The following is a 72,089-nucleotide window of genomic DNA, read 5'->3' on the forward strand; positions in this document are numbered from 1 at the left end:
CCTCAAGGTACACTTCAAAATTCATCATCTTATGCCTATATGATCTACCATGAGCCAACAAAGTCAAGAGAATTGGAAGTTAGCAAGTTGGTTTATGGTGGTTGGCCAGATGAATTCATTTGATCAAAACTGGGTCTCCCTAGACCCTATCTCCTACAATTTTCACCATATGAAAATTATCCCAAGAGAAAACTTACTCTAAATTACATTCCAAACAACTTTCATGTTGAGACCTAGAGCTAGGTTTGCTTGGAAAATCATTTTCTATGTTGAAACATTATAGGTCATTTTGTCTAAACCCTAATTTGAAAGTCAACTTCCCAAGGCTATAACTTTCCCAGTTTTTATGATATGAAAGATTTCCAAGTTGCAAAATTAAATTCAATGTGTCTAATTCAACTTTTATGTTTGGAGTGGGAGCTAATTCAACTTTTTTGAGCATGTGATATGAGGCTACATTATAGGTCACTTTTGACCTATACCATTGATCAAGTGATTTTTCCAAACTTCAAAAATGCATAACTCTATCATTTCAAATCCAAATGATATGAAATTGGTGACCATTTTGAATGTCCTTGAGAGGTCTACAACTTTGATGAAGACACTTTTCTCATTTGAAGCTCCTATAAAAAGTTAAGCAAGGTGGAATATTAAGACATATGGCTTGACACTTAGAAAATTTTCGATATGTCAAAATTTTCCAAACTTCCACCTCAAATTTCTCCAAGTTCCAAGCTCCAAATGAAAAAGTCTTCAATATAAAAATTGTTCCTCTTGATCTCACCTTTCCAAAGAGCTCAAATTCATTTATTTTGGATGAGAAATGCATAGGCTGCACATGGCTTAAAAAGGCTGATATCATTTGGCATGTATCCAACTTCAAGTAACAATGCACAAGTGCCTTGCAATCCAATCAATCTTCAATGCATCTGAACTTCAAATTTGGACTTTCCGCTATCATTCCATGGGCCTATGCACGCCCATGCACCATTCCATCATCATTTTGCAAATTTTGGAAAGTGGAGAGAGTGTGCAAATATCACATGGATTTGGCTATAAATACAATTGCATTTGCTCAGAATTAACCCACATATTGCGCCAGCTTTGAATCTCCATTGAAAACCCTTCACTCTCATGGGATAACCCTGATAAATTCATTTGAATTTGAGCTTGAATCTCCACTATTTTGGAATTCAATTCTCCAGGAGTCCATTGCTTCTAAACCTTTCCATTCCTCTCCTGCAAGTAATTGAAGTGAAGCCAAGCACAATTCAGATCAAGATCCATCGTGTTCAGGCCTCCATCGAAGGTAATTTGCAAAAGATTTAAACTCTTCGATTCTCTTAAATTGTTGCTTAATTCCATTGATTCTTTGGTTGTCTGAAGTCCTACCAATGTAGGCAAGAAGACTGAGTTTCTTTGAGGTCGAATCGAAGCAACTCAGATCATATACCTCATTTTTCAATTCCACATATCTCTTAATATATTTGGAATTGGAAGAATTGGAGGTTAGATTCGAGCTCAGTGATGTTTTTTCTTTAAGATCATGTCCCTGTTTCTTTTTTTGGTGATGGTTCATCTTGACCAGTCCGGTGGAGCTCACCGGGGGAGATGACCGGAGCTCTGGCTCCGGCGATGAGGTGTCTCACTTTTGAACCATAGGATCCTCATTCCACGTTTTAATCTGAAGCGTTTGTTTTGATTACCATCTGTGTCACGCGGTTGACTAAGGAACTTGTGGAACGCGTGTTTTGGATCATCAGATCTGCCACCTCAATTAATGAGGGAGATCTGATGGTCCACGTAATTTAGCATTTTCTGAATTTTATTTTAATTGCATTTTCTTCAATAATTCATATTAAATTTAATATTGATCCAAAAAATATGGGACTTTCACCAAAAACTCTCAAATATTTTTCTCTTCCATATTCTGAATTAAAATTATTTTTTGGATCATTATTAATATTTTTCATGAATTAATTTTTTTTGCATTTGTTTTTTATTGTTTAAAAATATTTTGAAGTGTCCAAAAATTATGAAATTTTTTCTCCAAGGTCCTTTGACCTTGTTTGACCTATAATAAATCTCATGGCCATTTATTTGGTATTTTGATGAGATTTTAGGATTTGGACAAAACATATTTGAATTTAATGCATTATTTTATTATTTTTAATTGAATAAATGCCATTTTAATTGTGTTGACCATTTGCATTGACTTAATTGAGTTTGATTGTTTGTTGTTGGGCCTTGGTCAAGGTTGATTTGACTTTGTCAAATTAATATCATTGGATGTAGGGGATTGATGGAATGTACATTCCATCTCCCAAAATGAATGCATGATATTAATTTGGTAAAAGTCCTCCTTTGACCAATTTGTGATCTCATTCATCCCTTTCCCTCTTCATCTAATTCCCCTTCTTCATTCATTCATTTCCATTTGGCCAATGACATCTCAAAGTCCTAATGCTAGTTGATTGAAAGATTAACATGAGTATGGATGAGATTAGGCCACACCTTTTGCATATTTTTTGGTGTGGTATGTTTAATGAGCATAGTTCATAATACTATGTCTCCAGTATGCATTAACATCAAAAGTCTATTTCCCGGCCTCAAATAGTTATGACTTCTACATAAGTCCAATTACGATTGCTTAACATAGCGCTAAATTTGTCAATAAAAGGCATAAGCATTCTAGTTAGTGAGATTGTAAGTCTCCCCTATTCCATGGTATTGTGTGGAAACTTGGCCTTCTTTCCTTCCTTTGGAAGATGTTTTGGTTCAAGGATCCATGCTTGTGGCAAGTGGGTTGAGTGTTCTGCAAAGAATGTCTTGAAATCAAAAGCAAAACAAAACTAACCTCTAACTTACTAACTATTGACTTTTAATTTCAAGATTTTACTTTAATGCAATTTACTTTTAGCACTTTATTTCATTTGTCATTATACATATAATTCTAATTGTTTATGTTAATATAATTTTCACTTTGTCCACTTGGACCATATTGTGTGATATACCTTGTTTGTGTTGCTTTGTTTGTTTGTATGGTCTTTGACCATTTAATGTACATAATAAAAACAAGAATCCTAAAAAACTTTTGAGTGGACTGTTGGTTTGATCTTGCCCAAATGGACTTAGAACTTAGGCAACATTCCTTTGCTAATGGACTTGGCCAATACCAACTTGTTGAAGGACCAAATGCTTGCAATTTGAAATTCATCTGATACATCATTCAAGATCTCTCTAGATTTATCTACAACATTGATCATTGTGAAGCTGTTATTTTGAACATGTGACTTGTGGAATTCATCTGTTACATGGGCCATTTTGAAGAAGATCATGAAGTGGATAAGCTTGGATGAGGCCATCTTTATTTGATTCCTTTGCTCTTCAAGATATTAGTTGTGCATTTGTGTGTTTCTTGATTCTAAAAGTCTAAGGGAATTCTGGGTTTCCATTGACATACGTGTCTATTGGATTGCTACCCATTTGATCAGATCTTTTCAACTTTAAACTTTTAAATTTTGTGCATAGGGCAGTGTCTTCATATTCTCCCAACTTCTTTAATTTCAAAATCTCTCCCTCCATTTTCAAAATATTCTTTGTGTGAACTATTTTTGTTCTAAACTTTGACCACTTTTGCAAAAAGATAGAAACTTCGGCCTTATGTCGTTGCATTTTCAAACTTATTTTCTTAAATCAAACTTGTGAATAAATTTAACCATACTTGACTTAAACTTTCAAAAAGCCAAAAAGAACTAACTCATTCAAATCATTTTAGGCCTTTGTGCCTTTCAAACTTAAATTTTGTTAAAACACACACTCATTTTGAAATTTATAGCACGAACTACGAGGTTTTGATCCCTCATTCTTATGTTGGTACATATGCACAAGTCCGAAGGTCTTGTCAAACACAAAATTAAATTAATGAATTCTTTTCTCATCCCCCTATTCTATTTGTTTGTAAACATCACTTTGTACAAAATACATATGCACACAAAAAGGGCTCCCTAAGAGTACCTAGGACACTTTGGGTGCTAACACCTTCCCTCTGTGTAACCAACCCCCTTACCTGTGATCTCTGACTTTTATTAGTTTTTAATTGAAAACTTCTTACTATTTGGGTTTTGTTCGTACTTTTTCCCTTTTTCCTTGGAAACAATAAAAGTGCGGTGGCGACTCTTGTTAATTGATCTCTAGCTTGTCAATAGCTTGATGATCATGAATTTCCCGCTACAGAAATTAAGTGGCGACTCTGCTGGGGAGTAGTCTCCAATGGGTTTAGCCTACTTTTTGTGTGAATATATTTGTATATATGTGATGTTTGTATATATGTATGTGTGATATAATCTGCTTGTTGTGCTTGGTGATCTCCAATTGGTGAGATAAGTTCTAACCCGAACTTTAGTGCAATTAAGATAAGAGGATGGTATAGTCATGTTCGACTTGTGTGGAGTAGTCCTTAACAAGTTGGCTTGAGATCCATCTGCTCAGTGGAGACTCCTTTTGATTTGGAAATGTCACACAAGTATTTATGGTTAGGCATTACTATTTCTAATTGGGTCTGAGAAGCTTAGGACCTTAGAACACCTAACCCATATTGGCCTATTTAGGACGTAGTGCGGAAACTGTTTAGATGTAGACTTGATAACAGTTGTTATGCGATACTACACTCAGACGAGTTTCTCTTGAGAATATTATGGGTCGATGAGTCAGTCATCTAAACCCGTAATATCCAATAGATGGAATTAAGACTCTGGGAACTTTTTAGAACATGATCTACAAGTTTTTATCCTTAGTTCACTCCTTTGGGATGGTTCTTACCCAGACTCCATGCTCGTGACTTGCAACAAACCCTTGATTCTTGGTTGATCCAATCAAGTCTTGTCAATATTAATGGAACTTGGGTGTTGATAAGGTGCAAACCATAATCTGCCAAAATGGATGATTGATCTTGACAATGACTTGATTCATCCCTTGACCTTTGTTTGCCTTGTGTGTGATCCCTTATTTGTGATTGTTGCATTCATGCATTCATGCGCATCATAACATTCATCACACGAAAATTTCAAAGAACTAAGGTATCATTTGCAAATATTTTCAGACCATGGATTATGGATGAAGGAACACTAAGAAGTACAGTTTCAGATGTCCAGATTTGAAAGAGTTAAGGAAGCTAGCATCTTTTGTATTAAATCCCTTGGAATTCAAACAACGTCATGGGAAGCTTATGTCCATTTTGTCTGCTGATGTGGTTGAAGGACTCTTGAGTGTATTGGTGCAGTTCTATGATCCTCTCTACCATTGTTTCACTTTCCCAGATTTTCAGCTTGTGCCTACCTTGGAGGAGTATTCTCATCTTTTGGGGATACTTGTTTCTAGTAGAGTGCCTTTTAGTGGATTGGAGGAGATTCCTCGGTCTAGTATTATTGTTGAAGCTCTTCACTTGAAGAAGTTTGAGATAGAGGCTCATTGGGTGAAGAAGGAATGATTGTTTGGGTTGCCAACTATTTTCCTCATCAAGGAAGCTACCACTTTTGCTCAAGCTGGTAGTGTGGACGCTTTTGAAGCTATCTTTGTGTTGCTCATCTATGAATTTGCTTTGTTCCCTAACATTGATGGTTTTATTGATGTTAACTGTAGCAGGGTATTCGTTACCATTAGAGATATTGACTAAATCTAAGGTAAACCATACAAGTTGAGTCGCCACCGCACTTCTATTTATCCAAAGGAATAGTTAGAAAGCGAACAAAAACCTAAAAATTTTATCGAATCAAAAACTAGTAAAAATGTCAGAGATCGGGGTAAGGGGGTTGGTTATGCAATGGGAAGGTTTTAAGCACCCAAAACATCCTAGGTACTCCTAGGGAGCCCTTTTCACATTTGTTGTAAGGTTGGTATTTTGTGAAAATTTGTTTGTGCAAACATGATTGAAGAGATGAGAAGAGAATATACAAGTTATTTACAATTTTTTTTTGTGTTTGGATGGATAAACCCATTGCCTACGTACCATCTTAAAAAAGATTAGGATCAAAACCTCGTAGTTCGGGGTAAAAATCTCAAAACAAGTTGGTGAATTGATTGGTCCAAAAGCCTTAAGGTCTTTTGTTATCCAAGGGAGAAAATTCAACCTAAAACCACAAATCCACCATGTGAGGATAGATTCAACATGCTAGTGAGGGGTTAACCCTATAATAAGCATGGAAGACTCATTGTCCATCACTAAGGATATAGGTGAGTATTACGTCTACCTCAAGGATAACTCAAACCTAATAGCTAAAGGTTATGAAAAGTTTTGATTAAGAGAATGGCCATTGAAACCACAAAAGTATTTGGATGGGTTATATTTACCAATGAAAAGTATTTAAAAAATATGGTCAAAGTTGGCTTAAAGATTCAATTCAAAATAAGTGTTATGAAAAGAAAGTTTGAAAATCAAAAGCATAAGGCTTAGGTTTCTAATGTTTGAAAACAAGTGTTAAATGTTTGCACAAAAATTTTGGCTTGGGTTAGAGTGGAGGGAAGAAGAAGAATGGCTAAATTCCTAATCATACAAGAGGTAAGGGATAAGAAACAAGACCACAAATGGAGTTCCTCTCTTGAGATCATATTGATGATCCAAGTAGCTCCCATCCTTTGGAATATGCAAGCAAAATAAGTGTAAGCTCAAGCAATCAACATAATCAAACAAGCTCTTAGAAGATCCCCAATGCCTCTTGTATCTTTCACTTTGGATGAACATGGCAATGATTCTTCAATTTGATCTCTCATAGGATCCCCTAGCACAAAAGCACACACACATCAAAGAGTCTTATGAAGCAAATCAAGAATGGACAAGAGTGAGTTTAGAGGTTTGGTCCTTCTAATGCATCTTCAACATTAAGGTACTTTTACTCCAATTTTGCATAGGGAATATCCTAGAAACTAAGTCCATTTGTCCATTTCTTTGCATTTGGTCCACAACAATCACAACAAAACACAAGCACAATAATATATACACAATTATGTGCTCAAGTGAGCAAAAGGAAAATTGCATTAACATAAGCATGTGCTCAAATGAGCAAAGGGAAAAGCAAATGAATAATATGTACAAGAATAGTAAATTGCATAAATGTAAAGAGAAAGAATTAAATGTTAATAATTAATGGTTAGTGTTAATAGTTAGTGTGACATAAGGCAAATTTAACGCTATGTTAAGCAATTAAACAAATTTTAGAAAAGATAGTGCAGCCAAATAGGAAGGATTGAAGTCGTCTTCTAGAATACGCATTTTGGGCTCAAAGAACATCTTTTAAGACACCAATAGGGATGTCTCCCTATCAACTCATTTTTGGTAAGGCATGTCACCTCCCTGTAGAAATTGAGCATCGTGCTCTCAAAAGTTGTAATTTGGAAATGCATAAAGCAAGTATGAAAAGAAAACTTCAATTACAGCAGCTTGGAGAGCTTAGGCTAGAGGTCTATGAAATCTCCATAATTCATAAAGAGAAAACTAAGCACTTCCATGATAAGATGATTTCTAGGAAGGAATTCTCTGTTGGCCAAAAAGTCTTACTGTTTAACTCCCGCATAAAAGTTATGGCTGGGAAACTTCGATCCAAGTGGATTGACCCCTTTGTTATTACTAATGTTTTCCATCACGCTGCAGTAGAAATAAAAAGTGTAGGTACTTACAAGGTTTTCAAAGTTAACGGTCAACGCCTGAAGTTATTCCATGAAAGTTATGTGCCTGAAGATGCAACCATATAAGAGCATTCCTCGGAAAAACCCACCTAAACTGCAACTTGATCAGGGAGCCCTTCTTCCTTTCTTTGACTCTTATTTTATATTTATGTTCTTTCATTGAGGATAATGTATGTCTTAAATATGGGGGAGGAAACCATTTACTTTATTTTCTTTCATTCAGTTTTTTTTTGTTTTTATTTGTTTTTTGTTTGTTTTCTTAAATAAATAAAAAATTGCATGCTTTTTCGTTGGTTTTTGGGTTGCAAGTGTTATGTGAGTAATTTTTATATTCTATTGATTAAAGACTTGTGGTGTGATGTGATTGGTTTGTTATACATTCTTAGTATGCTAAGTAGGACTAAGCTCGAAATTGTGCATCATTTGTGGTAGATCATTTACTTTGTGAAATTTTGAGCCTAATAAAGGATAACATTCAAAAATCTATCTTTTTCTTTCTTTTTTTTTCACTCATGTTTGTTAGTCTCTAGAACTTGAATTGACTCTTGTTAAAACTTTTTGTTTACTTGTGTAAATTGATATGATAAAGGAAACTTATTTTTGTTTTATTTATTTTTAAGCCAGTTAGCCAAAAAGTCAATCCTGAATTTATCATCCCTTGTTTGAAAATCCTTTAGCCTATTATCACATTCTTTGTTTAAAACTCATTATAAACCAAAAATTGAAAAACAATGGTATCACGATGTTCAAATGGTTAAAGAAGTCTTATTTAAAGTTGTGCAGGGTTGAATTATTATAGTTGTGCTACTTCAAAAGTTGGTAGAAAAGAAGAAAAAAAGTAGAAAGAAAAGAAAAAGAAAAAAATGGAAAAAGAAAAGAAGAATGACAATACATATTCCTTTTGAAAAAAATAATAAATGAGAAGAGAAAAGGAGAAATAGATGCAAGGTTGTTGTTTGAAAATAAATGAAGTTTTTTATAGTTCAACTCCCACAGTTTCTTTCAATTTTCTTTTGACCCTTGAAATTTTAGCCTAGTACCCCTTAGGATCTATCTCACCCTTACCTTGGTCAAGTTACAAACCGAATAATAGTCTATTTGATCTTTGTGTGCATGTATTTCAATTGTAGATGTTAGAGTCTTTTCAAGTTTATTGTAGTACTAATTTTCATGATGTGCTTTAAGTGTAAACAGTAACCTACACACTTGAGAGTTGAGTGAATTTTATCATGTGATGATCTTTCTGCTTTTGATGTACTCTTTGGTAAATTGTTCCTATTTTTTTGTTTTGAATTTTAACTTTAGAATTTTGTTCGGAGTGCAAAAGTTCAAGTGTGGGGGAATTTGATCAGTGCATTTTCATGCACATTCTTTCACTATTACGTTGCGGAAATTCTAGAGTTTCTTTTTTTATTTATAATATTTTAGTGTGTTTCCTTAGCTTAGGTTATTTTTACCTTTATTTTAATTTTGTATTATATTTTCTGAATAAACAACTATTTACACTCTTTCGGTGTGCATGTTATAACTTAGGCTACGAAAATAGGATTGGCGCGTTATAATAAACGTTGAGAAGATGAGGGGATAAGCTAAACTTTTCATGTTGAAGTCAGAAGCAGATTCAGAATGTAGAAGACTGGAATAAATCGTTTTAGTTTCAGACTTAAATAAAATAGTTAGTTTTGGGTCGGTTTTTATGTTTTCCGACCCGGTCAGGATTATAACCTGAATTCCTTGTTTCATTCATCACATTTACTATTCACGGTAATATTCCTTGCTTTGTACGATTTTCATAGGGAACTAAACCCTGAGGCAAATTCTGTTGATTTACCGGTTTTACCGCTTTAAGGTTATTTTAATTTCAATTCAATTTTGATTTATGTTCAATTCTGCTTATGAATTATTTGCTTAATTATATTGCTTTCGTTTGCTTAATTTGATTGCTTTTCATAGGATATAATTTATTAAATTCGATTGTATGTGTGTTCTTAATTTTAATTGCGTGCTAACTTACCTTATTCGTTAACTTCACCTAACCTTTAAACCGACATGCTTAATGTGGTAAACGGGAACATAATTCACATGATATTGATAACGCTTGTCTAATTGATTTCATATTCGAATAGAATTGAAGTCGTTTGGGGATTGGAGTTACAATAGTCAGTGATAAGTCGGAACCCAAACCAGTAGGATTAGACGTTTTAGTTTATTCGTCATCAAATCCTTTTTACTGTTATTCTATTCGGAACCTAAACTTAAAACCTCCATCATTTTCAGTTGGTAAAATTCAATACAAGAGTCCTTATGATACAACATTCGAGTGTCGCTTCCCTAAACTACAGTTTTCATTTACTCGTTTTTGACCTGTGCGCGACATCGAATCGCATACCTTCTATATTTGGTTGGCACTGTGATTTTTATGAAAAAGAGTGTCACTTATGCAGATGTCATCTACCTACGGTACTTCTAGGATTTCAAGTGGATCCATGATTACAACTAAAGGGCCGCTTGTTTGGTCTACTAGTACTCGAAGTTATCAGAGGGTTGTAGGTGGAAGGAAAAGCAGGTCACATGCAGCATCACACTACTGACAGTAATATTTATTGGTCTTTTAATCTTTTTGTGTCATTTTCATTTCATCTTTACAACGCCATTACTTATTATTCGTGTGTTCCAAACTTTTCAGGCTTGGATCCTCTAGCACTTCTCGTGCATCTATGATTGGGCGAGTGTACCGACTTACACCGAGGATATGTCGCGTGCTACTTCATTTTCCCCGCTCAGAGGGAACCCGGTGACTGAGCCATTCAGAGTGTATCTTGATCGTTTGATTGCCGATGACATGCACTTCAATAGTTATTCCGATCACCGTGAGACGCGGCCATTTGATGAGATAGTGATATACTTTGGATGGTTGGCATGCGGATCACGTCTCATTGCTCCTCATCTTACAGAGTGCGGCATGCGGCAGTTCGACTACACTCAGACCATTCTCAGACACCCTGTTGTATCTGCTCCTCCTGCTTTGACACGTAGACAGATGGATGTCATGTTTGATGATTATGAGAGTCATTTGGTACGAGAGGATGCACGGAGTATCATAGTTGTGAACGACTGGAGTTACGTCGACAGGTACATTAGGTGGTTCTTTAGGGTGTCACAAATGTATATGGTACAGGCTGCTCCAAGAGATCCACCGAGGTCAGCTCATCAAGAGATACTAGAGGAGGAACAGGCACAGTTACATCATGCTAAGGATATCTTTCCTAGATGTAGTCGCATAGTGGAGATTGCACAAGAAGGAATTGGTAGAAGTATCTTCCCTGATGGGTCTGATGTGGGGAGGGTATAGATGTCATCAAGACGGAGACATGGGGGGCATTGATGTTTACGGAGACAGCGTCGAAGGGCGGCGGGATTGATGGTCAAGGAGCCCGAGGAGGAAGAGGACATGTAGTCCGACATACAATAGTATATAGTAGTTATACTATGAATTATATTTTATTTTCACCTCATGCTACTTTATCGTTGTATTCGACTTTATTTGTGTATGACATTTGTACCATCTGATTTTATATACGTCATTTTTTGCATATGAATTGTATGGTTTAAATCTTCATCTTAATATACGTAAACAAAACATAACATGTATTATTCATTTGTGATAGGTTACAGAGATATATCTCCGTAAAAATAAATCCGTAAAAATAAACGGAGATGCATCTCCAATACAATAAACTTGTAAGATGACTTTTGAGTGTGATGTAGTATATATATTTTTTAAATTGTTATGGAGATGCATCTCCGATCCATTTAATGTTTAGGTGCGTCTGGAGATGCATCTCCAAAATCTTAGGGCATTTAAGTATTTTCACGTGCCTAAATAACATATAGGGTGCATTAAAGAATTCTCTATATGAAACATGACACTTTACAGAGGTGCTCGGACAAAATAAAGGATATCTCACTTACAATAGCTGTGTTGGTGTGATTTTAAGCACGTCTGAAAATACATCTTCGTACCTTAGGGTATAAGAGTGGAAAGAACAATCTGAAAAAAATTGTAAGTTAGATTGAAGTAATAACCCTTTTTTGTTCTTCATTGGTTTCATTGGTGAGGGATTTGTCGAAGCTCTTCTACTAGAAGCCACTACAAAACACCAAATAAACTTTAATTACAACTAATATATCAAACTTTTAATTATTCAATTGAATTAATTTTAGACGACATAAACTTTTTACCTTATTTACAAAACACAATTATATTAAAATTTTACTACAAAACTTCACCACATAAAATCAAATTAAACCCTTATTACGAAAATTTGGTTTGTAATTAATTTCCTAATACAAGATTTATCATGGTTTTATTCCCTTAATAGGGTTCATTTTCAGTCCTAATATATTTTTCTTGTTTATATTATTAAGTTCATGCGAATTGAAAATTTGATGATTTTAGTTCCTGGCGTCAAATGTGATCTAAAATAACCACATGACCTAATAAGCTAAGGTCGGAGACTAAAATTTGGACTGAATCCAAATTAACAACAAAAACAAACTGACATTTATTAAAATAAAAAATGCTATAATTGCAGGAATTAAAATTACATTTAAGACAAGAAAAAACAAGAAAAACAAATTTTAGTTAAAGACACTTATATTTCATTACTAACCAATCGTCCTGAATTCATAAACTACTGGAGAAATGGTAAGATTTCTGTTCCACGACACTGCAAAGTGCATTAAAAATAAATAAATCCATAACAAGATTAGCTAGTGCAAACTAAAATCTATCAGCCGTCATCACAATAGGTTGAGCTTCAACACGCTTTTTATGAAGATACGGACCCATTCCTACAGCTTCCTCCAGCTGCGCACAAGATACACAAACACAATGGAAAAGTTTGCCAATGACACTGTTTTCTTGATTTGTTTATCATATGAAAGATACTCAAACACAAGCAAAACATAATGAGAAAGTTTGGTATCTAACCTTTGTTTTTATTCCTGCAAAAGTAGGATCAGCAGAAACTCCACTAGACTGCGTCAATGATTTGTGTATCTGCTTGCAGCAGTTATATCTAGCTTCCATTCCTGGAATGCTCCAATTTGTGTTATCATGCATATCAGAGAAAATAAAGTAGGATCAAACATCTTATTATGATGCATTTTCACAGTAATGCAAATCAAAATACAGACCTATCTTTGTTGTTTCGGTACTTGGGTCGGTCACAATATTTATAATCTCTTGTCTTGAGCATATTTCCATCAAGCACCGCGGTGAAGAAACCAATCCACTTATCATTCTATAACCCTGATAAATGTTGCACAGAAAATCACATCAGACTTCTTTCAATGAATTTAAGGACATCCCTGAGGTATTGGTTATTGATTACTGAATTTTGTCTTTACTGCGGCCTGATATTTAGGTAGGAAAGCTAGCATACATAGATTAACTTCTAAAGTTGATAAAATTAAAGGTGCAATGTGGTGTTGTAAAGCTCTATAAAGCTTCCCCTATGATGATGCCTAAGAAGGAATCAGTGCAATTCTTTTTGTAGGCAGTCTTGTATTTGCAAGAGGAAGATTCTAAGGTCGTCTTACAACCTACTAGTCATGTAATGTTTCTTCAAAGCTCCCCTTCCTAAATTTGACTATTTGGATTGAAATATCCAAATGCTAAACAATAGAGTTGAGTTTTTAGTGTGACCCGGTGGCATTTCCATCCTGCAAAATTACCTAAACCAATTGATTTCTAAAGCTGCATAATGTTCAGGTGGTAGCATAAATATAATACTTCAAGCATAATTTGCTAAAACGTGATATACAAAAATTCATTCAAAGTCTTACTGCTATGCGAATTTCTGATTCTTGCTGCAAAACTGACAGAAAAAGACCCTGCAAAATGCATGAACATTGTGAGGTTCCTGATTTTTAAAAGTGGGACATAAAGCTTTCATGCAAGACAACTCAACAAACTTCCCTGGAGGATGTTAGGTTCTAATAGCATCAAAATTTCAAGATGTACAGGGTAAATTGCACTCACAACTATTTAATCCGGGTCATTGGCTGCGGTAAGATTCTATAAATAGAACAGATCGCTAATTTGAGAAATTGGCCTTCTGATTTATTTTTAAAATTAAAAAATCATCTATTTATTTGTTCCTACTTAGGACAATATATGGTCTAAATATATGTTTGGGAGGCTATACTCAACTTACAAGTTACAAGCCAGTTCTTTTATAGATGAGTTATGCCCAACCATAATTCTAAAATGGTATCAAAGTCTCATTCAATATCCATTGGACCACCTGTTAATAGGTTTCCACTGTTACTTCATCCATTATTTATATCCACGCACCAAGCGCAATAGTGATGGGCATGATGATGTGTGTTAAGAGTCTCACATCAAATACAATATATGATTTGAACATATACTTATAAATGGGGGCAATTATCACCTTAGAAGCAGAATTTATAAGAAAGAGTTAGGCTCAACCAAACTTTTAAGTCTTCTAATAAAGAAGGGCGTATGCTGTTGAATGAGATAAGAAAATATTTTTGCTATTCACTTCCGACACATTTCACTGTGGCTATCACTTATCTTAACTAACTTTTCATATTGTTATGTGCAACAACAACAGATGCTCTAAATTATAATATTTAAATTAGATGAAAGGAAACAGAGAAATGAAAGTTGTCCTTGCTCAATGAAAATATTTTACGGAAATGATTTTGAAGATGAGAAAGTTTCCTCTAACATATTTCGATAGAAACACACTGCTCAGCCTGGTCTTTTAGTTTTTATATCAGAAATATCAAATTACTCGCAGAGTCGATGATTAAGATGGGACAAAGCCACAACTAGAAAAAGTTGAATATATTAAATAAAAACTAGCCATTATACACACAGCTGCAACTAAAAAACGCCAGTAAATAGCATTTGAAATTAAAGAAGAGTGTAAAAAGATGACCGATGGTGTCAGCTTTGAGCTCCTGGATGCTGTTTCATAGAGTAAGCGGAGCAGATTTTCTTCTGCTTCAGCATCAAGTTTGATGAAATTCTCTGATCTGGTTTCACCCGAGATGTTTCCAAGAGCATGCAATGCAGCCTGTGATTGTAGTTGAAGAAACCATGTAAGCTAAAAGAGATGTTAAAATCACATTGTTACAATTAATTAAACCCGTAGATATTCTAGATTGATTGTTAGTATTCCTAGAGTATACAACTTTTTAAGTTAATGCTTATTCATTAAACATTCAATATATTTATTGTAAAACAATTATAAATACAAGTTGTGTGATAAAACTAAAGACACAGAATTTACAGATTTCTATATAGTATCAGTAGTGTCAGTAGTGGCTCATAATACACACAGAATTTAAAGTCTTGATACCCTCTTAGTCATCACCTGTAATCACAATGTCGTCAACATAAACCACTAGATAAATATATTTGTTTGGTGAGAAGCATTTGGTAGAAACAGAGTGATCTAATAATTCACAATGGGCCATCCCAAATTGTTGCAACTGTTAATCAGGAAATAATCAAACACATTTATTGTAAATAATTTACATTCATAGAATAGAAAATTAGTCATTATGAGTTGTAATTAGTTGTAATTACTCATTATGAGTTGTAATTACCGACACTATTATATATAGTATCAAATGTAATGAGAAAGGCATGAAGCCAGAATTTCTAACATGGTATCAAAAGGTTCGATCTAACCTGTGAATCCTTGTTCTCTTGGCTGAAATAGCGACACCCCACTGGGTCGCTCTTGAAATCTTGTTTCTTGTTTGTAAATCTCGAAATCACATTTCTCAATTGAAATTTTTCAATTGCCGTTTCGTGATTTCTTCATTGTTGTTGCTTCGTGATCTTGATTCCGTGTCTATCGCAAGTTGTTTCGGTGATCGCTAATCATTTGGTGCTGCTAGCATATTGTGATTTGCGATTCGGCTTCGTATTCTCGACGATTCTGCTTGGTGATCGTTGTTCTTGGTGATTCTGTTCGGTGACCGTGATTTCATTTTTGGATTGTTGGCGATTCTCGATCGTGGTTTCATTGGTGGATTGTTGATATTTCTCGGTCGTGGGTGTTTCTTCACCGTTCGTTAGCTACTGTGTGGGGTTTCTAGGTTTTCTTACCATTTTTTTTAATTAAAAAAAAAGGGAAGCCAACTTATTTGTTGCACGTGCATATTGGATTTGGATGTATCTTGTTATTTAACAATACAAGGGGTTATAATATAATGGCCATGGAAAATGAAAAGAATTTTTGTGTCCGTTTTACCGGCAAAAATTATTCTGCATGGGAATTTCAATTCAAGATGTATGTTAAAGGAAAGGGATTATGGAGTCATCTAGATGATGTTTCTAAGGCACCGACGGAGAAAATTGCTTTAGATGCGTGGGAAACTAAATATGCTCAAATCATCACTTGGATTCTCATCAGTATTGATCCTCAGATGATCAATAATTTACGCTCTTTTTCAACTGCTCAAGAAATGTGGAATTAATTGAAGCGCATTTACAACCAGGACAATTCGGCAAAACGTTTTCGGTTGGAGTTAGAAATAGCCAACTACAAACAAGGTGCTTTGTCTATTCAAGAATACTATTCTGGTTTCTTAAATCTCTGGACAGAACACTCTTCTATTATACATGTTAATGTTCCCAAGACCTCTCTCGTGGCTGTTCAAGAGGTTTACAACACCAGTGGACGAGATCAATTTCTCATGAAATTACGTCCAGAATTTGAGGTTGTCAGAGGTGCCTTGCTGAATAGGAATCCTGTTCCTTCTTTAGATACATGTGTTGGAGAACTTCTAAGGAAGGAACAACGTCTTATTACTCAATGAGCCATGTCTCATGAAGCTACCATTTCCGAGCCCGTGACGGTTGCATATGCTGCTCAAAGTAAAGGTAAAAGTCGTGATATGAGACAGGTTCAGTGTTTCTCTTGCAAACAATTTGGTCATATTGCTCGTAGCTGCAATAAGAAGTTTTGTAATTACTGCAAGCAACATGGTCATATTATCTCTGAGTGTCCCACACGTCCTCCACGACCAACACAACGTTCAATACAGGCATTCCATGCAACTACAAATCATGCAGTTGGTCCATCCACTAATGGGGCATCAAACAATAGTGCTATACAACCTGAATTGATTCAACAAATGGTACTTTCCGCTCTTTCAACATTGGGAATTCAGGGTAAGTCTTCTAATGTTTCTCGCCCATGGTTTCTTGATTCGGGTGCATCCAATCACATGATAGGTTCTTCAGAGCATTTGCACAATTTACATTCTTATCATGGTAATCAGAAAATTCAAATAGCTGATGGTAATACTTTATCTATTACTGATATTGGCGACATAAACTCTGATTTTCGGGACGTGTTTGTATCACCTGGACTTGCGTCTAATTTATTATCTGTTGTCAATTGGTAGATAAAAATTATGATGTTAACTTTTCTAGTGATGGTTGTCTTGTGCAGGAGAAGGTGTCGGGGAAGGTGATCGCAAAGGGGCCTAAAGTGGGAAGATTGTTTCCACTCCAGTTTATTTCTAATCATATATCTCTTGCTTGTAATAATGTTTTGAACTCTTATGAGGATTGGCATAGAAAATTAGGTTATCCAAACTCTGTTGTTTTGTCCCATTTATTTAAAAATGGTTTGTTGGGAAATAAAAATGTTTCTAATGCCTCTATTTCATGTTCTGTTTGCAAATTGGCCAAGAGTAAAACACTTCCTTTTCCGTATGGTGCTTATCGTGCTTCCACTTGTTTTGAAATGATTCATAGTGATGTATGGAGTATGTCTCCTTTAGTTTCTCATTCTCACTATAAATATTTTGTCACATTTATTGATGATTTTAGTCGTTTTGTTTGGATATATTTCCTTCGGTCTAAATCTGAAGTGTTTTCTATGTTTAAGAAATTTTTGACATATGTTGAAACTCAATTTCAAGCAAGTTTTAAAAAATTTCGCTCTGATTCTGGTGGTGAGTACATGTCTCATAAGTTTCAGGAATACCTTCAACAAAAAGGCATCTTGTCACAACGATCTTGTCCCAATATCCCTCAACAAAATGGTATGGCAGAACATAAGAATCGTCATTTGCTTGATGTAACACGCACATTGCTTCTCCAAGCTTCTGTACCATCCCGATTTTGGGTAGAGGCTCTTTCCACAGCTGTCTTCTTGATCAATAGTCTTCCTTCTACGGTTATTGAACTTGATTCTCCTTTCTTTCGTCTTTTTAAAATTCATCCTGATTATAGTGCTTTACATACTTTTAGATGTGTGTGTTTTGTTCACTTACCTCCTTTTGAAAGGCATAAGCTTGGAGCACAATCTGTTCAATGTGCATTTATGGGATATAGTCACTCTCATAAGGGATTTGTGTGTTATGATGTCACTAACCATCGTTTTCGCATTTCTAGAAATGTGACATTTTTTTATAATCAGTTTATGTTTCCCTGTGTTTCTCCTGCCATTAATGATATTGTTACTCTTCCTAAGTTTTCTATTATGCCTCAATCTATTGAACGTTTTAAACCAGGTCATGTATATGTTAGACAACACAGGTAGCAGGTTCCCACACCCCTTCCCGACGCTGAACCGCCACCTGATCCTGTACCGGTTGAACCACGGCGTCCTGGTCTAATATCTCGCGCACCAGATAGATATTCACCAGACAGGTATGATTCCTCACATACTTCTCTGACTGCCACACTCTCTAGCATATCTATTCCTACTTGTTACTCACAGGCTGTTAAGGATGTGCGATGGATAAAAGCAATGAATGAAGAGCTTCAAGCTCTTCAAGAGAATTTCACATGGGATATTGTCTTTTGCCCTCCTGATGTAAAACCTATAGGTTGCAAATGGGTGTATTCTGTGAAATCGAATTCTGATGGATCCCTCAATCATTACAAGGCTCGTTTGGTTGCGTTAGGGAACAAGCAGGAATATGGAATTGATTATGATGAGACATTTGCACCGGTTGCCAAAATTACAATTGTCCGCACGATCATCTCTATAGCTGCTTCTAATGGGTAGACTCTTCATCAAATGGATGTGAAGAATGTTTTTCTTCATGGTGACCTGACAGAAGATATTTATGACTCCACCTCAAGGCTTACTCTCTTCATCTAAAGGCGTGTGTAAGCTCAAACGCTCCTTATATGGTTTGAAACAGGTACCTAGAGCGTGGTACAAGAAATTCCGCTCCACTCTACTTGGATTCTTCTTTACTCGGAGTCAGTATGATTCATCTTTATTTATTCATAGGACATTTGTGGGTATTGTTCTGCTTCTTTTGTATGTTGATGATATGGTTATTACTGGTTCGGATCATGCTTCCATTAGCAACTTAAGCAACAGTTACAAGCATCATTTCACATGAAAGATCTGGGTAATCTACATTATTTTCTTGGTCTTGAGGTTCATTCTACATCCAAGGGCATCTTTCTCCATCAACACAAGTATGCTAAAGATTTGATTTCTATGGCCGGTCTCGAATCGGCTAATCCGGTAGATACTCCTCTTGAGGTTAATGTTAAATATCATCGTGATGATGGTGATCTTTTGCCTGATCCCTTATTGTATCGACAACTTGTGGGTAGCCTCAACTACTTGACTATTACTCGCCCCGACATATCTTTTGCTATTCAACAAGTAAGTCAATTCATGCATTCTCCTCGCCATCTTCATTTGGCTGCGGTTCGTCGTATAACTCGCTACTTAAAGGGAACCTCTCACCGTGGATTATTCTTTTCCGTTGGAATTTCTCTTCAGTTGAGTACTTATAGTGATGCTGATTGGGCAGGGTGTCCTGATACTCGTCGATCTGTTACTGGTTGGTGCATCTTTCTTGGTTTTTCATTGATCTCTTGGAAAAGTAAGAAGCAAGCAAGAGTTTCTAAATCTTCTACTGAATCAGAGTATCGTGCCATGTCTGCTGCTTGTTCAGAAATACTTTGGCTTCGTGGTCTTTTGGCTGAACTTGGATTTCCCCAAACAGAGGCAACTTCACTTTATGCTGACAATACAAGTGCCATTCAAATTGTTTTAAATCCTATTTTTCATTAACGTACCAAAGTTGATTGTCATTCAATATGTGACGCCTACGATGATCGAATAATATCACTTTCTCACGTCAGTACTCAGTTGCAGGTTGCAGATATTCTTACCAAGGTTGTTTCACGCCCACGACATCAGTTTCTTGTTAGCAAATTGATGCTCCTTGACCAGCCGCATCAATTTGAGGGGGGATGTTAATCAGGAAATAATCAAACACATTTATTGTAAATAATTTACATTCATAGAATAGAAAATTAGTCATTATGAGCTGTAATTAGTTGTAATTAGTCATTATGAGTTGTAATTACCGACACTATTATATATAGTATCAAATGCAATGAGTAGGCATGAAGCCAGAATTTCTAACAGCAACACTTTGCTAAATCTTTCAATCCATGCCCGGTGTGATTGATTCAAACCATACAAGATTTTGAACAACTAAAGATGGGACAACTGGAGCATCAAATTACAGTATATTATGAAGCCTCAAAATTTGAAAAAGGATATCTAGTTCACCAACCAGTTGTCTACCATGCTTTTCTGGTCCTTGTCGATCAAAAGCAGCATAAATAACATGTCTAGCAGCAGGTAATGTGCCTGAGAGTAGTAATGTAGCTCCTCTGACAGCTAGGATCACAAAAACAATAAATTAATATTTGTAGTACACTGTATAAAAGATTGTGTAAAACAATTAACAACGGGAATCATTTGAGTTTATGTGAGTGGTAATGTAACTTCTTTAACAGTTTGCACCCAAGGTTTAGTGGTTTGATTAAATCACTTATAAGTTTTCAAAATTGCTTTTAAAAAAGTATTTAGTGTATATTGGATCATTTGAAAAAAGTCAGAATCTAGAAAAAAAAATCCAAGTTTCTTATTACTTAGAGAAACCACTAGGAACAAAGTTGCGATTATAACTTCATTTATAAGTAGTGCTATTTCACTTTGTAACCAAACCAATAATACCTTTTGCTTTAAAAAATATATTAAAAAAACAAATCACATTTTATACAATATTAGTATTCAGCACAATTTGCCCACATATTACAAAAACTAAGCACATTGAAATTACTGGCTATTTCATAAAGAGATTAGATCGTGGTTTGAACCGAAGGACTGTCCATTGAAAAGCTTGAGAGCCTAATAACAAGTAGAGAACGTTGGGTATCTATCTCACTCACATTCACTTATGAGCTTAAGCTTTTAAATAGTTGGTTCATGATATGGCAAATAATAGTTAACATAGCATTTAAGAGAGCTTAAGCTTTTAAATAGTTGGTTCATGATATGGCAAATAATAGTTAACATAGCATTTAAGATCTCACAAAATAAAGAAATTGGGAAACGACTAAGACTATCTAAGGAAACTAAATCAAAGGTGATAAATAGAAAGAATAATCTACAATAAACAAAATGCTCAGGTTGAACTGGATCACAAATTTTCCCAAGTGAAAAATAAAGTCTGAGACCGGATGTGAAACAGTTGCCCTATGGAGAGTGGGACGGTGGAAAAATTGTCAGAATCAGCCGCCGGACATGCTGTCACGTGCGGATCAGGTGCCGGCATGCAAGGCCCACGCGTAGAGACGTAGGTGGCGCGTGCGGAGGTTTCTGCCGGTGAAAAGAGGAGAACGGCTGGATCGGAGGAGGCGCTTCTGCCGTTTGGGTTAGTTTTCTGGAACTTCGTCGGGAACAATAGCGACGGCAGCAGACGGCCGCAGCAGTGCGGTGGTGACTGGAGAATTTAAAAGTTGATGCCGGAATGAGTCACGACAGTGTATGGAAGACAAACTGGAGTTATGACACAGTTTGTCAAAAAAAATCACCGGAAGACAGTGGATCAACCGGGTAAAACACGGCGAAGGATTGTCTCTCAATAGGCTCTGGATACCGTGTTAAAAAATGTGGTTGGACCTAACTCGACCCTACAAAATCGGTTGGTAGAGTGAGGACTGCCCCCACTTATAAACACATGTTCAGACCATTTATTATCCAACGTGGAACTCTTAACAAAAGCAAATATGGATTAGATCAATAAATGAAGAAAATACCTCATTGTCACACACCTTCATGACCAAATTACTGATTTAATGATATCGTAACAAAGCCAACATCTACCCCTCCTTCTAAAACTCAAGGTGTTGATTACTTTCCAACCATCTTGAGTTTGAATGGGGGTTAATAGAAGATTGTCTGAAGCATCATCTAGACTAAAGATATTATTCTAGTCTGACTCAAACAACCACTTCTAGAGCCTTCTGTTCTGCTAGTAGCAATTAGCTTAGCTAGGCCTTAACTGATAGTTATCACTTTGTAGAAGCTGTCATTGTTTCTGTTTTTGCCTATAATCTTTTGTAATCATTCTGACACCTATGTATCATATTGTTTGAGTGAGTTAACTAAAAATACAGAACTCGGGATTACTTACTCAGATTCCCTCCTTGAATCCCTTTCATATTTTACCAATGCCAAATGGTAAATAAAAAATAATCAATTTTCTAATAGAGGCGCAAAGGATCTGTGTGACACGGCTGGTAATCATGATACAACATACTTACATGATCCTATTTGACCCAATGATTCAAGTGCAGTTTCAAACTCATCTCTATTCGAAGGGTCCAAAGACTGAAGCCTTTCATCAATGGACGAAATCACAGTTTTAGCACCTGAAATCAACATCACGACAATTCATATATATCAGTGAACAATTTCAAGGTCTTTCTTAATAATTATTGAATTGTGCAACATAGTATGGGAAGCCCATTGACATTTTACAAAAAGAAATGGAACAACCCCTGCAACCAGACAGTGTTTACAACAAGAACTTAAACAGGCTGCATAATATCCTTAGGTTCTAGTTCTTTCAAAATTTTGCAAACTAACTGTTTCTGTGTAATATTCATGTGTCTAGATTGAGCACACCTTCTTTGTGTTTATAATAGATTAATTACAACTAATGCTAATTATTGAAAAAAAAAGGTAAAAGCCGTTATATATTATTCGTCAGTCTTAGACTTACAATTGATTTTCTCCTTAAAAACAATAATAAAATCGGAAATAATATATTTTCCAATACCTCCCCTCAAATTGGTGCATAGATATCTATCATGCCCAACTTGTCTATCAAATACTCAAAAGTATGCCTTGCCAAACTTTTGGTCAGGATATCCGCAGTTTGTTGACTTGAAGTCACGAAGGGTAGACATATGATTCCCGCATCTAACTTCTCCTTTATGAAGTGTCGATCAATCTCGATATGCTTGGTTCTGTCATGTTGAACTGGATTATGAGCTATATGCTAATAGCAACTTTAGTGTCAGAGTACAATTTCAATGGAAGCTCAATTTACATCTTAAGTTCTTCTAGGACTCTAAGTAATAGAGTATATAGTAGTTAGTGGTGTCCAAAAGCCTCATTGTTGAACATGTGCCAGCTATGGATCAATGGGCAGATGCTTTAACCAAGCCACTTTCAGCAGCCAAGTTTCTTCCTCTAAGGGACAAACTGAGAGTGTTCAACAAACATAGTCTGCTTGCTGTACCCTCAGTTTCTAAGGGGGACTAATAGAGTATATAGTAGTTAGTGGTGTATACTGTGCCAGCTATGCTGTGCCAGCTGTATTCAGTTAGTGCTAGTTGCTCTATATATAAAGAGTCACTGTATTCATTCTTATCATGAAATAGAATATTATTCTTTCTCTCTCTTATGATACTCTATCACTAAGGATCCATAATCCTTCACAAATACCTTGAGACAATGCTCTAAACTTGACATCTGCACTACTCCTTGCTACAACTCCTTGTTTCTTACTCCTCCATGTCACAAGATTACCCTAAACATAGGTACAATATCCAGAGGTTGATCTTCTATCTGTGACTGAACCTGCCCAATCGGCATCGGTGAAGATAGACACATTTTTTTCATTAGTCTTCTTAAAAAATAATCTTTTTCCAAAATTTCCCTTCAAATATCTCAGTATCCTATAGACTGCCTCAAGATGTTGCTCGAAAGGAGAATGCATAAACTGACTTTTCCCAACCAATCTCTGATATCTCTCAGTATCAACAGAAACATTACCTTCTCCCCAAAGTTTAGCATTAGGATCCATAGGGGTATCTGCAGGACGACATCCACTCATTCTTGTTTCTTTCAACAAGTCTATAATGTATTTCTACTGTGAAACCAGAATACCATTTTTTGATCGAGCAACCTCCATACCTAGAAAATATCTCATGAATCTCAGGTCCTTGATTTTCAAAGTCTACTGCCAATTTCTCTTTTACTCTTGCCATTTCCACTGTATCGTCTCCAGTAAGGATAATATCATCAACATAAACAATCAGGACAGCAACTTTCCCATCGTGGGAGAATTTTGTGAATAAGGTGTGGTTAGCCTGTCCTTGGATGTACCCTTGTTTCTTCATGGACTGAGTGAAATTTTCAAACCAAGCTCTAGGGGACTGCTTTAATCCATACAAAGACTTATTTAGTTTGCACACGTTTGATCCAAATTTGTTTTCAAAGCCAGGAGGAATATCCATATATACTTCTTCTTCTAGATCGCCATTAAGAAAGGCATTCTTAACATCTAACTGATGCAAAGGTCAATCTATGTTAGCAGCAAGAGACAAAAGAATTCTGACAGTGTTCAATTTTGCAACAGGAGCAAATGTCTCTGAGTAATCTATACCATAGGTCTAAGTAAAGCCTTTAGCCACCAAGCGAGCCTTGTACCTTTCAATTGACCCATCTGAATTATACTTCACAGTAAACACCCATTTGCATCCAATTGTCTTCTTGCCATCTGGTAGTGACATAACACTCCAAGTTTTGTTCTTTTCAAGAGCTTTCATCTCCTCAGGTATAGCTTCCCTCCACTTTGGAATTTCTAGAGCAGCCTGTACACTTTTTGGAATTTCTACACTAGACAATTTTGAAGTGAAGGCAGACATAGATGAAGACAAATTTGAATATGATATAAAATTGGACATGGAATGTTTAGTGCAAGATCTGACAGGTTTTCTAATGGCAACAGGATCATCTATATCAGGATACAAAATCCGACTCTCAGAAACAGAGATAGACTTACCTTATCTTTTGTTAGGAAATTGATCATTCCCCGGTTCAGATTCCTGGCAATGTTGAGATGTGGACTTGTCCTTTCCTTTATGGTGCTTTTTCACAAAAAACTTTCCTTTCCAAGTCCTGTTTCCTAATTCAAATTTGTTTTGTTGAAGTGGCTCATTATTTTGTGGCATTTCAATTAGATCATCATTATCATCGTTTTCAGGATTCTCATTGTTTTTTACAAGAGAAAATGTAGGCTCGGATTCACAAGGTTCCTTACTCATGACAGGAGTAGGATCAAATAAAGAATCATGGTCATTTTCTCTTGGTGCAGGTGTAAAAATCTTAGAATTTTGTGATATTGGCAAAGATAAGTTATTTAAAAAACTCATGCCCTCAATTTGAAACGAGTCTTCGTTTATCTCCCCCCTTGAAGATGAGTGTCATCAAAAAAAGATTTATTTTCAAAGAACGTAACATCCATAGTGACGAACATTTTCTTATTTTTTGGATCAAAACAATTTTTATCCTTTTTGGGTTGGGGAGTATCCAACAAAGACACATTTTATAGCACGTGGCTCAAGTTTTCCAACATTTTTATGTTCATGAACAAAGGTTGTGCAACCAAAGATTTTTAAAGTCAAATCAGTTAAAACACGAGTATTAGGAAAACATTCTTTGAAGACATTAATAGGAGTTTGAAAATTGAGAACTTTGGAGGGCATTCTGTTAATTAAATATTGTTAAAACAGTTTCGCCCCACAAATAATTTGGTACTTTATTTGAAAAAAGTAGAGCTCTAGCAACCTCTAGTAAATGTCTATTTTTTCTTTCACCCACTCCATTTTGTTGAGGAGTATTAGGACATGAACTTTGATGTACAATCCCATTTTTTAGAAAAAAAATCACCCAGGATAGTATTAAAATATTCTTGCCACAGTGTTAATAGTTCATTGTAATAAGCAGTTACACTCCTGTCACCTTGTTTCGCATGCCATAACTTTGATTTTAAACCAAAAATTTGAGAGGAGTTTTGAATATCAGAGTATGTTTCCTTAACAGCTTCCCACACATCCTTTGCGGAAGGTAAAAACATGTAAGGCTTACCTATTCCAATTTCCATAGAGCTTACCAGCCACGCAATAATCAAGGAGTTTTCCGACTTCCATAGTTTGTAACGAGGGTCTCCTGTTGCCGGTTCAGCTACTGCTCCTGTTAAGAAATCAATTTTTCCTTTGCTATCCAATATCAATTGAACGGTTTGAGCTCATTCATTATAGTTATTCTCATTCATTTTAGGGATATTGACCTTGAGGGAGTATGAGGAACCCTCTTGATCATTACCGTCTATGTTGGAATAACCGTCACCAAAAACAATGTCGTTCCTGTTTCCATTGTTGCCGTCATTATTGACATTGTTTATGACCACCGGCGGTTCCTCATGTACGCCGTTTCCGTGGCTACCGCCGTTTCCGCGGCCACCGCCGGATTCAGGTTGTGGTTGGTCGTCATGGTTGGATCCAGTGTAGGCCTGTGATGGAGAATGCCACCTGTTGTTGTTATTCGCCATAGGAGGCTAAACGGGTATGTGAATTGGGTCGAACAAAAATATGTTGAGGAAAATTTTATGGTAACCCTTAACCCAACAAAAATATGTTGAGGAAAGTTTTATGGTAACCCCTAACCCAACAAAAATAGGTTGAGGAAAGCTTTACGGTAACCCTTAACCCAGTGCTCTTGATACCATATTGAAAAAAATAGATAAAAGCCGTTATATATTATTCGTCAGCCTTAGGATGGTTTATATAGTGAAGATACAATTATTACAATTGATTTTCTCCTTAATGGAGAATAAAGAAAAATAAAGGTAGTATTAAAGACAATAATAAAATCGGAAATAATATATTTTCCAACACTAATTAAACATAAATGATATGACAATTGAAAAATCATAATGTTTGATCTCTAATTGATTTTAACACTCCCCTCAAACTAAAGCCTACTATACTTTAAGCTTGTTACAGCAACATTTTCTCAAAAAATTTGAAACGAAGTTTGACAACTATTGGGCTAACGTTGTAACAAACATAGTCAACCATCAGCATGATCATTGACAAGAAGAGAAAAGAAAAGAAAAGAAGGCACCATTAATGATTTCTTTGTGGAAAAAGAGTCATCATCGGATTGATCGTTGATCGTTGGGGGAAAGAAAAGGCACCACTAATATGATCCATACAGAGGATAAGAGTCGCCACCTGAATGATCGTCAGTCGGAAGAGAAGTCACCAAAATAGAACCCATGAATGAGTAAAGAAAGCATGAAAAACAAATGCTTTAAGCGAAGAGAAAAAAATGTGTCCAAAACAGAGAAGTGTTTGTTTGAACTGTCTGAGAATTGTGGTTGGGCCTAACTCAACCTTACAAAACCGGCACATTTTCATGTTATATTTCATTCAATGTGGGACTCTTAACATACTTCCTCACGCATAACACTATTGGAATTGGTGTGTGGATACGTGGATTGAAAGGAGGAGGTCCAACGGATAGTAGATTAGCTATTACGAATTATGGTAGGACCAAACTCAACCTTACAAAACTAGCTTGAAAGGTTAGAATTGCCTCCATTTATAAATATATTATCAAACCATATGTCATTCGATGTGGGACTCTTAACAAACTGAAACCTAGATATTTGTGCCCTAAAACCAAACACCAAGATCAGATCCGAAACCAACAGGCCGAGGCGACGACTGAGAGGACGATGCATGTGGTAGGGACGGTCTTAAATGTGTTAACTAGAGCGTGAGTTGGTTGTGGGCAATGATCTCATGGAGATAGGTCGGTTTTTAGGAGCGATTGCAGGGTGTAATTGGTTGCTAGAAAGGCCACTAGAGATGATAGCAACGGAGAGCTACATGGCCATTATCTTAACTTTTATTTAATGAAATGTGAGTCTATCTCAATGTGTTTTATTCAGTGATGTTGAATAGGATTACGAACAATACTGATGGCCGATTTATTGTCACAAAACAACTTCATAAGGCCTTTTGACTATATCTTCAAATCTTCTAGCACAAGTTTCATGCACAATAGTGCATAAATTCCTTATGTCATAGTTCTAAATTCTACCTAAGCAATTGATCTAGTGGTTGTACTTTTCTCCTTCTTCAAGGACAAGGTTCCCAGCCCCACACAAGGTACAATACCTAGAAGTGGAACTTCTATCACTAACTGAACAGGCATAATCAACATAAATATTTACCTCCGTAGTTAAACTTTTGCATCTTTTAAACTGGAGTTCTCTCCTCGTAATGACTTTGAATAATTTACCATATTAGTGATTTTCAAACTTTTGATGCAGATGAATCTATATTGTAAAACACAAATCAGATGACACCCTTGATCGTTGCAAGGCAAGGCTAATGGTAAAAGGTTATACTCAAAAACATGGCATTGATTACGAGGAAACATTTACATTGATTACGAGGAAACATTTACACCACTGAAAAGGATGCATATTGTTCAAATCTCTTGCAGTTTACTCTGAATGGGAATTACAACAGTTTAATGTTAAAAATGAGTTGTTGCAAGAAAACTTAAAGGAGGAAGTGTATATGGAGATTCCACCAAATTTTAGTTCCACGGGTGCAGTCAACAAGGTATATCAATTGAAAAGCATGGTAGGAAGATTCACCAAGACGATGTTGTGTTTAGGCTATAATCAAAGCCAAAGAGATCACACTTTATTTTTTAAGCATACACAACGAGGAAAATGTATTGTACTTCTTGTTTATGTTGACGATATTATTGTTACATGAGATGATTTGAGTGAGAGACAATTACTCAAAAAGAAATTATCAGTAGAGTTTGAAATGAAAGATTTTGGAGAGTTCAAGTACTTCTTGGGAATTGAGGTAGTTCACTCGAGTAAAGGCATTTCTATCTCTCAAAGAAAGTATGTGTTTGATCTTCGGCAGAAAAGAGAAAAGCTTGATGCAAATCTACAAGTGTTCTCATCGAACAAAATCATAAAATGAGTTTTTAGGAGAAAAATGCCAAAGTTAACAAGGGTCGGCATCAAAGGTTAGTGGAAAAGTTGATTTACTTGACACACATTAGATCGGATTTGACATATGCAATCAGTATGGTGAGTTAATTCATGCATGACCGAGGGTGAGACACTTACAGGCTATAGACCGTGTTTAACAATATCTCAAAGTCACTCCAAAAGAAGACTCTTGTTTAAAAGAGATGAAAGTATAACTATAGAGGTTTACACATGATGTTAATAATGCAGATTTAGATTCAGTGATTGATAAGAGATCCACTTCAAGCTTGGGTGAAAACCTCATTGCTTGAAGTAAGAAGTAAAATGCAGTTGCTCGATCAAGCATTGAAACATAATTCAAGGCTATGGCATTATAAATCAAGGCTATTGGGCTTAACCCATGACACTAGTTATGATCCTATTGGGTTACTCGACCCAAACCCATGACAACAGTTATGATCCTATTGGCTTACTCGACCCAAACCCACAATCTGAGTGCCTCTCTCTGATACAATCTATCGTATGCACTCAGTCCCCACTAAAAGTTATGTTGGCTTGTGTCGTTGCTCTTCTCTCAGCTGGCGTGAGAGCACAAAGTAGGTGCAATGCGGGGTTGCCGTCTCGGGTGTGCACAATTTTTCCTTTTCAGTTACCTCCTACCATGGCTTCGGAACCACTACGGCGCACCTCATCCTCTCTTCGAGACCCTCGTGCACGTATGTCGTCGCTGCAAGTTCCACCAGGGTGCACTTCTTCTCTGTTCTTGCATTCTCCAATGTGTACTACATCCCTGCGGAAAACCAATTTGGTGTGCGTTTTGTCCTTAATGTGAGGCCTTATGGGTTAAGCCCCTTCGTCCTGGCGAGGCCCTCTTTTGATGCCCTTAAAGGAGCTAAAACTAGCAGATAGTGAAGGAGTACTATCATATGCAAAAACTCAAAACTACTTGATTAGTAAGTTTGCAAAACAAAAGGTATGTTTGGAAATCGTCAAGTACTTATTTTTGTTTATGCAGTGGGGAGGTGCCAATTCATTTATAAAAAATTTCACTAGTTTCTTATCTGTGTGTTCTGATTCTTTAGTGTTGAGAAATGGAAAAGAAGTCATGTGTGTGTTGGGAAAACTTGTATTGAGAAGGATGAATTTTTGGCAACTGTTTTAGTTGACCGGGAGTACCAAGAAATCAATGTCATGTCTGATTATGTTTCTGTTTTGGTCATTTGCTTTGGGATGCACGTTCAAGGGATTAATGTGAAATTGGATGTTTGTGCATTTGATATGAAGGTGTTTTTAATTGTTAGCATATATTCCAAGTTTTGTAGTTGGGGGTCTTGCATTCGAGCTTTGCAATAAAAGGGAAGGGTTGATCTTGATCACCTACAACTATGTGATTATCAATTTCAATTTGAAGGTACAAGCTTTTGGTGTATCAGTGGAATGAAAGTGAAGACTCAACAATTTGGAACTCCTTAGTCAATAGGTTTACATAACACAAGATACGTGTGGAAGATGTTGGCTACAGGTATGGTTGTATATTGGAACTCTTGTTAGCCTTTTATTAGTATGTCTACTAATTTGGCTTAATTTGGTATACGATGGAGGGAAGTTTTGGCCCTCAAGCTTTTGGGTGCAATTGATGTCCAAGTCCAACCTCACTGTTTTCAGTGGCTTGATTCCCATTTGTTTCTCAAACACACTAAAGGGTCTCCTAGCAGCAAGAAGAGTAATAGAACCCACTTCCAACTTGAGGACAGGGTTGTTTATAAGAGGGTGGCATTAACAGGACCCAGTAAGAGAAAGAGACCCAAATGGAGAGGGAAAATGTTGTGTTGGCAAATTGGTTAGAGAGAGTAAGGAAGTCACATGTGAGTTGGTTAGAGAGAGTGATGAAGTTACACGTGAAGGTGAGTATATGAAGTGTGTGAGAGGGAAACATTGAATGATTCGGTATCAGTTGTATTAGAACCTTAGGGTTGGGCAAAGGAGGATTTCTTCTTCCTTTGAGGAGCTTTGCGGATTATAGGGAATTTATTCTCTATAATACTTTCTTTTTACCATTAATAATACTTTTCTCTTATCTCTTTATTTTGGGTTCCTAACATATTGCTTGTGTAGTATTGTAAAGAGTTTGACATGTGTTGTTCTCCATGTATCTCAATATGCATCAAGCGCACCCATGGAGTACACGAGTTACTTGTTAGAAAATAATAATAAATCAAATTTTTGTATCACCAAACAAATATTGGTAGATAAAAGAACCAATTCGATAAAAGTGCAAATCTTACATGGTTCATCTATGAAGGAGTATGTAATTTCCTTGGATAGTAACCTTCCACTTATCATCATTGCTCTTGATCTTAAAAATGAATCCTTGGAATCGTCACTAACCTCGTGAAAACATGAGATTAAATCATAAAAATAATTTTGACAATATTCACTAAGGGGAAAATATATTCTTGGCCATATAATGAGTACCTTATTATTGATGAAAGCAGTTGAAAGAGGCTAGTCTTTGACAAAAATTCTGAACCATGCTCCACCTCTGCTAGCTGCCTCCATTTTACGAATGAGAATAAGATCCAGAAAATATATATAGAGAGAGAGAGAAAATAGTAACCTCATAAAGAAGCTCGAATACGCTTAAAGTTGCAAGGGTATCATCTGTACTTCTGATTTCTGCCTCCAACAAACTGAGTAGATTTAAACTGTGTATGGCAGATGCTGCTGACATAGATACGGAGAAAAGCTTCACCACTAAAGCCAAGACACGAACTCGGCCCTAAATTAGGATGGCAAAAGGTTAAATAGTAGTAATTAAGTCAATTTAAATCAAAGGGTAAAACAAACCAAAATAAAAAGCATGACATCAGCAAATTAAAATCAATTGAGAGAAAAATTAAACATTCAATCTGTTTTATGTATTTTTGTAAAAAAAAAAAAATGAATTTAGTTATTACAATAATATATATATATCCTAATCTTTAGCAATAGGCTTAACCAACAAACTCAAGGGGGGCGGAAAAATAGAAACTGGCTCAGTCACAGTGAGCTTCAGATGCAGAAATCTGGAGTGATATCATGAGGAGGATGTTGGTTCAACAGATGCTTTGAAAATACGTCTGTATGAAGAAAACTGAAGTTATTGAATACTACATCTTTAGAAATAAAGAGTCTGGCATTTATGAAATCAAAAATCAAGCTTATGGAGATGGTAGGACATGAGAGATGTTGATATTTGTAAATATAGTGTTACGAATATCTGTATATAGAATAGTCTCACATTGATTATACTATGTAATTAGTTGTAATCTCTATATAATAAAGTCTTCGTGGTGCTTTTCAAAACACACGATTTATTCAAATGTCTCTTAGTTTCTTGTATTTCAACATGGTACTCACAACCTACTGAGAGACAACTCTTCACCGTGCTTTACCTGGTTAACTCACTGTCTTCCAGAGAGAAATTGTTGGCAAATCCTGTCATAACTCTGATTTGCTTTCCATGCACTATCGTAACTCATTCCGACATCAGTTTTCAAAATTCTCCGGTCACCACTGCACTGCCGCCACCGTCCCCCTCCGTCGCTACTGTTCCCGGCGACTTTCCCTCAAACTAATCCTATCGGCAGAAGCGCCTCCTCCGATCCAGCCGTTCCCCACTTTTTCACCGGTAAAACCTTCAGCACGCGCCACCTCCGTCTCTGCGCGTGGGCCTCACGTGCCGCCACCTGATCTGCACGTCTGGCAGCCGATCCCGACAATTTTTCCACCGCCCCACTCTCCATCGTTCAACTATTTCAGATTCGGTCTCAGATTTTATTTTTCACTTGCGGAAAATTGTGATCCAGTTCTAACAGAGTCTTTTTCACCCCGTTTGCGTGATATTTTCTCTCTTCAAATACTCATGGCTACTCCTCATAACTTTACGCCAAACTACAATGATTTTCTCAGGTGGTATCAGAATCATCAGAACTCAAATTCTACGTCTTCGGTAGCACACACAGGTAATTCATTTGCTTGTCTCTCAATCATCTTCTCTTGGACCTTGAATCCTTGATTTTGGTGCGTCTGATCATGTTACCGATAATAAACATATTTTCTCTTCCCTCTCTACCTCTGGTTTCTTAACTACTATAACTTCTGCCAATGGTTCTCAAACCCAACCGAAGGAATTGGTATTGTTCAAATTCTACCTTCTCTCTCTGTTACTTATGTACCTAATTGTCTATTTAATTTATCTTTTAGTCAGACGTTTAACTCATTCTCTTGATTGTAGTGTCATCTTCACTGACAATAATGTTACCCTGTAGGATCGGAGTTCAAGACGGACGATTGGCGTCGGATGTGAGTCTCAAGACCTTTATTACCTCTCAATGTCATCTCAAACATGCTCAGCCAAAGATTCTCCACTCATTATCCATGCTCAGTTAGGTCATCCCAGTCTTTCCAAACTACATAAGTTGGTGTCAAATTTATCGAAGATAGCTAATTTACATTGTGAGTCGTGTCAGTTAGAAAAACACACTCGTGGTCAGTTTCCCAATTGAGTCAATAAACGAGTTTCGTCCTCATTTGTTTTAGTTCACACCGACATTTGGGGTCCCTCGTATACTATCTCTACTCTTGAGTCTAGGTATTTTGTCACCTTTATTGATAATTTTTCACGTTGCACATGGTTATTTTTAATGAAGAATAGATCTGAATTATTTTTTTATTTTTGAACAATTCTATCAAGAAATAAGAATTCAATTCAGTGTGTCTATCCGTACTTTAAGAAGTAACAATGCTCGTGAATATTTATCCCAACAATTTCAAAATTGTATGTCACGTAATGGTATTCCCATCAAACATCTTGCCCTCACACACCTCAACAAAACGAGGTAGCCGAACGCAAAAAACAGCATCTCGTAGAAACCACTCGGTCCCTACTTCTCCATGATAATGTTCAACTTCGATTTTGGGGGGATGTTGTGCTAACGGCATGTTACCTTATAAACCGCATGCCCTCATCTATCCTTAACAATAAAATCTCTCATTCAATCCTTTTTTCCAATTCTCCACTTCACCCAATTCCTCCCCAAGTCTTCGGGTCCACATGTTTTGTACACAATCTCTCTCCTGATCTTAATAAACTATCGGCTCGATCACTAAAGTGTGTCTTTCTTGATTATCATCAATCCCAAAAAGGTTATCGTTGTTATTCACATACTCTACAATGATACCTCATATCGGTCGATGCTACCTTCTTCGAGTCTGTTCCATATTGAGTCCATGTTATCTTATTGTGTATGTAAATGATAGTCATAACTCGTAGTGATCAGCAGGGAATACTCCAGTTAAAACATCTCTCGAATCAATTTCAGACAAAATATCTTGGTAAACTTCGTTATTTCTTGGGTATTGAGGTAGCCCAATCTAAAGATAGTTTGGTGATTTTTCAGCGGAAATATGCTATGGATATTTTGGAAGAAACAGGTTTAGTGAATGTTAAACCAGCTGATACTCATATGGATCTAAGTGTCAAACTACTACCCAATCAGGGGGGCCTCTATCTGACTCAGGAAGATATATGAGATTGGTTGGAAAGTTGAATTATCTCACAGTCACTCGTCCAGACATTTCTTTTGCAGTTAGTGTGATAAGTCAGTTCTTAAATTTTTCTTGTCAGGAACACATGGATGTTGTTATCCGGATTCTGAGATACATCAAATGCGCTCCATGGAAATGTCTAGCGTATGAAGATAAAGGACATACTCAAACAATTTGATACCCGATGCTGATTGGGCAGGGTCACCCATTGATAAACGATCCACCTCTAGGTATTATGTACTAGTTGGAGGAAACCTTATATCCTGAAAAAGCAAGAAACAAAACTTAGTTGCAAGATCAAACGCGAGGCAGGGTATAGGGTCATGGCAATGGCAACATGTGAACTTATTTGATTAAAACAGTTGCTCAAGAAACTTCAAATTGAAGAAGCAAGACCATTAAAACTTATTTGTGATAATCAAGCTGCATTGCACATTGCTTCAAATCCAGTCTTCCATGAGAGGACCAAATATATTGAGATAGACTGTCACTTTGTCAGAGAGAAGATTGAGTCAGGTGACATCGTCACAAGCTTTGTCAACTTTAATGATCAATTGGCAGACGTGCATACAAAATTCTTGCGAAACCCCAGAGCTAATTATATATGTAACAAGCTTGGTGCATTTGACTTATATGCTCAAGCTTGAAGGGAAGTGTTGATATTTGTAAATATATAGTGTTAAGAACATTTCTATATAGAATAGTCTCACATTGACTATATCATGTAATTAGTTGTAATCTCTCTATATATAATAAAGTCTCCGTAATGCTTTTCAAAACACACTAGTCTCTTGTATTTCAACAAGAGGAAAACAAGAATAACTAAAGACCCTTAAGAATTTATAATCATGTGGTTGTTGAGACAAAACAGTGTAAGGTACTTGGAAGTTGAGAGAAGGAATGGGTAGTGTATCAATGAGATAAACAGATGTAAGAAAGACATGATTTCAAAATGTTAAAAGGGAGAGAGGTGTGACTTAATAATGTTGGGTCGAACTCAAAAATATGTCTTGCTTTCTTAGTGTTCCACTTCATCATGATGAGGAGTATAAAAGCATGAGTCTATGAATAATACCCTAATTTGTTAGATACTTGGTAAAAGGTCAAGATTCACCTCCCCAGTCAGTTTGTAGGAGTTTCAGCGACTGGCCATATTGCAACTCAACCATAACCTTGAATTGTTTAAATATAAGGAATCTTCGTATTTGGATTTTAGATGAAAAATTGAAGTAAACCTAGAGAATAGGCATCAATAGAAATTTTATATTATGTGTAACAAGAGAAAATGTATTGGGAGAAGGAGTGGATGCATGAGTCACAGAGAGGCCACATGCATTAGTGCTTTTGTCCTGAAGTTTTTAAGTCTCAACTCAAGAGGAAAGAGCAATGCTTCAGCCTTCAACTTAATCCATATCCAATCTTAAATTTGGTCTCACAAAATGAGATGACGGATTCCATTGCATTTTTCAAGTCTCAACTCATGAGCAAGGAATAATGCTTTAACTTCATCCATAACCAGTCATAAATTTGGTCTCAACAAATGAGATGACTGGATTCCATTGCGGTCGTGAAAACCAATATTTTTATATAGTGAATGGATTGGATAGATTATTAGATACATGATGGATTAGTGGATCAAATTGTCACTCCTAATAATATCAAAATAGATAAGATGATACTCAGATAAGGAATATCTTGGCACGAGTCCCCTTTGTCTTATTTTTCTCTTCCATTAACAAGAATGTTGGGATCTTTAAAATTAGTACTATTCTTCTAACTTATATGTTTTAGTTTCCACGCATATAAGTACCAATACACCGGGAGCAAAAGCACTTGAACAATTCACAAAAATCTCTCTTGAACGCTATTCTCAAAATCAAATTATAAAAAACATAAATCACAGCTTTATTAGAAAAGACGAGCTCAACTAATTTTCCAAAGCTTTCCCATGCAATCAAGATAAAGTCCTCAACATAGTCAATTTGTTAAAATATACGTTCATAAATGCAAAATCGTACATTAACATTTTAGTAGCCATACCAGTGATGAACATTGCGATGCTATAACCCCAAGGTCCGTATCACCTCCTTTGCTAGATGGAAAGATTATGCCCTGCAAATAGTATTGAATGTCAAACAGCAATCATGAAGAATATGGTATTAATTGATCACCTAAAGGCATGCAAGCCAAGGTGACATAACAATAAAATACCCTTACCATGCCTTCTGGAAAACTAGCCAACTTTTGTATTGCATTGATTGCCCCCGCTGCCACCTCTTCGTCTCTGCTTATGTGAGAAGATATGAGAATCGAAGGATTCATTATACAGGTGAACTGCCAAAAACATATTTTACAATACCATACCTACGTGTTTGTGTGTATCTGTACAACTACATACATACTGTTGGAACTAATATTAGTATTTGAAGTTATAGCAATCATTTCAATTTATTGTACCTGGTTAGCCAGGTATCTAGGGATTATTGTTGATGGACTTAGGAAGTAATAGTAATGCTATTAATCTCCCTGTAAATGTAAATGTAAATTGCAATTATTGCTAAGAGTGTATAAATAGGAGATCAGCTCACTGCAAATCATTCAAGCATTCAAAAATTCTTCTCAAATTTTCAAATTGGTATTAGAGCAGATGACCATTTGGTCATGCTTTGCCTCTTTTGCCTTCATGCTATTGTCAGATTAAGTATCAGTCATGTGTCACAGCCCGGCCACCATCCATAAAATTGTCAATCATCGTCAATACATTCACCAATTTGAACAACTTCCACCAACTACTCGTACAATTTCCTATGATAGATTATCTAGAGAGTAGAGATATACTTTACTTTTGTTGCCTATAGACAAAGTGGCAAACACCCTCTAAAGCTCACACACAACTGTGAAGTCAAAGGTGAAGATATCCAACCAAATAATATTGACATTGCCAATTAAACTAAGCCTTTACAGACTCGTACTTTCATACTTTATTTCTATACTTATTGCATTTTGCACAAGATCGTGAGCTATACTTATTGCATTTTGCACAAGATCGTGAGCTATACTTATTGCATTTTGTTGTCGCTGAACAATTTTAAGGATAAGTCAACTTTCAATTCCAATTCTTCCAAAAGTTTCTAGGTCAACAAAAGTTCACAAATTCCTTGAGTCATTGCTCTGAATACGACTTCTGCACTACTCCGAACAACAACATCTTGTTTCTTCTCCAAGTAGCTAGATTTCTCAAGACATAAGTACAAATTCAATAAGTGGATTTCCTATCAGCAATTGATCTGCCCAATCAGCATTTGTAAATATAGACATTTATCTCGTTGATTTTCTTATACAGGCCTATTCATAATTGGATTTTAGATGCCATAAGATTTGCTTAACTCCCTCCAAGTGTTCTTCATTGGAAGAATGCATGAATTGACTTGCAACATTCCCAGAGAAGGCGATGCCAGGTTCTAGTTCTAGTGTGAGCTAAATAAATACTCCCTCCATTTTATAAAAAGTGTCAAATTTGCACTTGTCTCTTTACAATACCAATACAACATTTATTATTTTTTTCCACTCTTATACTCTTATTTATTAACTTTCTATCTATTCAACTACTTCACTAACTATAATAAATAAGAATATTTTAATAAATAATACTAATTTTATCATTAAAATCCACACATTTAATCATTTTTTTAAGAACCGCGCATAACTCAAATAAGACACTTATTATGAGACGGAGGGAGTAAGTTTGTCAACTAACGTCTAGCATCTTCCAATATTAACAATATCGACAGGATTATTACCTATCTCCCAGAATTTCGTATTTAGTTTCACAATGGTATATGTTCGTCTATACCCACTAATCTCAATTTCCTCCCAGAGTTACATATTTAGCTTCACAATGGTATATGTTTGTCCATACCCACTAATCTCAATATCCTCCAAGAGTTATAGGTTGTACTTCCACTAGGAAACTACAATTTCCCTTTTTTGAGCAAGCAAAATCCATACCAAAAAAGTATTTAAGTGCATCTAAATCTTTACATCCTTCTCTATTAAATGGCCACTTCCACTAGGAAACTACAATTTCCCTTTTTTGAGGAAGCAAAATCCATACCAAAAAAGTATTTAAGTGCATCTAAATCTTTACATCCTTCTCTATTAAATGGTCAGGTGAATATTTTGAACCAAGCCCTTGGAGATTGCCCGAGACCATATAGAGACTTTTGCACACATTTGAACCAACCTTATCTTCAAAGCCTGGAGAACTATCCATGTATACTTTTTCCTCCATATCACCACTGAGAAAAACAGTTTTTACATCAAGTTGGCTAATAGGCCAATCTAAATTCACGGCCAAAGACAAGAGAACTATGACAGTTTTAATTTGGCAAGAGAAGCGAAAGTTTCTAAATAATCTATGTCATCGGTTTGAGTAAACCCTTTCGTAACCAAGCATGTCTTGTACGGTTGTACCTTTCAATTGTGTTGTCAGAGTAATATTTTGCTGTAAAGACACTTTTATAGCCTACAGTGTTCTTCCTGCAGGTAAAGCCATGACTCTCTGAGTTTTATTCTTCTCAAGAGCTCTCATCTCCTCAAAAAGAGCTTCCTTCTAATTTGAAGCTTTTAGAGCCTCTTGTACATTTTGTGGAATTTCTACGACACACAACAGAGGTAAACGCGACAAATGAAGAAGACAAATTTGAGTAGTACACACATTGAGTAGTACACATATTTAGAAATAGGATGCTTGGACATGATCTAACATGTTTTCTAATTGCTATAGGTACATGGAAATCAAGATTGAGACTCTTAGGAATAGAAGAAGACTACCATGACGTTTAGGTTAGGCATAGAAGAAGACTTGACCGTAATAGGATGATGATTCTCTAGGTTAAGATTCTTGGCAGGGCTATAGAATGGGTCTCTCATCTTCCCTTTTATGATCTTTTTTTCCATAGACATGTCCTTTCCAAATATGATCACTGATATTAAACATGTTTTGTGTCACTTTATCAAATTCACTTTGTTGTGGCATTTCAGGTTGTTCCTCATTATCGTTGAGATCAAGAATTTGTTCATTATGACTTTGATTTGAAAATGTCGCCCCATAATCTTTGGGAACCCCATTCACAAGCGGATTGAGTTCCGATATAGATTCGTGGACATTTTCTTTTGTGACAACACTACATCACTTAAAGTAATAATATTTTCAAAAGACGAATGGAGATGAATGCCATCAAAAAAAGGTTGACTCTCAAGAAAAGTAACATCCAAGGTTACAAAAGCTATGTTTTTCGGTCAAAACACCTGTACCCCTTATAAGTTGGAAAGTAACCACTAAAAATACATTTAGTGGCTCGTGGCTCGAATTTTCCAAAATGTTTATGTTCATGAACAAAATCAATGCAACAAAAAACTTTTAGTGGTAAATCGTCAGACACACAAGTCAGAGGAAAACTCTTTTCTAAAAACATCTTGAGGTGTTTTAAAATCTAAAACTTTAGTCGGCATACAATATGAGTAAAGCTTTTGCAACCTCACCCCAAAAAATATTTTGGAACCACATCTGCAAAGCGTAAAGCTTTTGCAACCTCAAGAAGGTGCATAGATTTGGCTGAAACTGAGCCTACGGTGTTGTTTTTGCTGGAAAATGTAGTTGCGGCAGCACCAGGCTCCATCGGATGATGATTATTGTGATTGAAGACTAAAACAATTGTTAATTCATTTGCAGATTCTTGGGAACTCCACAACTTAAACAGCGGCGGGATAGATCACGGAGGATCAAACTAGCTCTAGATACCATGTTAACGTATGTGTTTTAGATAAAAGAATGAGAAGAGAAATGATAAGGACTTTAGATATGACAATGGTGTAATATTATTGATAAGGATTGGATACTAAAAGATCCAACATTAATCCCTAAGATATGGAAACTAGTCTTAGGAAACTAGTCTAAGAGATAACTTAAGATACTCTTGTGTAAATAAATAGGAAAATCCTCATAATAACCAAGTAATATGGAAACTAGTCTAAGAGATAATCTAAGATACTCTAAGATTAGAAACTAATCCTAGGAGATAAACTAATATACTCTAATATAAAACAAAAGGTATCATACGATATTTTCTTACATATTCATACTCTTGTTTCTACATTTATTTGTTATTCCATAACCCAAGACCTCAAATTACCTTGACATTGGTCTGAGTTCCACCATTAACATATTGAATTCTTGCAGTATAATTCACTTAAATCACCTGGTACTTATCATATCTTATATTGAAACATCTTATGCGTGTGTGCCCAATACACAATGTCAATATCATCTTACAAATGAATTCTTAATTAATTCAACTTATCTAATTGGCACTAAATAACTTAAGTTGACATAACCCCTTCACAATTTGCAGGTGATACAATAGATGGCACAATAAAAGATCAGGTGTTGCTGAAACAAAACACTAGGGCAAAGCAACTATGATATGAAACACATAATAATGTTTTTTATACTTACCCATTGATAAGGCAATCGAGCAAAAGTGGATATATGTTGAATTCTTTAATAAGATGAGCAGCAACTGTGTAAGAATTGTCAAGATTCTCCACAAGGCAAGTGACCTGCAAAAATTAGTTAGAAATTTATTTACAGAAGTAGAAAGTCATAGATACTTATCAAACCATCTCAATTCCATTTGAAGAGCATTTTTCCAGGACTAGCCACTTTTTTACTATTAAGTTCCAAAGCAGAGCAAACACTCGAGAAGAGAGATTTTGAAAATAAAATGTTTGTCCATTGATCATACTAGTATAAAGCATTTTAAATAAATTCGGTATATACATAATACATCGACATACTGTTTTGCAAGCTAAGGATCTGACTGCTTGAGAATCTGCCTGCAGACCAACTTGAACAAACGACTGAACCAAAACATAATATCAAAGCAATAAGCATAAGTATCACAATAGAATTATAATAATTTACTAGAAATCATAATAACAACTTTACTGGTGAATGTCATAGTTGAAACTTAAGAGAGAGTGAGAGTGAGAGAATTAGTTGAAGCAAAGGGGTAAATGACACAAACCATATACTGTGGAATCAAAGATGCACCAAACTTTGTTTTGAATAACCTTTCAAGGCACAGAACAAGAGTAGTTTCAAGGCCAGGCACATCAAATTGAGTCCGCAATGCACTGCAAAATTAAAGGAGAAAATCAACATTCAACAAAACCCCTGGTTAACTTCACTCATGACAGAGAACATAATAAGAATTAAAAAAATAAAACCCTAAATCATGCATGACAGACTTTATAAATAATCCTATTTTTTGAATTAGGTGAAAAAAATGGACGAATCATTAAGAGCACAATAGAAGAATGAATTTAAAGACATAGGTCAGAAAGCATTCGATTAAAAGATATGATAGTAGAAAGGAAAAAAAGAAAGTGACTTGATTATGAGTGGGAGAGGGAATCGATTGAGAAATTGTGTTGCAGAATCATCACTATGAGAACCTGAAATCAAAGTGAGTGGAGTCGTTAGGTTAAAGTGACAGAGAGTAAGAGTAGTAGAATGCGGGAGTTATAGATGATACCAGGGTAGTGTGCGAAATCGGTAGCTGCTTCAAGGAGTTGGGATTGTTGGTCCATTACTGTGTATGAATGAAGTCGAAGTCTGAATCAGGAACCGGAGAGAAAAGAAAAGGAGAACAAAGAGTATGTAAACAAACTTGCCACAGTTCGTGACGTGGCAATATGTATCTACCTGTAATGCTCACAATATTTCTTTTTGCTATTTTACTTTTCTTTTCTTTTTACTTTTCTATTACAGCATCTCTAATCTCTAATAATAATAATCTTGAAACAAATCTCTAATTTTAACTCACTCTAAAGAATTTATATTAAATTTTCACAATTTTATCTTATATTTAATTCATCTGTAATTTAATATATCAATTTGAGTATTTCTAATAAATATTATTAATGTGAAATACAATTAAAAAATTGAATAATATATTATATAATATTATTAAATAAAAATTAAAGAAATAAAATAATGAAATTATAATTATAATTATAATAATATATTTGAGTATAAAATTTAAAATGAACAGATAAAATCGTTGAAGAAAATTTAAAAATTAAAATAAAAAATGAAATTGTGAGAGAGATATAGTACTTCATTCGTCCAACAATGAGTGAAAATGATTAAGAAAAAAGAATAATTGAAAGAGAGAGAATGATATACTTACTAAAGTATCATTATCATATATTGAGAATGATAAAAGTAATATTAATTAGAGGGTAAAATTAAAAAAGATGTCTTAGAAATTGAAATAGATCATTTATTTTGGGACACTCTTTTATTTCAAATGGGTCAATCATTGTGGGACGGTGGAAGTATATTAAATATTTTTAAAAATTGTGAAAAAATACTCGATTTGATAAAAGCATTTCAAATTAGTTAATGCCTCAATATGTCTTTATTATCATCGTCAAAGACATAATATTGTTATATATGTGTCGAATATTAAGTTGATAGTTGAAGCAACGACAATTTCATATCAGAGCTGACTCTAATCAATGAAGATAAAAAGAAGTACATTTTTTATTGTGACACTTTTGCGAATAGAGTTAAAAAATTATTATTGGAGTTGTTGTTAGTCTCATGCCAAATTTTATCGGGAACAAGTGGGATCTAGCGTGTTTGAATCCGCATCCAAAATTTAATATTCGTGGGAGGGTAAAAATAGAAAGAATTTACCTCATATTCCAACAATTATATTTTCACCCCTATAAAACTAATAAAATACATGTGTCTGGTCTACACATAGATATTGGTATGTTACACGCATTTGTTTTTAAAATGTAATAAAAATGAAATGAAAGAAAGAAAAAATTGTTTAACCAAAAGAGTTTATTATTTTTAAAATAGATAATAAACATGTGTTTTCAATTAAGAACAAGATATAAAAGTTAATGCTTAGTTAATTACCTTGGTTAACTTGAGGACCAAAGACAACATCAAGGGAAATTGACAAACACCTTATAAATATAATTTTCTCTGCTAAAAAAATATATGTAACATCAAGGAAATGTCTACTAAAAGAATATATGTAACATCAAGAGAAAGCAACATACTCGTCGGTAAAACATGAATTAAATTTGAAGCAAAATAAAAAACGGTAAAAACGAAACTTGAAAAGCAACATACTCGTCGGTGTTGTTAGACAACTATAGAGAGCGTGAGATATGCTTCTTGAATTCAACTAATTCACACAAATAAAACCAAAAAAAATTAACAAAAATTCTAAAAAGGACAAAATTGAAAAGGAAGCAACACAAGAAGATAGCACAAAAAACCAAAAATTAAAACAATGCATTTTGATACCGACATGTAAACTTGTTCATTATTTCTTTCAGTGTCATGAATGCCAGAAGGAGATTTGGAAGCAATTTCAAGTTTGTTGAGATTGTATCAAGTGTGAGTAGTGTGGATAATAGTCCCACATTTGTTAGGAATGTGGAGACTTGTGTAAGAACAAAAATAGTTCTACAATAGATTCCATGATTTTGATGATAACAAAGGATGAAACCAAAAGTGGTACCCTAACGAAAAGTTTCTAAGTGTGCAGGGTTCTAAAGAAAGAAGAAACAAATCTGATGATGTCATCAGATGCAAAACAAGATCAGATGCAAAATCTCAAGTATCAGAAGCATCTAAAGAGGAATCTCATTCAAGAAGCTCTGACTCTGGACAAAACTGCAAGTATCAGAAGCATCTGAACATGAAGTAAAGTCTAGAAGCTCTGACTCTGAACAAATGCCTTCTGTAAATTCTGAAGTTATCAGCGCCATCTGAACATTCAAGAAATAACTTCAGAAGCAAGCTTCTCCAGATACACGAAGACTCTAATCAGAATTGTTAATCATGATGAAGTAACGTTTAAGCCAAGTTAAAGTTCTGCAAATGGATTTCCTCAATTAGAAAGAGACGTTAATCTCCACTTCCAAGAGAGAAGATACTAATTGTGGTAAGTAGTCACTTCTAAGTGAAAAAGTCTACTGCATAAGCTATTAATGGAATGGCGTAATTACATCTCAATATCCAACAGATTCAACGCTACTTCAACTCTACTTCAACTCCTATAAATAAGAGAAGAAATCTCATTCAGTATACACGAAGAAATCACTAGCCAAAACTATACTGAAATCATATCACGCTCAAGAAAAACATCTTTGTTCTTCAAAGATTTTCACTAAGCTTTTGCTTATCAAGTGAAAAATTTGTTCTTAAGTTTGTAATATTTGCTTTCTTAGAAGCACTCTAGATTACACATCTTGTATCTATTTTTATTTGATTTCCTCAAGTGACTCTTTGTAGTCTGTAGACTTGAGAGGACTAAGAGATTTTCTTTTCTCTTAGGGGTTGTTTGTAATCTTTCAAGATTAGTGGATTAAGTCCTTGTTGAAGGCGAAATCACCTTGGCCGGGTGGACTGGAGTAGCTTTGTGTTATAAGCGAACCAGTATAAAATCATTGTGTGATTTCATTTTTCAAAAGCGCTTATTTTTCAAACAATTCAAACCCCCCCTTTCTTGTTTTTCTCACCTTCAACTTGAGCATTTATAAGTGAGAGAATCCATCAACATATCACCTTAAGGTTTTGGGTGAATATGTGGTGTGTCTCTCACAAAGGTGTTGCTCTAAAAGAAGAAGTCTCACAATGTTCAATGCTCCCTAGTAAAAAAAAATCCCAACAAATGGTATCATAAGCCTTTGGTTCGAGAAAGGGACCGACTTACTTGTATCGAAAGTCAACGACGCCAATGTGGTGAATAAGAAACGTTCCGTTGAAGAGTGTTAACGGCACCAGTGTGGTGAATAAGAAACGTTATGTGTGGTACAAGAGTTTGTGGAAGTAAGAAGAGCTTCCACTTGAGGGGGAGCATTGTGGACTCACACTCGAGGGGGAGTGTTGAGAATGTATCAAGTGTGAGTAGTGTGGATAATAGTCCCACATTGGTTAGAAATATGGAGACTTTAGCATTTATAAGTGAGAGAACCCACCCACCTATCACCTTAAGGTTTTTGGTGAATATGTGGTGTGTCTCTCACAAAGGTGTTGCTCTAAAAGAAGAAGTCTCACAATATTCAATGCTTCCTAGTGAAAACTCTCCCAACAAATTGTTGAATTATAATTCCTTGTGTCGAAGCTGGTTGCTCGACAGAATAAGAAAGTGTCAAACCACCTAGTATGTTGAGTTGTGTTAGTGTGTCGAAGTGTCGAAGCATGTTGTTTTACACATGATTTCAACTTATGCCTATTTTAGTAGTGTTAGCTATTTTTGGCTTTTATAGTTTTGGGTTTTTATAATTTTGGGATTTACCTTGAGGTCCAAGTTAATCTAAACCTATAAATAGAGGGAGTAACCCTTATTGTTGTAATGAAGTGAATAGAGTATTCATAACATTGTAATTCACAGTATTTTGCAGTTGCAAAGTGAATAAGAAGTTTTCCACAGTTTGTGGACAGAGAGAAATTCTGCAAAATTTAATTCTTCTTCTCCTTCATTTTTCTTCTTTTCATTGTCATTGTGTGGGTGATGACAATCTTGTTCATCAAGATTGATTGAAATTCTTCGTAGGTTATGGTGAATTTCCAACGTCTGGTATCAAGAGCTCCGGTTTAATCGATTCGTGGAAAGAAAATCACCATGGCAACGAATCATCCAAACGGGCATTCTCCAGCAAATCTTCAGATTCTCAAGAACAACAATTATGAGAATTGGTGCAAGCAGATAAAGGTTGTGTTTTGTTATCAAGTTCTTTGGGATCTTGTGAAGGAAGGAGTATCAATGCTTGCAGAAGACGTGACAAATCAAGAAAAGGTTGCACATAAAGAATTGAAGAAGAAAGATTATAAAGCTCTCTTTATAATCCATCAATGTGTTGATGCAGATAACTTTGAAAAGTTTAGTGATGCAGAGTCAGCGAAAGAAGCATGGGAAATTCTGGAGAAATCGTTTGGAGGCGCGGAGAAGGTCAAAGAGGTGAGGTTATAAACTCACTAAAGAATGTATGAATTGCTTCAGATGGAAGACAATGAAAGCATAACTGATTTCTTCACCAAGGTTACGAAATTGGTGAATCAAATCAAGGTATATGGAGAAGTGTTGACATCGAGATATGTTGTTGGAAATATCTTGAGGTCATTGGCTCCAAAGTTCGACCACATAATAGTAGCCATAGGAGAGTCGAAGGATTTGTCAAAACTAACAAAGGAAGATCTTCAAGGGACGCTTGCATCTCATGAACAAAGAATGGTTGAAAGAGCTATAGGAAAGTCGAAGAGTGATATGGCTTTGCAGGCTCAATCAGCAAAAGAAAGAAAAGGCAAAGAAAACTGGAATGGCAACAAAGGAAGAGGATGCTACAAAAATTCAACTAGTCAAAATCAGCAAGAAGGAAACTAGTCGAATCAGAGAAAACCCTAAAGCCAAGGCAACCAAAAAGGTGGTGTTGCAGATAGAGGAAGAGGTGATGGTCAAAAGCTAAACAAGGGTCACATTCAGTATTATAATTGTCAGAAGTATGGTCATTATTCTAGTGATTGTCCAGAAAAGCAGAAGAATCAAGAAAATTATGCAAAGCTGGCGAAACATAGAACCTTCAAGATTGAGCTTAATGTGATGAAGCATAAGTGTCTTGCAACAGCAACCAGCAGAGATGAATGGATATGGCATTATAGACTTGGCCATCTCAATTTCAAAGACATCAGAGATCTGAAGATAAGAAATATGGTTTCAGGATTACCATAAATCGACATTCCAAATGAAGTGTGTGAAGAATGTGTGCAAGCGAAGTAGCATAAGAACAACTTCAGTAAGGATGCATGAAGCAGGTCGAAGGCAATTCTTAAAGTCATATACTCTGATGTATGTGGTCCTCTCTAGGTGGATTCGATTGGAGGTAACAAATACTTTGTTACATTCATATATGATTTCATTCAAAAACTATGGTCTTACCTGATCAAGAAGAAAAGTTAAGTGATCGAGGTTTTTGTCAAGTTTAAATCTATGGTCGAAAGACAGAGCGATCGAAAGATCAAGATTTTGAGAACTGGTGATGGTGGAGAATATGTGTCGAAATACTTCGATGCATTGTGTGTTAAAGAAGGGATTGTGCATGAGGTAGTGCCACCCTACACCCCACAGCATAATGGAGTCGTAGAAAGGAAGAATAAAACCATCATGAATATGGTTAGAAGTATGTTGAAAGGCAAGCATTTACCCAAAGAATTATGGGGAGAAGTTGTGTCGACTGTGACATATATCCTGAACAGATGTCCAACGAAGAAGCTAGAGGAATCAAGCCAGAAGAATGTTGGTCTGGTGTCAAGCCTAGCTTGATTCATCTAAGGGTGTTTGGATCTATAGCACATAGACATGTTCCAGATCAGTTAAGAAGAAAACTTGCTGACAAGTCGAGTCAGATGATCTTGATAGGATATCATTCGATTAGAGGATACAAGTTGTTCGACCCTGTGAATAAGCAAGTGGTGATCAGCAGGGACGTGATCATAGATGAGCTTAAGGATTGGGATTGGACTGAGAATGTCAAGAAAGATTTAATGAGAATCTTTTGTGAAGAACCAGCTAGTAAAGTCGAATAAAAAGTTCGGCAGGAAGAAGTCAGAGGTGAAGTAGGCCCAAGCAGACCTCAAAGAACAAGACACATGCCTGCAAGGTTGCAAGAATGTGTGATTACATCAGATGATGTGGTCAATGAAGAAGGTGAGATGGCACATTATTCTTTCTATGCAGATGTCGAACCTGTCAATGCAGTTAAGACATTGAAAGATTCGAAGTGGATGAAAGCAATGGACGAAGAGCTGAAGCCAATCGAAGTCAACAACACTTGGTCACTTGTCGAATTTCCACAAAACAAGAAGGAAATAAATGTGAAGTGGGTATACATGGTGAAGTTGAATCCCAGGGGAGAAGTGACTCGATACAAGGCGAGACTTGTGGCAAAAGGATTTCTTCAGAAAGAAAGAATCGACTTCGATGAAGTTTTTGCACCTGTTGCTAGGATTGAAACAATCAGGTTGGTTGTTGGTCTAGAAAACATGAACAACGGGAAGATATGTCTGATGGATGTGAAATATGCATTCCTTAATGGCCCCTTAGAAGAAGAAGAAGAAGAAGAAGTCTATGTTGCACAACCAATTGGGTTTGTGAAACAAGGTGAAGAAAGAAAAGTGTACAGGCTGCATAAAGCCCTATATGGACTTAAACAAGCACCAAGAGCTTGGAACAAGAAGATATATGGATTTCTAAGGGAGAAGGAAAGTGCAAATCTGAACATGGAGTATATGTAAGAAGAAGCAGGAGTGAATTGCTTATTCTATGTCTCTATGTCGATAACCTGTTGATAACAGGAAGCTGCAAGAAGGAGATCGAAGACTTCAAAGGTGATCTCAACAAGGAAATAGAAATGTCAGATCTGGGTGACATTTCATATTTCATTGGCATCGAATTCTACAAGAGTGGTAGAGGTTTGATGATGCATCAAAGAAGGTATGCAGGCGAAATACTCAAGAGATTTGAGATACAAGATTGCAACCCAACTTCGACTCTAGCTGAGCCTAGATTACAACTATCGAAAGATTCAGATGAAGATGATGTCGACCCAACCCAATATAGAAGACTTATTGGGTCACTTCGATTCCTTTGTCACACAAGGCCTGACTTAGCATATAGTGTAGGTACGGTGAGTAGATTCACGCAGAAGTCAAAGGTATCACATCTAACAGCGGCGAAGAGGATACTAAGGTATCTGAAAGGAACTCTCGACTATGGCATTTTGTTATATGCAGTTGACGAAGGAAAAAATGCAAATTAGTGGGATACACCGACTCAAGTTGGTGTAATGATGTTGAGGATCGAAAATCCACAGCTGGCTATGTGTTTATTCTAGATGGTGCATCAGTTGCTTAGAGTTCAAGAAAAGAGCCAGTAGTGGCATTATCATCGTGCGAAGCAGAATACATAGTTGCTTCTCTTTATGCATGTCAAGCAACGTGGATGGTGAATCTGGTCAAAGATATAACAACAAAGAGTCATGGAGCAATTACCATGAAGATTGATAGCATGTCAACTATCAATCTGGCGAAGAATCTGATAGCACACAGTCGAAGCAAGCACATCAAAATGAGGTTCCATTATCTTTGAGAGCAAGTAGCAGATGGGAAGATGAATGTGGAACACTGTAGAACTGAGAATCAGATTGCATACATCATGACGAAGGGAGTCCAAGTCAAAGTGTTTAGAAGATTAAGAGCTATGATGAATGTAGATAGCTTAGACACAATGAATTAGGTGGTGCGTTGAATTATAATTTCTTGTGTCGAAGCAGGTTGCTTGACTGAACAAGGAAGTGTCGAACCACCTAGTATGTTGAGATGTGTTAGTGTGTCGAAGTGTCGAAGCATGTTGCTTCACACAGGATTTCGACTTATGCCTATTTTAGTAGTGTTAGCTATTTTGGGCTTTTATAATTTTGGGTTTTGGCTTGAGGTCCCAGTTAACCTAAATCTATAAATAGAGGGAGTAACTCTTATTCATGTAATGAAGTGAATAGAGTATTCATAACATTGTAATTCACGGTATTTTGCGGTTGCAAAGTGAATAAGAAGTTTTCCACAATTTACGAGCAAAGAGAAACTCTACAGAATTTAATTCTTCTTCTCCTTCATTGTTCTTTACTTTCTTTCTTTCTCCGTTGTTCTTCTTTTCATTGTTATTTTGTGGGTGATAACAATCTTGTTCATCAAGATTGACTGAAATTCTCCATAGGTTGTGGTGGATTTCCAACAAAGTTCTCTTGGTATGTATAAATCTGTCCAAATAGATGAAAATGGTTTTAGTCAAAAACTTAAAACCCAAAACCTTAATAAAAATATGTATTTAACCTTAAAATAGTTGTTGATATACGAAAAACAACAGGTAGAAAAAGTTTGGTATCCCCTCATTTATGAAAGCCAACAGGTAGAAAAATGATAATCGACTCATTATCAATTAAAACCCAGAAAAAGAATCGGAATGAAACACAACAAATCAGGCATAGGCACCGCGAAACTGCATAAAATTGTCGGAAACACATTGTTCCCACTATAAATATACCACCGCGAAACTGCACATCGCCGGAAATGCCATAGGCACTGCCGTCTCCCATTTTCTGATTGGTACCTCTTTTCTACTTCTTGATTTTGCTTTAAATCATGTTTTATAATTATTGTTTGCAAGAGAGTTGGGAGTGATTTAGATGTTTAGTTGGCTGCATTGTATGGTAAAACACTAGCTGGATTCTAATGTCTTGACTGATGGCATGACATGCTGTGGAGATGTTTGTTTGACTGCATTGTATGTTAGAATATCTAGTTGTACTCTAATGTCTTGGCTGATGTCATGATATTCTGAGTAGTGTACTGCAGGATTAGCTAATACAGGATTTATTGAATGTCAAACTGGATGTTATGACATTCATCCCTGTCAGCAGTTACTGAGGAATAGAACAAGTGATGTTCTACTATAACTCAGTATTTATTGTCAGTCTTCTTATCAAGAGGATAACAGACCTGATGTAAGTCTCTATGTGTGAATGTCAAATTGGATGCTTTGACATTTATTATTGTACGCTGATACTGAAGCATGGACAAATTGATTATGTACAGTACAACAAATTGTACAGTCTGTTTTCAGGAAAAACAGACTTAGCATATGGTCCTTGATTTGGATGTCAAAATGAATGTTATGACATTCATTCCTGACAGCATATGCTATATTGTAGGTTGTTTAGTTTTTCTGTTTCAGCATTTTTCTCAGGCTATTCTTCAGGGAAGATACAAGTTCAAGGCCCAAGTGCTGCAATATAAAAGGATGGCAATCCTTCATTCAGAACTAGGGATTTTAGGCGTGAAGATTTAGTGTGTCCATTATACTTCACTGCTGTATTTTTGTGTGTCTTGTATTAGACGTATCTTGTAAGCCAAGCTATTATCACTGAGATGATTGCATTGGTATAGGGTGTTCATTGAGTTGTAAGTGTTGTGTCACTCTAAGCTTTTAAGCGTGAGTGTTGTGTATCTTGATTAAAGCTGTTAAGCACAATCAAGAGTTGTTTGAAGTGTGACTTCATAATTGTCTTTAATATTGATTAAAGGTAGTAATCACTGAGGTGATTGAGGGGGAGTGAGTAGGAACTCTGATCTTAGTGTAAGATTGAAATTGCATTGGGTATGTATTAAGTGATAGGGTTAAACAGTTGGTTTAAGGTCTGAATTAATACTACTAATAGTGGATTTCCTCCCTGGCTTGGTAGCCCCCAGACGTAGGTCATGTTGGACTGAACTGGGTAAACAATTACTTGTGTTATTTACTGCACTTACTTCAAGTTTTGCATAATTCTTGTCTGTGCAGAATTGGATGTCATAACAACCCGTGTGACATCGAAAGTCTGATAACTAGAATTTCAATTGGCATCAGAGCAGGCACCCTGCCTGTTAATTTCTGGGTGAGATCTAGGGAAGTTACTTTCTAGTACCATGGACAAGGATATAGGACACTCAAATAGACCACCAATGCTGGATGGTTCGAACTATGATGACTGGAAGCCTCGTATGATAGCCTTCTTAAGGTCTCTAGATAGCAAAGTCTGGAGAGCTGTCAACAAAGGATGGGAACATCCAACAAAGACAGGTGAAGATGGAGTCAGTGTGCAGATTCCTGAAGAAGAGTGGGACAAGGAGCAAGAGGCATTAGCCCTTGGAAATTCTAAGGCCTTGAATGCATTGTTCAATGGAATCAGTAAGAACATCTTCAGACTGGTGCACCACTGTGAATTGGCTAAGGAAGTTTGGGATACCCTCAAGATAACTCATGAAGGTACCTCCAAGGTGAAGATGTCCAAACTTCAGATGCTGACCACCAAGTTTGAAAATCTGAGGATGAAAGAGGATGAGACTATTCATGACTTTCACATGAATATTCTTGAGATTGCAAACACCTCTGGTGGCTTAGGTGAGAAAATGGCTGAAGAGAAACTTGTAAGAAAGATTCTCAGATCATTACCTAAGAGATTTGCCATGAAGGTCACTGCAATAGAAGAGGCTCAAGATATCTGCAACATGAAGGTGGATGAGCTCATTGGTTCTCTCCAAACCTTTGAAATGGGCTTGTGTGAGCATGTTGAAAAGAAGAACAAAAGCGTAGCTTTTGTATCAAATACTGAAGAGGAGTCAGAAGCAGGATATACTGGAGGTGATGAAAGTATATCAGAAGCCATAGCCATGCTTGGGAGGCAGTTCAACAAGTTCGTGAAGAAGATTGATCAAAGAGGTAGACCAAATGTCAAGAACATCTCGTCTGACATCAGGAAAAGATCAACTTCTGAAGAAAAGTTCAACCAAGGCAAGGGATTCCAATGTCATGGATGTGAAGGCTATGGACACATTAGAGTTGAATGCCCTACTTACCTCAAGATGCAAAAGAAGGGGCTAGCTGTCACATGGTCTGAGGGAGATTCTGAAAGTGAATCTGAAGGAGAATCTGCTAAACATGTCACTGCACTGACGAGTGTTTGTGCCACCGATGATGACTCAAGTGCAGATGAACTGACCTTTGATGAACTTGCTGGAGCATATAAGAAGCTATGTGTCACCAGTGCAGAAGTGCGTGTACAAGGTGAAAAGCAGAAGAAACTCATCAAGGAGCTGGAAGATGAGAAACAGAAGCATCTGACAGTCATAGAAGGTCTAAATGGTGAAATAACCTTGCTGACCTCCAAGCTGGATCAAATGACTAAATCCATCAGAATGTTGAATAAAGGCACTGACACCTTGGAAGAGATCCTAAAGGTGGGACAGAAGTCTGGAACCATATCTGGTTTAGGCTTTGTGAAAAAATCCTCACATGAACTCAAACGCCCAAAGGCTAAAGTTCATAAATTTAAGCGGAGGTCACACCCAATGTCTCAACATCAGGGAACCAGGATGAATAATCATCAAAAGAGGAAATTCCAGAACTGGAGATGTCACCACTGTGGTAGACTTGGCCACATAAAAGCCTTTTGCTACAGGCTTCATGGTTACCCTAACCAAGCCCCTCGTGTCAGACCTAAGCATAAGACATATAGGCACTATGTCCCCATCAAGAAGCGACAATGGTATGCTAGGTTAGCTCACACAACTCTAAGGGCATCTACCAGAGAAGACTGATACTTTGACAGTGGCTGCTCAAGACATATGACTAGTATGGAGAATATATTGGTGGATATACAACCTCAGACTACCAGTTATGTGACCTTTGGTGATGGTGCTAAAGGAAAAATAAAAGGTGTGGGTAAGCTGGACTGCTTTGGAGTTCCAGAACTGAATAATATGTTGTTAGTAAAAGGACTGACTGCCAACCTCATCAGCATAAGCCAGCTGTGTGATCAAGGATACTATGTTCAGTTCACTAAGGAGCTATGTGTTGTGACAAATGGAGATAATAAAGAAGTTATGAGAGGATCCAGATCCAAAGATAACTGTTATCTGTGGGAACCTAAGCTCTCAAACTTTTCCACAATGTGCTCCTCAGCCAAGGAAGAACAGGAGGTGAAGCTGTGGCATAGACGCCTTGGTCATTTACACTTAAGGGGAATGCAAAAGATCATATCCAAGGAAGCAGTTAGAGGAATCCCAACGCTGCTTATTGATGAAGGAAGAGTTTGTGGAGAATGCCAGATGGGCAAGCAAACCAAGATGTCACATCCGAAGCTGGGACATCCTACAACTTCCAGAGTTCTAGAACTACTGCACATGGACTTAATGGGACCTATGCAGGTTGAAAGTCTGGGTGGAAAGAGATATGCATATGTGGTGGTTGATGACCATTCCAGATACACGTGGATAAGCTTCATCAGAGAGAAGTCAGATACATTTGATGTCTTCAAAGACCTGTGCATCAGACTTCAAAGGGAAAAGGACAGTTGTGTTGTCCGAATTAGGAGCGATCATGGTACGGAGTTCAAAAATTCCAAGTTTGATGAGTTTTGCTCGTCTGAAGGAATAAGTCATGAGTTCTCCTCTCCTATAACTCCTCAGCAGAATGGGATAGTTGAAAGAAAAAATAGAACTATTCAAGAATCTGCCAGAGCTATGATTCATGCAAAGAAGCTCCCCTTGCACTTTTGGGCTGAAGCTATGAATACAGCTTGCTATGTTCACAATAGAGTTACCTTGAGAAAAGGAACCTCTTCCACTCTGTATGAAATATGGAAAGGCAGAAAGCCCACTGTGAAGTACTTTCATATTTTTGGAAGTAAATGTTACATTCTCACAGATCGTGAACAAAGAAGGAAAATGGATCCCAAAAGTGATGAGGGTATATTCCTGGGATACTCAACTAACAGCAGAGCTTACAGAGTGTTCAACGACAGGACCAATGTCCTGATGGAATCCATAAATGTTATTGTGGATGATAAAGAGGAAGGAATCGATGTCATAGAGGATGTTGGAACATTCCTTGATTCTCCAACAGACATACTTGTCAAGTCTAAAGAAGTACAGGAGACTCCTCCTGAATGTGAGGTAGATGCACCCACCAAAACGCCATCTATCAGAATTCAGAAAGACCACCCTAAGGATCTTATCATAGGAGATCCTAATAGTGGTGTGACTAGCCGATCAAGGGAAATTAGCTCAAATTCCTGTTTTGTATCCAAGGTTGAACCAAAAAATGTGAAAGAAGCCCTGACTGATGAATATTGGATCAATGCCATGCAAGATGAACTGGAGCAGTTTAAAAGGAATGAAGTATGGGAGCTAGTTCCACGACCTGAAGGGACTAACATCATTGGTACCAAGTGGATTTACAAGAACAAGTCTGATGAGAAAGGAGTAATCACTAGGAATAAAGCAAGACTAGTGGCTCAAGGATATACTCAAGTTGAAGGGGTGGATTTTGATGAGACGTTTGCACCTGTTTCCAGACTTGAGTCAATCAGATTGTTGTTAGGAGTGGCCTGCATTCTGAAGTTCAAATTGTTCCAAATGGATGTTAAGAGTGCATTTTTGAATGGCTAATTAAATGAAGAAGTCTATGTGGAACAACCTAAAGGGTTCTGTGATCCTAACCAACCTAAACATGTGTACAAGTTGAGGAAAGCCTTGTATGGGTTGAAGCAAGCACCTAGAGCTTGGTATGAAAGGTTGACTGAATTTCTGACCTCTCATGGGTACAGAAAGGGTGGGATAGATAAGACCTTGTTTGTGAAGGACACAGATGGAAAAATCATGATTGCCCAAATTTATGTGGATGACATTGTCTTTGGTGGAATGTCAGAGCAAATGGTGAAACATTTTGTTCACCAGATGCAATCTGAGTTTGAAATGAGTCTGGTTGGGGAACTGACTTATTTTCTTGGAATGCAAGTTAACCAAATGGAAGATTCTATGTTTCTCTCCCAAAGCAAATATGCCAAAAACATAGTTAAGAAGTTTGGTATGGATAATGCTAGGCACAAGAGAACTCCTGCACCTACTCATCTAAAGTTAACCAAAGATGATGGAGGGCCCAGTGTCGATCAATGCTTGTATAGAAGCATGATAGGTAGTCTTCTATACCTAACTGCAAGTAGACCTGACATTTCCTATGCAGTTGGAGTGTGTGCTAGATACCAAACAGAGCCCAAAGTGAGCCACTTGAATCAAGTCAAGAGGATTCTCAAGTACATCAATGGGACTTGTGATTATGAGATGTTGTATTCACATGGTTCTGAGCCTGTCCTATCTGGGTACTGTGATGCTGACTGGGCTGGGAGTGTTGATGATAGAAAAAGCACATCAGGAGGATGTTTCTTCTTGGGAAACAATCTCATATCATGGTTCAGCAAGAAGCAGAATTGTGTATCTCTGTCCACTGCAGAGGCTGAATACATAGCAGCTGGAAGCAGTTGTTCCCAACTGGTTTGGATGAAACAGATGCTCACTGAGTACAATGTCTCTCAAAATGTCATGACATTGTTCTGTGATAATCTCAGTGCCATCAATATTTCCAAGAATCCCATCCAACACAGCAGGACCAAACATATTGACATTAGACATCACTTCATCAGAGATCTGGTGGAAGACAAAGTGATTACCTTGGAACATGTAGCCACTGAACTTCAACTGGCTGACATATTTACAAAGGCTCTGGATGCTACTCAGTTTGAAAACTTAAGGGGCAAACTGGGAATATGTCTCTCTGAGAACTTATAGCAACCAATGATGTTTGGGATGTATTGTTTAATATCTCTGCCTATTAAACAATTGGAAGTGTGCTCTGATTTGTCAACAGATCATAACTATGTCACCTACAACAAGGATGACAACAAGAGGTTAAGGAGATATCCTACCTTGAGGCAGCCTATGCTCCTGCAGGAGTTCAAGGACAATGTTCATGCAGGAGTGGTTCTGGATGTCAGACACAAAGTCATGGCATCTGATATGGTGGTACCTACTGTAAAGCAAGAGTGTCTGACTACTTGATCAAAGTTGTGAAGCAAGATCAAGTGGGTGTTGACTTGGTTGAAACTGTGAAGTAAAACCAAGACTGTAATTCTGGGTATTTAAAGTGTTGCTTTGGCAACATTTTTGACAAAAAGGGGGAGTAACACCTGTGATAACCCTGATAACCCCATGATATCCCCAGGACAACAACAGAGTGTGCTGTTAAAACAGATATTCGTGACAGATTCAAGATCCCCTACTATGCAGCTGTTGTTCCACTTCTAATGAGTGTGAGTATGTGTAAGTGTGCTGCAATTAGAAGTTTTTATTTAACTTCTGTATGTGTGCTGCAATTAGAAGTTTTTATTTAACTTCTGTATGTGTGCTGATATGTGAAGTTTTTATTTAACTTCCATGTGTGTGAGTGTGCTGCAACTCTGAGTGTATTAGCTAGGTAAATTTCCTGCTAGATGTATGATTTCCGCTGCTATGGACTCTGTTGTGAGACCAAAGTGTTTTAGCCAAAAAATTGCCAAAGGGGGAGTTTGTAGATGTTTAGTTGGCTGTATTGTATGGTAAAACACTAGCTGGATTCTAATGTCTTGACTGATGTCATGACATGCTGTGGAGATGTTTGTTTGACTGCATTGTATGTTAGAATATCTAGCTGTACTATGATGTCTTGGCTGATGTCATGATATTCTGAGTAGTGTACTGCAGGATTAGCTAATACAAGATTTATTGAATGTCAAACTAGATGTTATGACATTCATCCCTGTCAGCAGTTACTGAGGAATAGAACAAGTGATGTTCTACTATAACTCAGTATTTATTGTCAGTCTGCTTATCAAGAGGATAACAGACCTGATGTAAGTCTCTATGTGTGAATGTCAAATTGGATGCTTTGACATTTATTATTGTACGCTGATACTGAAGCATGGACAGATTGATTCTGTATAGTACAGCAAATTGTACAGTCTGTTTTCAGGAAAAACAGACTTAGCATATGGTCCTTGATTTGGATGTCAAAATGAATGTTGTGACATTCATTCCTGACAGCATATGCTATATTGTAGGTTGTTTAGTTTTTCTGTTTCAGCATTTTTCTCAGGCTATTCTTCAGGGATTCAACAACTGAGAGAAAATCCAGGAAACAAACAACCAAGCTACAATTAATGAACCTAACAAATAGCCTATTTGTTAGTAACCTAGATATGGAATTTAGGGGAACTCGCGTGACCTAAATTTCAGGAAGATACAAGTTCAAGGCCCAAGTGCTGCAATATAAAAGGATGGCAATCCTTCATTTAGAACTGGGGATTTTAGGCGTGAAGATTTAGTGTGTCCATTATACTTCACTGCTGTATTTTTGTGTGTCTTGTATTAGACGTATCCTGTAAGCCAAGCTATTATCACTGAGATGATTGCATTGGTATAGGGTGTTCATTGAGTTGTAAGTGTTGTGTCACTCTAAGCTTTTAAGCGTGAGTGTTGTGTATCTTGATTAAAGCTGTTAAGCACAATCAAGAGTTGTTTGAAGTGTGACTTCATAATTGTCTTTAATATTGATTAAAGGTAGTAATCACTGAGGTGATTGAGGGGGAGTGAGTAGGAACTCTGATCTTAGTGTAAGATTGAAATTGCATTGGGTATGTATTAAATGATAGGGTTAAACAGTTGGTTTAAGGTCTGGATTAATACTACTAATAGTGGATTTCCTCCCTGGCTTGGTAGCCCCCAGACGTAGGTCATGTTGGACTGAACTGGGTAAACAATTACTTGTGTTATTTACTGCACTTACTTCAAGTTCTGCATAATTCTTGTCTGTGCAGAATTGGATGTCATAACAACCCGTGTGACATCGAAAGTCTGATAACTAGAATTTCAAGTGATATATGTGTTCAAAGAAGAAGTTGAAAGATAGAGGATGAAGCATTCTCGTAAGAAAGATTTGTGTTCCATGTAATAAAAGATGAAGGATGTGATTGAACGAATGAATAGGGTTAGGTTGTATGCGCCCATAGGTTTAGGTGTTTTGTAGATTTATAAGACTGGATGAAAAAGTAAAATATTGGAAAGCAGTGTGAAATTCGAAAAGAAGAAGTAAGTGGTTGGAATCGGACCAGAAAAGTGTCATAGTTGGAATTTAAAATTTTTGGATGGTTTTTCTCCCAAAGTTTGACGTGGTAAAGGCAGACTAAAGGGTGGGAGGGTAAATTACATAATATTTGATGTTGTTATATTATAGATATGTAAACATTTTAATTTCACCCAACGAAACATTTTTGATTCCAAATATTTTTAGGGAAACTTAGATCTAAGTTTTTTTTATTAGAAAAAGTATCATAGAAAATTGTAAAAATATTTTCCAAAAATTTACCCACACATTAATTATGGGTAAACTTAAGATTATATGCCTATTATTATAATTTAAATTTCATAGATAAAATTATACATCAAAATACATTAAAAAAATCAATATATCTCGTGAATCTTAACCTATTTTATCATGTCAAATTTAAGTTTTACAAAGCCTAACTTAGTCCAACTTATTGTCGCACTTAATTATATGACAGAAAAGTATATGATTCAAAAAAGAAAATTCATGTTGTTCGATTAAATTGAGATAATTTCATTTTAAAAAGTGAAATGATCCAATTTAACTTTGATTATATTAATTATAAAAAAAAGGATTTAATACTTATATTATATAAATGATATAAATATAAATACAAAGCACAATCATATTTCAGGACAATATAATAAAAAATTTAAATTAAAAAAACTTCGCTTAAATAAATTTGTAATCCCCTTATTTTTCTGTTTTTTAATTTTTTAGTCCCCTTATAAAAAAATATTTTGTATCTCATTATTTAATATTTTATGAATTTTTGTATCCCTTTTAAATTTAATTAGTTTGCAACTTAATTTATTGTGTGACACTAAGTGCCAAAATGGCGCCACGTCTGGTAATATTGCCACGTCAATAAAAAATAATTTAAAATAATTTAATATTTAACTTTATTATATTTAAATTATGAAATCTAATTTATATTATTATTATTTATTATTTAATATGTAGTGTTATATTTGTGATAATCTCAAATAGAGGTGACTTTGGGGTCCTCGCCCAGAGCGATGTCGCACGACCGACATCCTCACAGAGCATGGGGGCTCGCCCTCGGGACAAATATTGTGTATAATACTGTTATCTTCCATTGGTCATATGAGAATGAGTCATACCTCAATTGCCAGAGAAAATAGATAGTTAACAGTCTTTCCTAGTCATGGAAAAGTGAATACTACCTCTAAGGATTTCTAAAACCATATACCCAAAAGGACCCTATATATACTTCTCCCCTCAAGGGGAGATGGATAGATCCTAACTTACACGCTTAACACCTAAAGCAACACGCTAACAGACAAAGCCTTTCAGCTCACGTGAGTGGAACCTTTAAAATCACTATAAAGCAACCGCACATGCCTTATCGTTGTCGTGGATAAGTTCTATCTTTACAAACTGTCATAAACCTACTAAGACCTTTGAGTACCTCTTCCCTTACATGGGTAATATGAAGGCATGCACTTTTTAACCAGTACATATGTAAGTAAATTTATTAATAATCATTTGCAAAACATAATTTTGAGGTCAAATGGGTTGGAACCTCTGACCTTTCAATCTAGGCAAGCAAATCTACCAACTAGGTCACCATGTCTTCTCATAAATATTTTGCAATCATAAAATAATAAAGACTTTTAGTTAATAAACTATGTCCGACAACTGTTTTTTTACATGTTTCTTGTAATTATATATTTTAATTTTGTTTAGCCAATTAGCTTTCCTACACGCTGCTTGTGTTGGGGTGCTTAACGTTTTTGAATTCTTGTTTAGTTTCTTAGTGCCTGAGACAAATGGAAAATCTTTGGAGGAGATGTCATGTGAGAATGAAAAATAAATTGAAATAAATGGAGAGTTGGAACAATCTCTTTCTAATAACAAAAGAATGGTTTCACTTGTTTAGATTTAGTTTACTTATCTTATACTTATTGTAATAAAGCATTATCTTCAAATACATTAAGGATACATGAAAGCATTGTGAATGTCAAATATAGTGTAATAAATGTTGTGTGTGTTATTTTTTTGAGTTGGTGTTAGCAAAGAATCAATATTCATTGTCTACATCAATTCTACTAGTTGTGGTTGAGGTTTCAATTTATTTATAGTAGATACTTTCAACACTAAATCACTTGTACCTAATAAAACCAATTGAAACATTTTCAATTTCACTAACTTGTGTCTTCAATTTATGGTTAACACATAATGAGATTCTTGGACATGATGTTTACCATATTTTTGTATATCCTTTATTACAACTATGTATGAGGTCTGATGGCAAAGTTGTTCATCCATTATACATCACTATATAAGGTTGTATTAAATTAACAAGAGAAGATGTGGCTCAATTGACATATTGATTGGTCTAATCAACAATATTAATTTTTGTGAATTATACGTAATAATTAATTAATAATTTACTTATAATTAATTAATACTTAAAAATTTACTTATAATTAATTCATTAGTATATGAAAATTTCCTTATATTAAATAATAGAGAATAATAATATAAATAAAATTTAAGAATTTAATTATAATAAATAATAATATTAAATGTATTTTAAATTTTTTTAATTAATGTGGCAAAGTTATGACGTGAGTTGGAACAAAATTGGTTTGTCCCCTATCCCTTGAGTTTTGATGATAACAAAGCATTTAAAGAATAATGAAATATACTAATGTTTGTTCAATTGTGCATGACCATGGACTAAAATTCATATTAAATTCAAGTAATTGTTCTGACTCTGAACATCCAAAGAGAAGCATGAAGATCATATTCTGTATCAAAAGTTGAAGAACTAACTTTGACTAAGTCATCTTCTAAAGAGGTCAGCATTCAAATATCAGAGTCTGGAGGTATTAGCCTATGAAGAACAAACTTTGGAGAAGTCTGCTTCTGGTGATCAGAACCTGAGCTAGTCAAAGCATAAGGACCGATGTGACACTGATAGGTTATTGTTCAACTCTGAACATACTTTATCACGTGATGACCTAAGTTATAGTTTCTTCATAGAGTCCGTTGGGATACAACTGCTAATTCCTTTTGTAGCAAAGGTTTTTCAAACTAGGTTTCGCTTAACCTGACAGTTTGGTGAAACATCCCAATATCTCCCAACGTATGTTTTGAAGTTTCTCAAAGGACTCTTATGTTGCATCTTCAATGAGTATTTTCTTTGCTATTTAAGGAACTAAAAGACTTGAACAATACATAGAATACACACATACACGTTGCACAGGCTAATAAACAATGATTGATAACTAAAGAGAAATTACTTTGTCAAAATTGTTGGTGTAAGCCCTAGAGGTCAATCCTTTTGGTACTTGTATCGAATTATTTATTAATAATAAAAGGCTTTTTCTTTATTATGTTTGTTTAATAAAGTCCCTAGAATAGCTAGTCCGTTTAATGTATCAAATATGACTTAATCATGAGATCACATTAAACATAAGGACACTATTCTTAAAGTATCTGTAGTCGAGCTTTATTGTGAAGTGGGATAACATTAAAGCATGACGACTATTATGTTTATAGACTGATGATCACATCTCATGGATCATGGATAAGGAGTTATCAAGTCTCAAACATAGGTATGAATATTAAGAGTAATACTTATACTGGATTGACCCGCTATGAGAATATTATATAGAATGTTATGCAAAGTGTCATAAGTTATTCTCATGGTGATAATGGTGTATACCACTCTTCGACCTAAAACCACTAGGGACCCTAGATGTAGAGTCGAGTGCTTTATTGTTGATCCAACGTTGTCCGCAACTGGATAACCATAAAGACAGTTAATGGGTACTCCACAAAGCATGCTAAGGGACATGAGTGACCTAGATGGAATTTGCCCATCCTGCGTAACAGGATAAATGTCTATGGGCCCAATATTGAACTGGACAGGGATGACACGGTCTATGCCTTGTGTTTAATTTAGATATAAGGGCAAAAGGGTAATTATACACATAATTATTATCACAGAAGGGTTTGTCAGATCACATGACATTTTTGTGACTTGGGTAGTAGTGATGTGTTGCTAGATACCGCTCACTGTTTATTATGTTAAATGTGTGATTTAATATAATTGCCAACGTCGCGAAAACCTACAGGGTCACACACAAATGACGGATTGATGAGAGATAGAGTAACTAAGGAACACCGTAAGGTACGGTGCACTTAAATGGAATACGAAATATGGTAAGGTGCCACACGCTTAAGTGATTTTGGGCATATTATAAGATATGGGCCAAAATACACTTAAGTGGGCTTTTTATCTTGAAGCCCACACAAGTGGTTCTATAAATAGAACCCTTGGGTAGAAGCATTGTCACTCTTGTATTTCGTTTCTCTCTCTCTCTCTCTCACTCAAAGCCTTCATTCGTAGCAGCTAGCACTGGGATTGAAGGAATTCGTTCGTGTGGACTGAGTAGAGGCGTTGTCATCGTTCAACGTTCGTGATCGCCACAAGAGGTAACAATTCTATCACTGATCATGCCCATTCATAAGGATCATTAAAGGAGAAAATTTTAAATTCCGCTGCGTTTTGGATTGCCATTCTCCTTCAGTGGTATCAGAGCCACTTACGAAACCATGAATCTGATAACTGTTTTTTTTCTGTATTAATACGATTAAAGACATAATGAATCAAAGATTAAATTGAGATCGATCAAGTTATATATATGATATAAGTAATCCTGATGCAAAATACATTATATATGATATAGTGTTCTTCCTTCGTTCATTCAAACACTCAATGGTTGTTTTCCTTTGAGTGATCAATGGTCGTTTGCTTCTTGATCCGACATTTGTATGGTGAAGCAATGACGTGTTGATCAATCATACTGAATCAACAATCGAGATGTGTTTGACGGTCTGAAATTGGTGCATTAGGGTTAGTGACGGCTAAAGGGTTGTGTTGTCAGAGAGTTATGCGATTAGGGTTGTGACTGCACAAGAGTTGTGCTTTCTAAACACTTTTTTGAACAATGTTAACCGGTTAACGCATATGGTTAACCGGTTAACGCGAAAACGGAATACAACTTTCTAACAGTTTTTCAACAGTGTTAACCGGTTAACGTATTTGATTAACCGGTTAACGTATTTGGTTAACCAGTTAACGCAAAACAGAATACAAATTATGAACAGATTTTCAAACAGTGTTAACCGGTTAACGTATATGGTTAACCGGTTAACGCAAGGCAAAATTCACCCGTTCGGCTAACTCTGCGTAATGTGATCAGTCGTCGAGATTTAATTTGGTTTTAATTAATTAAAAGAATTAAAATTGATAATAATAATAATAATGTGTTTATTATTGTCTTGTGGTGATCGGTTATGGCCTAAGTTTTCCTTTATTTTGTTTTGGATTTTAAAATACGACATGCGTGTCGTGCCTCTCTTTTAATCTCTCAATGCAACTTCTTTTCTCATCTCACTCCCTCGTATGTAAAACGAGTTTCTTTATGTAATGTAATGTTATGAAGAAAGCAAAGAAGTCAGTGCCAAAGGAGGACAACCTTGAAGATCTTGCTTGGAGAAGCTTAGATCGTTATTAGGTTAGCTTAGGTTCTCTCATTGGCTTGGGAGAACAATTGCGCTAGGGGCCATAACTGTTTCATTATATATGTAGGTTGATGCATGTGAATGTATGTTGATGCATGTGAGAGACGATTTATATGATAAATAAGCCGGTGAGATCAGAATAATTGCAAATCCCCTCAAATTAAATATTAAGTTTATGCTTTCCAAGTTTTAACACTCATCAAGACTAGTATCGGATAATGTAGGTTTCGCCTACGCGAGGTGCATGTTCTATATTAGTAAGGTGCGATGGGATAATTGTAATATCCAATTGTTAAGACAATGGGTCAAACTTAACTAAATTAATTATAACAATATTATATGTGTTTGCTTTCCAAGTTTTAGCACTCATCAAGACTGGTATCGGATAATGTAGGTTTCGCCTACGCGAGGTGCATGTTCTATATTAGTAAGATGCAATGGGATAATGGTAATATCCAACTGCTAAAACGATGGGTCAAACTTAATTATAATAATGTTATATATGTTTAGAAGCAAGAGTTGGGAATGATCGATATGATGGATTGGAATAAGGAGTTATTCACCCAACTAAAATATTCGAGAGTTGTATTAGATACAATTGGAAGGAGTTCCTACCTAAATAACTTAGTTTTGTGTAATCCGCCTACGCGGACTTAGAACGAAGTGAAATATAGATCTCGACCCACTAGAAAATCTTCCAACGGGATTTTCCGAATCAAATGATGAGGGTCATTTGTTTTGAGTAAAATAGTGGGAACATATTTAATTAAAAGCCTAATTAAATATGTCAATGATACTTATATTTTCATTAATCTCAACAAACACCTCTAACAAACATTTTGCGATCAATCCTTGACAAAGATAAATTGTCTGGGACAAATTTCTGGATTGGCACCGAAACATGAGGATTGTCCTCAAACATAATAGAAAGCTGTATGTCTTGGAGACACCTGTTCCTGAAAAGGAACCTCCTAGTTTTGCACCTAAGGCAGAAAGAGATGCTTATAAGAAGCATGTCGATGATGCCAATGAAACTGTTTGTCTCATGCTAGCTACCATGAACTCAGAATTGCAAAAGCAACATGAGAACATGGCAGCATTCGATGTGATCGAACACCTGAAGATGCTCTATCAAGAGCAAGCAAGGCATGAGAGATTTGAAGTTTCAAAAGCCCTTTTTTAAGGCAAGTTAGCTGAGGGAGCCCCTGTAGGTCCCCATGTGCTCAAGATGATTGGGTATGTGGAAAACCTTGAGAGATTGGGTTTTCCCCTCGGAAAGGAACTTGCGACTGATTTGATCTTGCAATCGTTGCCAGATAGATTCAGTCAATTTGTCCTAAATTTCAATATGAATGATATGGACAAATCTCTTCCTGAACTGCTCGCCATGTTAAGAACTGCTGAGCAGAATCTGAAGTCAAAAGGGAAGTCCATTCTGATGATCGGAAATGGAAAGAGACAAAACAAAAGGCCCACCAAGCAGGGTGATAAAGGGAAAGGCAAGGAAGTTGCCAAACCCAAACCCACCGTTGCTGCTTTAAAGCCTAGTGGAGGCATAGCAAAAGAAGGCACCTGCTTCCATTGCGGTAAGACCGCACACTGGAAGAGAAACTGCCCAAAGTACTTGGAAGATGACAAAATCTTCATTCAGAGGAAAAGGTGAAAGAGCTAATGATCTTTTGGCCCTCATACATACTGATGTATGTGGACCACTGAAAATACCAGCCAGAGGAGGTTTTCAGTACTTTATCATATTCACTGATGATTTCAGTAGATATGGTTATGTGTATCTAATGAAACTCAAATCGGAGTCCTTTGAAAACTTCAAGGAATTCAAGAATGAAGTACAAAACCAACTAGGTAAGAATATTAAAACTCTTCGATCAGATCGAGGTGGTGAGTATTTAAGCCTAGAGTTTGATGACCATCTGAAAGAGTGTGGGATCCTATCCCAACTTACTCCTCCTGGAACACCCCAATGGAATGGTGTATCTGAGAGAAGAAATCGAACCCTGCTAGACATGGTCTGATCCATGATGAGTCACGCCGATCTTCCAAACTCCTTTTGGGGACATGCACTATTGACAACAGCTTACACACTTAACCGTGTTCCATCCAAAAAGGTTGAGAAGACACCATATGAGATATGGAGTGGTAAGAAACCACATATGTCTTACATAAAGATTTGGGGTTGCGAAGTTTATGTGAAACGACAAATTTCAACTAAGCTTGAGCCCAAATCTGACAAATGCTCATTTGTGGGGTATCCTAAAGAAACAAGAGGATATTACTTCTACAATCCTTCAGAGGGCAAAGTGTTTGTCGCTCGAACTGGAGTTTTCCTAGAAAAGGATTTTATTTCCAAAGGAATCAGTGGGAGGAAAGTAGAGCTTGAAGAAATTCAAGAATCACAAAGCATCGATACACCTATGGAGGAATTAGAGCAGGAAACACAAGTAGTTGTGGAAGAGCAACCTGCTCAAGTAGAACAAGACCAACGTAGGTCAAGCAGGATACGTCACCTACCTGAGAGATATGGATATCTCATAACAGATCAAGGTGATGTATTACTCATGGATCAAGATGAGCCTGTGACCTACCAAGAGGCCATAACTGGTCCCGAGTCTGAGAAGTGGCTAGAAGCCATGAAATCTGAAATGGATTCCATGTACACAAACCAAGTCCGGGCCTTGGTAGAGCCTCCTGTAGGAGTTAACCCTATAGGATGCAAGTGGGTCTTCAAAAAGAAGACTGACATGGATGGTAAGGTACATACCTATAAGGCAAGACTGGTTGCAAAAGGATACAAACAAATTCATGGGGTTGACTATGATGAAACCTTTTCACCAGTTGCAATGCTTAAATCTGTTCGGATTTTACTTGCTATCGCTGCATATCATGATTATGAAATATGACAGATGGATGTCAAAACTGCTTTCCTTAATGGGAATCTTCTTGAGGATGTGTACATGACACAACCTGAAGGATTTGACATACTAGAAGAAGCCCAAAAGATATGTAAGTTACAAAGGTCAATCTATGGATTGAAGCAAGCTTCTAGAAGCTGGAATCTTTGTTTTGATGAAACAGTAAAACAATATGGATTCATCAAGAACGAAGATGAGCCTTGTGTCTACAAGAAGGTTAGTGGGAGCATGATCATTTTCCTGGTAGTATATGTAGATGACATATTACTCATTGGAAACGATGTCCCTACCCTGCAACAAGTAAAGTCTTCGTTGGGGAAATGCTTTTCTAAGAAGGACCTAGGTGAAGCAGCCTATATATTAGGAATCAGAATATATAGAGATAGATCACAAAAATTGCTTGGCCTAAGTCAGAGTACGTACATAGACAAAGTGCTGAGACGCTTTAACATGCATGATTCCAAGAAAGGATTCATACCTATGCAACATGGCCTGTGTCTATCAAAAACACAATCCCCTTCAACTAAGGAAGAAAGGGATCGCATGAATAAGATTCCATATGCATATGCAATAGGATCTATCATGTATGCCATGTTATGTACTCGACCAGATGTCTCGTATGCTTTAAGTGCAACGAGTAGGTACCAATCTGATCCTGGTGATGCCCATTGGGTAGCTGTCAAGAATATCCTTAAGTACTTGAGAAGGACTAAGGACTCATTCTTGATATATGGAGGTCAGAAAGAGTTGGCAGTAGTTGGATACACCGATGTTAGCTTCCAGACAGATAAGGATGACTTTAGATCGCAATCTGGTTATGTGTTTTGCTTAAACGGTGGCGCTGTGAGCTGGAAAAGTTCAAAGCAAGATACAGTTGCTGATTCTACAACCGAGGCCGAGTATATTGCTGCATCAAGTGCAGCAAAGGAAGCTGTTTGGATCAAAAAGTTCATTAGTGAACTTGATATAGTTCCTAGCATTGTGGATCCCATTGGTCTCTATTGTGATAACAATGGTGCTATCGCACAAGCTAAGGAGCCTAGATCTCACCAACGATCCAAACACATACTTAGGCGTTATCACCTCATTCGAGAGATAATAGATAGAGGAGATGTGAAAATATGTAGAGTACCTACACTTGACAATATTGCTGACCCACTGACAAAGCCTCTTGCGCAGCAGAAGCATGATGGCCATACTAGATCTACGGGCATTAGGGGTATGCCTGATTGGATCTAGAGCTAGTGGGAGATTGTTGGTGTAAGCCCTAGAAGCCAATACTTTTAGTACTTGTATCGAATTATTTATTAATAATAAAAGGCTTTTTCTTTATTATGTTTGTTTAATAAAGTCCCTAGAATAGCTAGTCCATTTAATGTATCAAGTATGACTTAATCATGAGATCACATTAAACATAAGGACACTATTCTTAAAGTATCTGTAGTCGAGCTTTATTGTGAAGTGGGATAACATTAAAGCATGAAGACTATTATGTTTATAGACTGATGATCACATCTCATGGATCATGGATAAGGAGTTATCAAGTCTCAAACATAGGTATGAATATTAAGAGTAATATTTATACTGGATTGACCCGCTATGAGAATATTATATCGAATGTTATGCAAAGTGTCATAAGTTATTCTCATGGTGATAATGGTGTATACCACTCTTCGACCTGAAACCACTATGGACCCTAGATGTAGAGTCGAGTGCTTTATTGCTGATCCAATGTTGTCCGTAACTGGATAACCATAAAGACAGTTAATGGGTACTCCACAAAGCATGCTAAGGGACATGAGTGACCTCGATGGAATTTGCCCATCCTGCGTAATAGGATAAATGTCTATGGGCCCAATATTGAACTGGACAGGGATGACACGGTCTATGCCCTGTGTTCAATATAGACATAAGGGCAAAAGGGTAATTATACACATAATTATTATCACAGAAGGATTTGTCAGATCACATGACATTTTCGTGACTTGGGTAGTAGTGATGTGTTGCTAGATATCGCTCACTGTTTATTATGTTAAATGTGTGATTTAATATAATTGCCAACGTCGCGAAAATCTACAGGGTCACACACAAAGGACGGATTGATGAGAGATAGAGTAACTAAGGAACACCGTAAGGTACGATGCACTTAAATGGAATACGAAATATGGTAAGGTACCACACGCTTAAGTGATTTTGGGCATATTATAAGATATGGGCCAAAATACACTTAAGTGGGCTTTTTAGCTTGAAGCCCACACAAGTGGTTCTATAAATAGAACCCTTGGGTAGAAGTATTGTCACTCTTGCATTTCGTTTCTCTCTCTCTCTCTCTCTCACACTCAAAGCCTTCATTCGTAGCAGCTAGCACTGAGATTGAAGGAATCCGTTCGTGTGGACTGAGTAGAGGCATTGTCATCGTTCAACGTTCGTGATCGCCACAAGAGGTGACGATTCTATCACTGATCATGCCCATTCGTAAGGATCATTAAAGGAGAAAATTTTAAATTCCGCTGCGTTTTGGATCGCCATTCTCCTTCAAAAATATTAGCATAAACTAAACTTAGGATTTATTATCCTTGTATATCTTAGAAATGCATAAGTCTTAAAAGAGTCATATTGCGTTGTATTATTTATGTATCTCTGATTGTATATCAAGTGTATTCACCTAACAATCATTTATCTGTTAGGTAGATTGTTAGAAGTCTCTTACTAAGTGTTTGAGCAAGGAAGTCTGTAGCTTGTGTGCTAGAGCAAGGAAGTCTCATACTTGTGTCTAAGAGCAAGTAAGTCCTTAGCTTGTGTGCTAGAGTATGGAAGTCTCATACTTGTGTGTGTGTGTGTGAGAAAGGAAGTCTTTAGCTTGTCTGCTAGAGCAAGAAAGTATTTAGCTTGCGTGCTAGAGCAAGGAAGTCTCAAGCTTATGTGCTTGAGCAAGAAAGTGTCTTACTTGTGTGTTTGAGAAAAGGAAGTCTCTTGCTTGTATGCTTGAGCAAATTGTAATCTTGTGTGATTATAGTGAAAATCTCTTGTAAGTACAAATGGACTGGATTACTCTTAATTTGTGAGAGTAACTAGGATAACTTTGTATGCTATTCTTCTTTCTTGAATTTTATATATGTTACCTATCTCTAACTAACTCAAATTTTATAAGCTTATGTTTAATATCCGACTTAAGAGTTCTAAAAGAAATAAAAAAGCCAACTTGATTTAACCCACCCTACCCCCTATTGTGTTTTTCTCACCTTTAGTTAGCAACATAACATGATATGTGCTTAACACTTAATAGTGATACAGAAAAGATCCTGAGAAAAACATATTGAAACATGTTTGGTGTTTCTGGATCAGAAAGTGGTACTTCTACTTCACATGTTTCTATAAACCATGACTATAGCAATCCAGAAAAGAACTAGACCTCCAGCTTTCAATTTAGACTCTACCAAGTTTAAATGGTAGAAGAGCCAGATGTATACTCATATTTTAGGCCTTAATGATGAGTTATGGGATATTCTAGAAGATGGTATTGATATTCCAGTCAATGGAGTTGGAATGGTGTCTGATAGAAAAGTTCTCACACCAGCTCAGAATAAGGTATATATAAAACATCATATAGTTAGAGGCATCTTAGTTGATGATGTACCTCATTCATAGTACATCAAAATCATTGAAAAATATACTACTAAAACCATTTTCAATTCTCTATGTGCTACTTATGAAGGGAATTGACAAGTTCGGGAAGCTAAGAGTAACCTTTTGGTTCAACATTATGAGTTTTTCAGAATGAATGAGGGTGAAGACATTAAAACCATGTTCTCTAGGTTTCAAGTTCTTATATCTGGACTTCATATTTTGAATAATAATTATACTATGTTTGATCATGTAAAGAAGATTCTTAGAAGTCTTCCTGTCAGATACATACCTAAAGTGACAACTATGCATGAGGCTAAAGACTTAAACACATTAAGTCTTTAGAGTCTCATCAGTAACCTTTAGAGCCATGAGATGGAGCTTAATGGAGAAGAACCTGTCAAAAATTTAAAGCCTTTTGCTTTGAAATCTATTGCTAAAACTACAAAGGCTTCTCAAATCTGGTAGTCTGAATAAACTTCTCACACAGAAGATTATGAGGATGACTCAGATGATGAGGAAATGACCTTCATTGTTATAAAGTTTCATAATCTTGCCAGGAAGAACAAAAGATTCTTTATAGAAGCAGTGGATTTATAGGATTTGGATCCAAAGATAAGAAGGATGATCATAAAGGGTGCTTCAACTACAAGAAGCTTGGTCACTTCATTGCTGAATGTCCTGAGATACAAAAAAACAAGCCAAATAAGAAAAGCTTTTAGAAGGATATCTCCAATAGAAAATTAAAGAAAAGTACCATGACAACATGGGATGAACTTAACAAAGAGGAAGACTCTTAAAATGATGGAGAGCAAGCCAACCTTGCATTTATGGA

At 36.2% G+C, this 72,089-nt stretch overlaps 2 protein-coding genes across 3 annotated transcripts; one reads left to right on the plus strand and one right to left on the minus strand.

The window, feature by feature from the left end:
• Positions 1-10,432: 10,432 nt before the first annotated feature.
• On the plus strand, positions 10,433-11,032 carry LOC127104333 (uncharacterized). Its single transcript, XM_051041520.1, has one exon. The coding sequence runs from the start codon at positions 10,433-10,435 to the stop codon at positions 11,030-11,032; it is 600 nt and encodes a 199-aa protein (XP_050897477.1).
• Positions 11,033-12,319: 1,287 nt separating this feature from the next.
• On the minus strand, positions 12,320-42,252 carry LOC127108359 (uncharacterized). Of its 2 annotated transcripts, XM_051045821.1 has the most exons (17): positions 42,081-42,252; positions 41,937-42,000; positions 41,571-41,679; positions 41,341-41,403; positions 41,000-41,103; positions 36,700-36,766; positions 36,523-36,594; positions 31,511-31,672; positions 31,369-31,442; positions 31,179-31,276; positions 22,337-22,444; positions 20,299-20,405; positions 14,655-14,792; positions 13,531-13,578; positions 12,880-12,994; positions 12,674-12,774; positions 12,320-12,550 (listed from the first exon to the last, which is right to left on the minus strand). In XM_051045821.1, the coding sequence occupies exons 1-17, from the start codon at positions 42,133-42,135 to the stop codon at positions 12,464-12,466; spliced, it is 1,572 nt and encodes a 523-aa protein (XP_050901778.1). In that variant the 5' UTR covers positions 42,136-42,252; the 3' UTR covers positions 12,320-12,463. The 2 variants fall into 2 exon arrangements, with proteins under 2 accessions (XP_050901778.1, XP_050901779.1); XM_051045822.1 differs by lacking the exon at positions 22,337-22,444.
• Positions 42,253-72,089: the final 29,837 nt, after the last annotated feature.

This window comes from Lathyrus oleraceus, chromosome 7, assembly GCF_024323335.1.
Source record: "Lathyrus oleraceus cultivar Zhongwan6 chromosome 7, CAAS_Psat_ZW6_1.0, whole genome shotgun sequence".
In the NCBI taxonomy this organism is placed as follows: Eukaryota; Viridiplantae; Streptophyta; class Magnoliopsida; order Fabales; family Fabaceae; genus Lathyrus; species Lathyrus oleraceus.

Excerpts from the sequence above, each read along its gene's own strand:
- LOC127104333 (XM_051041520.1), top strand. The coding sequence starts at position 10,433 with ATGTCGCGTGCTACTTCATTTTCCCCGCTCAGAGGGAACCCGGTGACT.
- LOC127108359 (XM_051045821.1), bottom strand. The coding sequence starts at position 42,135 with ATGGACCAACAATCCCAACTCCTTGAAGCAGCTACCGATTTCGCACAC. Across the intron at positions 41,680-41,936 it reads CCTCTCCCACTCATAATCAA|TGCATTGCGGACTCAATTTG; the intron begins GTCACTTTCTTT and ends TTAATTTTGCAG. Across the intron at positions 31,443-31,510 it reads TATTCGAGCTTCTTTATGAG|CTAGCAGAGGTGGAGCATGG; the intron begins GTTACTATTTTC and ends AAATGGAGGCAG.